The sequence below is a fragment of the Chenopodium quinoa genome, unplaced genomic scaffold, assembly GCF_001683475.1.
Source record: "Chenopodium quinoa cultivar QQ74 unplaced genomic scaffold, ASM168347v1, whole genome shotgun sequence".
Classification (NCBI taxonomy): Eukaryota; Viridiplantae; Streptophyta; class Magnoliopsida; order Caryophyllales; family Amaranthaceae; genus Chenopodium; species Chenopodium quinoa.
This window is the reverse complement of record NW_018744304.1, coordinates 5,842,878-5,914,966: the sequence shown is the minus strand read 5'-3', so window position 1 is coordinate 5,914,966 and position 72,089 is coordinate 5,842,878. Positions and strand designations below refer to the sequence as shown.

Genomic DNA, 72,089 nt, shown 5'->3' with positions numbered 1-72,089 from the left:
ATATTCAAAATAGGGTATCAAGTCAATGGCTTGGATAAAGAAACACCTATTAAGTGAACATTGAATATTTTAATCGAATAGTATCCCTAATCAAGGTCATATTTTTTGTGGACGATTAATGACCATTAGAGATTAGTGTGTAGTATGATTTATAGCACCATTTCTTGTGCTATGAGGATATAAATCATTTGCACAGGTATTGGTTTAGAACCATACTGGATCGACCTATGAGAATACTTTAAGAGATTTAAAATCGTCATAAGTATTTTTCTCATTATTAGTATCGGAACTCTTTTCCTTAACCATGAGTAGTGGGAGGTCTCTTGTTTGAGTAGTAGTCCGCTTTGGTATCCGCCAAACGTCTGCCGTAAATGGGGATTATAACAACAGATATCGGGCGGATAGGTCCTCTTAGTAAGAGAAGCTACATTACAAGACTGGAAATGTCCCCCTACTAACAATAGGGAACATGTCTTGTTGTTTACAAGGCCTCTCGAAGAGCGAGACTGTGAAAATGCATGGCCGTGCTCAGATGGATTTTAATCATCTGCTTATTGAAAGTCAAACTTGGATTTCGAGAAACACTTCTGGACGTAACAGAGATGATGAGTAATCTTACTCTGTAGTTCATGAAGAGACATGAAGAGACATAGGAAAGGGGCTATACACTAAATGCACACTTGTCCGGAAGGACAAGTGGGAGATTGAAAGGAATGGTGTCCTTCGAACAAGTGTATTATTCTGATAGCGGCTATACACTAAATGCACGCACTAGCAGCCACGCACAGCAGGAAGCCCGCACCAAGTGCGTGGCTTGCGCGCACAGCAACAACCCGCATCTTGGTACGGGGCTAGGCTCGGGCTGGGCTTGTGGCTGGGCTCGTGGCTGGGCCATAAGGCCGGTCACTATGGGGAAGCTTGAGGAATATGGGAGCATTTGGGTAAGGACATGTGGCACAAGGAGAGTATTGAGTGGGGAGCAAGTATGGTCCCCTACTCTCCATGTGGTCCTCACCAACCCATTTCACATGGTAATGCCACTTGTTAGATTTATTATTAGTTTGCAATTTTAATTTAATTTAGCTTTAAATTAATTTGTGGAATTTCATGATCCCACATTGATGGGATAGAAATTCCCACTCATACTTTCCTCTATAAATACCAACCTTGGGATTTGGAGTAAAGTGCTTGAGTGGGAGTTAGAAAGAGCATTCCATATTTTGGGAAAAACTCTTAAACTCCATTAACACTTGGGTTTTGGTCGGCCTTGCTAACTCCAAGGTAGCGGACCTAAAAAGTCGTGTTCGTCCTTTGTGGGTGGATACCGTTGGAGGCACGGCATTTGCGGTGCTCAAGGCTTTCAACTAAGAGCCCGTTTTGAGGCTTCAAGGGTATGATTCGTTCTTCCTTTTCTTGTGCTTATTTATTTATTCTTTATGGTTTTATTAATTACGAGTGGTTGCTTGGGTTGGGGTTGTTTCCGCGGTGAGTCGGACTCACCAAACCCCAACACCTTTAAGGCCGAATTTTAAGGAACACCTCATCCCCTACCTCAAACTGCTCCTCGCGACGGTGCTTATCTGCGTTTGACTTCATTACGTGCTATGCTCGAATTAAATTCAAACGCAATTCAACCAACATGAAGTCGCTCTCCCTGAGTTGCTCTTCCAAAGAACCCACCGGCATTTGACCTGAACCACCCTCATCAATTTCGGCGGTTCCCTCCCGTACACTACCTTTAACGGCGTTGTTTTGGTAGAGATGTGCGGAAAATTGTTGTACGCATAATCCGCCTAGGCAGCCACTGTGCCCACCCCTTGGGTTGTGCCGAAGCGAAACATCTCAGATACCCCTCCAATTTCTTGTTCACTATTTCTGTTTGACCATCGGATTGCGGGTGATATGTCGTGCTTTGGTTTAATTGAGTGCCCTGCAGCCTGAATAACTCACCCCAAAACCGACTAATGAATACTTTGTCACGATCAGAAACGATGGATGAAGGAAATCCATGTAACCGTACAACCTCCTTGACAAACAGCTCCGCCATTTTTAAGGCAGTGAAAGGGTGTTAAAGCCCCAGAAAATGTCCATACTTTTAAAACCGATCGACGACCACTAGAATCACGTCTACCCCTTTTGATATAGGAAGTCCTTCGATGAAATCCATCGATATATCCTCCCATACGGCGGTCGGCACCGGTAATGGTTGGAGGAGCCCTGCCGGACTTCTCTGGGAAACCTTGTTGCGCTGACAGATTTCGCAAGCACTCACATATTCCACCACCGCCTTCCGTATTCCTGGTTAGTTACACTCAGCCGCCACGTGGAGGTAGGTTTTCACCTCGTCGTCGTTGCCTCCAGTGGGGTAGTCGTGGTACTCATACAGTAACTTGAGAATAATTTAGGCAGACTTAGGAAGAACAATTCTCCCCTTATATTTGACTCGCCCATTTTTCAGAATGAAACCATTGGGCCCAATTTCATTGGGCTAAAGGCTCCTTTTTATATCAGTGATCCACTTATCAGTTTCTAGCTCTTTATCCAACTCTTTCCAATCAATGGTTTGAGAACGGACTAAGGCACTCAACTCATGTTGCTTTCTTGATAGCGCATTCGTGAATTGGTTGGAGGCCCCCGACTTGTATTGAACCGCGAAATCGAACCCAACTATCTTTCGCATCCACCATTGATACTTATTGCCTTTCACGTGTTGTTGAGTTATATAGAGAAGACTTTGTTGGTCGGTTCGTACTATAAAGCGACGTCCCAACAAGTAATGACGCCACTTGACTATAGACAAACATATTGCCATCATCTCCTTTTCATACACGAACTTAGCTTTAGCCCTTACACCCAACAACTAGATATAATATAATATGGGGAGACCTTCTTGCATCAACACCGCTCCTAACCCATAACCGGAAGCAGTGGTTTCAAGCATAAACTCCTTTGTGAAATCGAGCATGGCTAATGATTAGGGGATTTTGCTCCTACCAATCGGAATGCGCCACGTGGGCCAATCAGGACCTGCCAAGTGTCCCCTAGTTGGAACTGTCAGGGCTTGCCACGTGGCATGCGCTTATTCGTCCACCTTGGACCTGTTATGTCACGACATGTGGCATACTCCATGCCTAATGGAGAAACCGGCCACCCAGGCCCAACTTCCGAGGGAAGCCCAATCGACCCTAGGTTTACCTAAACTTAGGATGGGCACGTTTCCCAAGGTTATAAATACCTCCCTTAATCCTCATTAAGGGGAGGGTCAGGACAGAAACATTACGGAACACACTAATAACCGGCTGATCTCGCTAACTAAGCAGATTACCTACCTTAAACACTCTCACCTAGAGAGACCTTATTACTTTAATTTCCGCATTAATTACTCCTTAATCAGGTACTAACTTGACCGTTTGAGGCGGAGCTCACAGGAGTCTCCGTTATTTTGCAGGTACAGGCGTCCGGTTCCAGTCTCGGAATTGTAACTCTCCCGCAGGACATCAGAAAACCCTGAAACATTTGGCGCCGTCTGTGGGGAGAGTACTTCAGAGATGGCATCCAAGTCTGTACCGACTTCTGAAGAGAGGCGTCCCCTAAACGACCCTCAAGTTCAGTCGGACCATGACACCGAAAGTGAATTTGAAGTTGAAACTCATACAGCTCCAGACGGGACCCTAAGGGCCCGACGTACCCGTCATACCGAAAGGAGGGAACGGGAGCATCTTCAAACAGGAAGCGAGCCAGCAGGCGCACCGCCTGTTCGGCAACAGCCGACTGATGGGTCTGCTCCCATCACAAGGAACGAACTCATGACCTTCATGAGGAACTTCAAGGGAGAGATTCAAGAGCTGATCAACAAGAAGTCGCCTGCTTCAGTCAAGGAGCAGTCGGCCAAGAAACCCTCCACTTCACTGAAGAGGAAGCCAGTTCAAGGGCGAGAGGCGACTCCTCATCCTAAATCTAGGAAGCGGGAGCCACCTGCCCTTGATTTCACAAAATTCCGTTATCCTACAGGAAATAGGAAACCGGTTCGTCATATTCAGGCGGACGGGTCAAAGCAAACATTCACAGATGCTCGGCTACTGCTAGAGCAGAAGAAGAGTGACCGATTGTCAGAGTCGGCTTCTACTTCAAACTTTCAAGACAGTTTGCGAAATGCCTCGATGAGGCATACTAAGTCGTACCATGAGAGTCAGTCAGGCGGCACCTCTCGTTAGTCCGGCTTTCATAGTGCCCAGGCGGTACCAAACTTACCATTTGTGCCGCAACAACAGTATTTTATGCAGCCACCTCCATTTGGTGGACCTACAGCAAAAAACGTCCAACCTATGGACTAGCAGCTACGGTTGCTTAGACTTGGTGAACAGCCGTCGGCCTTCTCCAAGGAAATTACCGACGCCGCTCAGCCGGCCAAAGTAAAAAATGTACTAGTAGGCGCCTATGACGGCACTACTAACCCAGAAGACCATCTGATGGCATTCACCAACCTGATGTACCTTCAAGGGTTGGATGATCCCACTTGGTGCAAGTGTTTCCCAGCGACTCTCAAAGGAATCGCACAGCAATGGTTCGGCAACCTGCCGACTGGTTGTGTAAATAGCTTCAGGACGCTTGCTTACTTATTTGCCTCCAACTTCGCCATGAACATCCCTGTGAAGAAAACGACCCTTGATTTGGGAACAATTAAGCAGGGCGAGAAGGAGGGGCTTCGTTCTTACATCAGGCGGTTCAACCTAATGAGAATACAGATTCAAGGGTTACCGGATGAGGTAGCTTATACCGACTTTTTTAGAGGTCTCAAAGACGGGTCTACCTTCAAATTTGATTTGGTTCGAAAAAGGGTGGCGACTCTTCAGGAGGCCTTGATTGAAGCAGAAGCCTATATACAGGCGACTGATCTGTGTACGATAAAACAGTCGGACGGGAAAAGGTTCGACAAAAGAGAAGGACGACAGAAACAGTCGTCAAACAAAGATGAGAAAAGAAAAGAGGTCTGGGCGGCTGATTCCTCTAAACAGCCGGCCCAGAAAAAGAAAAAAGAATTCAAACCATACTCCCCAAAGTATGCGTTTAACAAGGATAACCAGTTTATCCTAAAAGAAATCAAGGGACGGATCTCAATTGAGAAGCCGGTCCCCATGAAAGGTTCTGCAAACAACCGGAACCAAGATAAAATCTGTGCTTATCATGATGACGTTGGTCATCACACCAATGACTGCATCAGTCTTATGCGGTACCTAGACCGCCTGGCTGAGCAAGGTAATCTTGACACTTATGTCAAGAAATCTACGGGGAACACTTCCTCAAAAAAGCTGTCGGCCAAAAAGAATCAACAGGCCGACAGCTTCGATACAGATGATGCAGTCGTCTACACCATTGCAGGCGGCTTCTCAGGAGGCGGCCCCACTATTAGGGGCAACAAAGATAATATAAGGCGGTTAGATGTAAATTCCGTTCACCAAGAACGGCCGTCCAAATATACATTTCCTGAGATTGTCATCACTGAAGAGGATCTAGGAGGGGTAAGGGGGCCGCATGATGACCCTCTCGTTATTGAATGTAAAGTGGCCAACCAGAGAGTTGGCCAAATCCTCATAGATACCGGGAGCTCCTCAGATCTCATCAGCAGCAAATGTCTGTCGAAACTGAAATATCAGACTGACTACATACATCCGGCCTCCCACCCTTTAATAAGGTTTGGAGGAGGAGTCGTCCACCCACTGGGACGAGTAGATTTACCCATTCGCCTGGGCGAAAAAGGGGAAGGACGACACATGGTAGTCCGGTTCCTAGTAGTAGAGGAACTCTCGGCCTACAACATGATTCTGGGTCGACCAACCCTGAATAATTCCAAGGCTGTTATAATCCCGTCTCTTATGTTGCTCAAGTTTGAGAGGGATAATGGAACAGTCGGCTCCCTAAGGGGAGATCAGAGGATGGCCCGAGAGTGCTATCTCTCGGATGTCAAGCCCACTGTTATGGCCACTGGGTCAAGTGGTAAAAAAACAGACCTTGACAATGTCAAGGAGAGTGCGCCTGTTCAAGAAGCAGGCGGCAATAAGAGAAAGGCGTCCCTGACAGAGTCCGCAAGAAAAGCAAGAAAATAGCAATCATTGGCAGAGGAGCGGCCGGATGAGTTCCGCCCTCAGCCGGCTGGTGAGCATGCGGACCTGATCTTAGACGACTCACGTCCTGACCGAACAGTCAAAGTTGGGACGACTACTCTGAGAAACCTTGGTGACGACTTTCACATCCTATTGAAAGAATACAAGGACATCTTTGCATTTGAAGTCCATGAAATGCCAGGCACTAGTCCTGATCTGGCGGTACATAAAATCGCCGTGGATCCGAAAAGGAAGCCGGTACGGCAAAAGAAGCGGAACCATGGCGAAAAAAGAAGTCAGGCGGCAGCCGCCGAAGTTAAAAAATTACTTGATGCAGGGTTCATTCGGCAATGTTACTTCCCAGACTGGGTTGCAAATGTGGTGCTTGTTAAAAAGCCGAATGGCACCTGGCGAATGTGTGTAGACTACACAGACTTAAACAAGGCGTGCCCCAAAGACAGTTACCCTCTGCCTAAAATTGATAACCTGGTCGACTCAACAGCCGGCCATGCCTTGATGAGTTTCATGGACGCCTATTCTGGTTTCCATCAAATTCCCTTATGGAAGAAAGATCAGGAGAAGACGGCCTTCGTCACTGATCAGGGGTTATACTGTTACACGGTCATGCCGTTTGGTCTTAAGAATGCCCCGGCTACCTTCCAACGAATGATAAACACTGTGTTCTTTGATCAGATTGGGAGAAACGTCGAGGCATATATTGATGATATGATTGTCAAGACTAAACTTCAGAAAGATCATCTGTCGGACCTCCGAGAAACTTTCGCCACACTCAGGCGGCACCATGTCATGCTCAATCCCAAGAAATGTGTATTTGGAGTTGAGTCTGGGAAATTTCTCGGATTCCTTATCAATCAGAGAGGAATAGAAGCGAACCCTGAGAAGGTGCAGGCGGTCATTGACATGCAGTCGCCTCGTACCATCCGAGAGGTTCAGAAGTTAACAGGTTGTCTGGCGGCCTTGGGAAGATTTCTAAGCCGATCAGGCGACAAATTCCTATACTTTTTCCAGGCAATTAAGAAAAAGGCAAGGTTTGAATGGGGGCCGGATGCTGAGGCCGCCTTCTAGAAATTAAAAGTTCACTTGCATTCCTTGCCGAGGCTGGTCAGCCCTTTGCCCAAAGAGGTTCTCTACATGTACCTGGCCGTCTCTGATCATGCGTTAAGCGCTGTTCTCCTTGCTGAAAGGGACGGCTGTCAGCTCCCGGTCTACTTTGTCAGTCACGTACTGAAAAATGTCGAGTTGAGGTATCCCCTAGTGGAGAAATTTGGTCTTGCACTCTTCATGGCTGTTAAAAAATTGAAGCCCTACTTTTTGGCACATACAGTCGTCGTGTATACAGACCAACCTGTCAAGCGGCCGCTGACCATCATGGAGTCGTCAGGCCGAATGATCAAATGGGCCATAGAAATACAGAGCCTCGAAGTTACTTTCGAGCCTAGAAAAGCAGTGAAGGGGCAAGCCTTTGCTGACTTTATTGTAGAGATGACTCGTCCTCCTGACTCTCAAGTTCCAGACCAAGTATGGAAGGTATATGTGGACGGAAGCTCTACTTCAAATGGTTGTGGAGCAGGCGTCATATGTCCGTCGCCAGAGGGCGACAGGTTCGAGTATGCTCTACGCTTCAGTTTTCAGGCTTCAAACAATGAGGCAGAATATGAAGCTTTACTAGCCGGGATCCGCATGTCCAAGGCGGCAGGGGCAAGAAAAATAGACGCCTGTTCCGATTCACAATTGATAGTGAGTCAGTACAATGGCGAATACGAAGCAACCCATCCGGCCATGATCAAGTATTTACAGGCGGTCCGACAAGCAGTCGACTCCCTTGAGGATTTCCATCTGATCCAAGTGCCGAGATCAGAAAACAACCAGGCGGATGCACTGTCAAAATTAGCATCATCCGCCTCCTCTGATACTCCTCGAACTGTTTTTTGGGATGTAATGGAGAAGAGAAGCATCGAGGAAGACCCTATTGGAATCCTAGACAGAAGCTCAACCTGGATGGATTCAATCAGGGCATATCTGACAAACGGTACACTGCCGGATGATCCTCAACAGGCGGCAGCACTGAAAAAACGAGCCACCTGTTTTGAAATGATTAAGGGAGAACTTCACAAGAGGGGGTACCTTCAACCCTTCTTAAAGTGTGTTACTCCAGAAAAGGGACGAGAGATACTAGATGATCTTCACTCTGGTTACTGTGCTTCTCATATAGGCGGTAGGACGCTTGCTCAAAGGGCAAGGCGGCAGGGCTACTTTTGGCCTACTTTGGAAGCAGATGCAATGGAGATGGTGAAAAAATGTGACAAGTGCCAAAGGTTTGGCAAACTAATTCACCGTCCGGCTACTGACCTCACTACCATTCACAGCCCACTACCGTTTGCTAAGTGGGGCATGGACATTCTGGGTCCATATACGCCTGCTACGGGCGGAAGGAGGTACATACTTGTTGCCGTCGACTACTTCACTAAATGGGTAGAGGCGGAGGCTGTAAAGGGAATCAAGACGAAAGATGTAATTTCATTCATTTGGAAAAATGTCATCACTCGGTTCGGGGTTCCCATGTCTATGGTTTTTGATAATGGTCCCCAATTTGAGACGCCTGTTCTCAAAAGCTGGTTGGGTGACCAAGGAATTGCAAACTACTTTGCATCTGTCGGCCGTCCACAAGCAAACGGCCAGGTAGAAGCCTTTAATAAAATCATCTCAGACGGTCTCAAGAAAAAGATTGAACGAGCAGGCGGCCTATGGGCGGATGAACTACCACATGTTCTCTGGGCCATTAAGACGACTGAAAAAGGGGCGACTGGAGAAACTCCATTCCTCCTAACTTACGGTGCGGAGGCTGTTCTTCCAATAGAACACTACGAGCCGACTCTTCGTGTAATGCTATATGACGAAGAGGCAAACTGGGAAGCCATGCGCCTGGCATTAGACTCACTTCCTGAAAAGAGGGGCAATGCTGTCTTGCGCCATGAGATCTATCGCCTGAGAATGACTAGATCATACAACAAAAAAGTACACAGGCGTCCACTCAAAGTAGGGGACTTTGTACTTAGAAAAATGGAAGCAGTTGGTAGGGCTAATGAGTCTGGAAAACTAACTCCCAACTGGGAAGGACCCTACCAAATCTATGAGGAAGTCAGGGACGGTACCTACCGTCTGGAAACACCAGACGGACAACCGTTGCCTCGAACTTGGAATGTAGATAATCTTAAAAAATATTTCTTTTGAATGATGTAAAGAGCTACTTAATAAAAGTTTGCACTTACTATTCAATTTTGTATTACGAGGGGCATGTCGTCTGTACCTTTACAGTCGGCTACTCTCCATTGAGTTTTACACTCTATCTTCAGAGGGGCATGCCATCTGTACCTTTACAGTCGGCTACTCTCCATTGAGTTTTACACTCTATCTTCAGAGGGGCATGCCGTCTGTACCTTTACAGTCGGCTGCTCTCCATTGAGTTTTACACTCTTCAGAGGGGCATGCCGTCTGTACCTTTACCGTAGGCTACTCTCCATTGAGTATTTCACTCACAATAGGGGCATGTCGCCTGGGCATATAGTCGGCTACTCTCCATAAGAAGATGGCCGACTGGTTCCAAACACATAGCCACCCCCCTAATACTTAGCTAAAAAGATTAGGGCCTGGCCGACCCTGTGCCTAACAGGCGGCTACCCTCCTTTTATTTAGCACCAACGTTCACCAAGAACTTACCAAGGCCACAGGCCGGATGATCAGACCAGGCGCCAAGCCAACTGATCAAATCTACAAAACTAATACGACCTGTCCCAACATCATAGCAGGCGTCCGACGGCATCCCTCCGGATGAAATTCGTCGCAGAGAGCAGCTCCCTTTTGGGTGGAACATTGTTCTATAAACTAATTACACGGCACCTATACGACTGTCCCCAAGGGCAACCACGTAGCCGTTTTTGAGACAAGGATAACTCTATCACTAACCAAACCAGTGGTAGCAGTTGACATCTGAGTCAGATGACCGCCTGTATTACTTGGGATAAATGCAGGGGGTACCTATTGAGTTAATAGCCAACAAACATTGGCGAATCAAGGGGTCTAGCCGGCCTACGCCGCTTGGTACCTCTACTTCTCAAACAAAAGTGACGGCGACTGAGTAACTCCAACGTTAACTCATAGTCACTCCCTCAAATTTGGTATGGAACCTAAAAGGTTTAAGTCGTCCGCCTGTTTTTAACAAACAGGGGCACTCAAACCCCTATTTCCTACTAGGTAACCTATTGAGTTAATAGCCAACAAACGTTGGCGAATCAAGGGGATCAGCCGGCCTCCGCCGCCTGGCACCTCTACTACTCAATCTAGATTGTGACGAAGACTAAGTAACTCCTATGTTAACTTAATAGTCACTCAAACTTAGTATGGAGCCTTAAAGGTATGAGTCGTCCGCCTGTTTTTAACAAACAGGGGCTCTCAACCACTACTCTTGCTAGGTTAACAAATTATGAGTTAAAAGCCAACATTGGCATAAAGGGAAACAACCGGTACCCGCCGCTTGTTATCTCTACTAAATTCCTTGGCGACTAGGTAATACTCTATTTACTTGGTCAGACCACTTTCCTACTTGGTTAAAATTACAAAAAGACAGGCACGCCTGCCTAAAAAGGATCCAGACAAAATAGTTCGAATACCGATTGAATAAATGGCCGACTGATCGTCTATCCTGGAAACAGACAACCAGTCGTCCAGGGGCATAGGCGGCGTACTAATTATCCGTACCTGTCTGCAACGTTCGGCCATGTACAACAGTCGGTCTAGTAAACAATTGGATATTAGATATGGAATAATTGGACAAATTTGAAGCAAAACAAAAATTCATTAAAAATAAGCCGGTCATTAAAGACCAGCAAAATATTCAAAGCCCCGGCCCCCTGGCCGGGTAAATACAAAGCAAACGGCACGCAGGCCGTGGAAAGAATACATTAAGCTTAAGAAGGGGGCAGTTCAGTATTAGCAGCTGCCGCCTGGTCAGCACTCTTCTTGCTGGACTCGGCTTCAGCTGCATCCTTTTTTGATGCCTTACCCCCAAGTGGCACAAGCGCCACAACCGGCTCCTCCTCCTCCTCCAACGCTTCTCCCAACGCCTCTTCTTCAGCAGCCGCCAGGATCTCTTGATTATATGTTTCCGAACACTGGCGGTACGTTCTTTCCCAAGAGGCAAAGTCGGCACTGGGGAAGAGGCGGCCCCAGGTCATGCGCTGGATTTGAGCGGAGTCTTCCATCATCTCCCGGACGAGCTCTTTCTTCTCTTGCTCGGCCTTTTCCGAGAGCTCTTGGGTAAGACTCTTCTCTTGGCTCACCAGGCGTTCTTTTACGCTGGCCAAGGATTTCTCCATGGCTTCGTAAGAGTACATTTTTAGGCGAAGAGGTTTCAGCTCGGCCTTAAGATTTGTGATGGTCGCCTCCAGCTCGTCATTCTTCTTCTAGGCCGCCTCTAACTGAGCCCGAACAGCGGCGGTAGCCTGCGCCTGATAATAAAGAATATCAATGGACAGTACTTCATTTTGGGCAATTTGAAACATTGCCTTATCACAGTCAGAGGCGGCCATAGCTTTTGCAGCCTTTACCTCTTTGTTCTTCCGATCAAGCGGCTTGCGAAGGCCGTTAACTCGGAGCAGGGCCTAAGTACAAAAAAAAAAACAGGCGTCAGTTTCCAAACAAAAAAAGATAACAGGCGTCCTGGAATTCAACTACTCAAAAAGTATACCTCAGCAAGGACCCCTGCAATCCCATCAAGGTCAAGGGTGCCGACACCCCTGACCGCCTCCTTTTCAGATGGAGGAACTGCTTTTATCATGGACTTGGCTACCTCTACCAAGTCAGGCCCCTGAGGGCCGGCTGCATCAAGCGTAAAAAAGCAAGTTAGACCTAGTCAAGAAGGAAGCAAGTGTAAAAGTTTTTACAAGTAATTGTCCATACTTCTAGGCGGCCCCGCCGGGGTTTTAGAAGAAGTGGCCGGCTGCTTCTCAGCCGCCACTGTTTTCCTGGAAGACCCAGGAGAGCTTGCAACAGTCGTCCTCCGGGCCTTGGGGTCCGGCTGTTGCGAGGAAGAAGCTCTTGGAGCGCCCGACTGAAAAAAAAAAAAAAAAAAAAAAAAAAAAAAAAAAGTTAGTATATGCATAAGACAACTCCTAAAAGAGGAAGAGTTTCGAAGCCTACCAAGGGTGCCCCCTTGTTGGGGGAGTCGGTACAAGACTGTTGCATGAGAGAGGCCCGCAACATGGCCGCCGCAGTCTTGGATGCTGTTATTTTACTCATGGCGTCAGCTGCAAAAAATAAACAACAAAGTTAGTAAAAATCCCAAGTAAACAAGGCGTGAAAAAACAGAGTATTTGTCAGGCCGGCTACCTCTAGAGCACCAACTGCTGAGGCCACAGGCGGCCAAAAGGTACTCGTCATAGAGCCACTTGAAGCTCGGGACGCAGTTTAGGGGTACTTGCTCTCGTACCCCTGAAGTAGAGTTTACCCTAGTCTCTACTTTGAAGAGTCCTTTGTCTAGGATCTCTTTTTTAGCCTTTGGGGGAACAGGCGGCATGCTGCGGCCGCCTGCGAGAAGAGGCGGATCCATATTCCACTTGTTAAAGCGTTTGTTCAGCTCCGTGTCTGAACCCTCGATGATAAGGAAGGTGGTCCGCCAATCCTTCCATTTGTTCGCCTTACCTCTCGTCATGAGGTAGCCCCTATGGCTTGTTAATTGATACCAGCCGGTACCTCCCAACTTAGGGGTCCGGCTGAGATAGTTCATGTGGGCGAAAGCCTCAAAGCTTGGCTCCACCCCGTACATTTCGCACCCGGCCACATAGCCGAGTACGTTTACCCAAGAGTTGGGGGCTAACTGCCATAACCCCAAATCATACCCATCTAAAATCCGCTGAACAGCCGGATGTAATGGGAAGCGCAGTCCAGCTTTGATGGCCGCCACATAGCAGCCAAAGCAGCCGTCATCATAGCTGGTACCAGCCGGCCAGACGACAGTGTCTTCTGGATCCGGCACGAACAGTAAAAATCCGGGGCCCATTCTGTGGTAAGCTATAAAGCTCTCCACTTTGTCTTGCATGGCTGCGATCCGGCCTCGGGGTACCGTGCAGTAGTAGGGGGTGTTTTCCTCTCTGTAAGAGGCGGACGGCTCCGCCCAATTGCCCCCCTTCTCAACTGCATGAGAAAGCCTCGCCTCTTGTAGGCGGCTGTTTCTTTCTTCTGAGCCTGGAGAAGCGTGGCCTGAAGAGCTGGACTCGGACTCGTCCTCTGACGAGTCCGAAGAGGACGACTCCTCCCCTCTCCCAGAGGGGCCCGCCTCCTCTCCCTTAGAAGGAGCAGGAGGAAAATTAGACATATCAACGGTGAAATGGGAAGGGACCACCTTGACCCCTCCCTCAGAACTGTCGGCTTGGCAGCCGCCTCGTTTCACTTCTACATCTGGCGCCTGGTCAGATGTTTCACTAATGAGCACCCTTTGGGAGGAGTCGTCCGAGTTTGAGATCATAGCAGTCTTTTTTGTTCTGGCCATCACGTTCTGCATAGACACAGATACAGTCGGACTTTGTATAAAGGGCAAAGATGGGTCCAGAAAAGGGCAGGCGGCACTCCTAGTCCTAGATTCAGCCGTCCCCGGTGACCGGCTGATCACTAACTTAGGTCGTGTCGTGTGCTTCCGTGATGCCATTTCAAAAAATAAAAAGAAAATTAAGAGTAAGAGAACTGAGTTACCTGAACGAGTGACGGTTGATGAAGTTCTGGAAATCCGGTGCAGTCGGCTTGTCAGAACAGGCGGTAGGCAGAAAAAGTCCAAAATGTCAGAGCAAGTTCAGGGGTCCGAATGTTCTCAAATAGTTCTCAAAGTGTGAAAATGACTCAAGGCAACTCTCCCTTATATAGGCGAAGTGAGAAGGCGAAGGGTCACTTCCAGAATTCAAAATTTGGGCGGGAAAATCTCTCGTCCATTCGCCGACTGACACCTGTAGCAGGCCGTCGCCCGTTACAGTGCGACACCTGTCACAGGTAACACGTGACCAATCACGTGCCACCTGTGAGGGGCAAATGATTAGGGGATTTTGCTCCTACCAATCGGAATGCGCCACGTGGGCCAATCAGGACCTGCCAAGTGTCCCCTAGTTGGAACTGTCAGGGCTTGCCACGTGGCACGCGCTTATTCGTCCACCTTGGACCTGTTATGTCACGACATGTGGCATACTCCATGCCTAATGGAGAAACCGGCCACCCAGGCCCAACTTCCGAGGGAAGCCCAATCGGCCCTAGGTTTACCTAAACCTAGGATGGGCACGTTTCCCAAGGTTATAAATACCTCCCTTAATCCTCATTAAGGGGAGGGTCAGGACAGAAACATTACGGAACACACTAATAACCGGCTGATCTCGCTAACTAAGCAGATTACCTACCTTAAACACTCTCACCTAGAGAGACCTTATTACTTTAATTTCCGCATTAATTACTCCTTAATCAGGTACTAACTTGACCGTTGGAGGCGGAGCTCACAGGAGTCTCCGTTATTTTGCAGGTACAGGCGTCCGGTTCCAGTCTCGGTATTGTAACTCTCCCGCAGGAAATCAGAAAACCCCGAAACAGCTAATACCGGCGCGGTAGTCATGACCTATTTAAGCTTCTCAAAGGCCTGATTTTCTTCCTCCGACCACCCGTACGTATCCTTCTTAAGTTATGTGGTTAAGGGCCCGACTACTTAGGCATAATGGGCTACGAATTTGCGGTAGTAACCCGTGAGGGAGAGAAACCCCCTTAACTCTTTGAAGTTGCGTGGAATGGCCCAATCAAGAATGGCCTTAACTTTTTCATTATCCATTGCAACTCCTTGCTTGGATGTGATATGACCCAAGTATGCTACTTGTTGACTTCCAAATTCACACTTCTTATAATAGGCATACAACTCATGGTGGGCCAACTTAGTGAGAACTTGTTGTAAGTGATCAAGATGTTCCTTTTCATCCTTGCTATATACAAGAATATCATCAAAGAAAACCAATACAAATTTCCTCAAGAATGGTCGGAAGATGTCATTCATGAGCGATTGGAAGGTGGTCGGGGCTTTAGTCAAGCTGAATGGCATGACAAGGAACTCATAATGCCCCTTGTGAGTTCGAAAGGCCGTTTTGTGAGCGTCTTCAACGTTGACTCATATTTGATGATAGCTGGACTTTAAATCCAATTTTGAGAAGATTGTCGCACTAAGAAGTTCGTCCAATAGCTCATCAATCACCGGAATTGGATACTTATCCGTATGGTTTCCCGGTTGAGAGCCCGCTAATCAACAAAAAAACCTCCACGACCCGTTTTTTTTCTTGATGACTAGCAAAACCGGGCTCGAAAAGGGACTTGTTGATGGCTTAATGATTCCGGCCTCTAGCATCTCCCGTATCATCTTCTCAATTTCATCTTTTTGCACTTGGGGTACCGATACGGTCTCACGCTAATCGGGTTTCGTCCCTCCTTCAATGTGATGGCGTGCTCTCTGCCTCTAGATGGAGGTAATCCACTTGGTAAGTGAAATACTCCATCGAATTTCTTATGAGGCAATAAGTAGCATATGGCTATTGTCTGGTTAATATAAGAAAAAAAAAATTATGTGATACAAACAAGATTCAGGCTTGCAGCCACATCTTAGTAAAATAAGTCTATTGCAGTTTAGATAATGTCAGACATAGAATGTCTCCTCTGTGAGTGTGCAATATAAAATATATGGTAACTTATCTATACTTCTCTGGAGGTCCTGCACGTTTTTATGACTTTGAGGTCCTTTATGCAGGCAATGGTCAAGTCCCCCTTTTGTTGTCGCTAGGCCTACTTACGATTAGTATCTCAATTGCTTTAAATGTGGTTACGGAAACACTAAACGAATAATTCAACTTTTTTTGGCTTATTTAGACCTTAACTGAAGGATTTGCGAGGATTGGGCGCATGGGTAGAGTAAGTTGCACTTGGAAAAACATTTTCAGATTGCAAAATTTCTTTTAGTAGCTGACACCAGTTACTGACATTTGTTGTTCTGCCTTTCCAATTTCTTTTTTCCAGGGATCATCTTATATTCCAGTAAAAATTCCACCTAAGCCACTTGTATTTTGGGCATATGAGGTTTTACTCAGTGTTACAAGGTTCGCGGTATGTAGCCATGAATCGCGAACTAAGTCGCGCGTATCGAAACGCGGAACAAACGCGACTTGAGTCGCTGCGGTTCGCGATCTGGATCGCTGAAGGAGGCAGCTCTGGTAGCAACTAGGTGACTCTAAAGGGGTTCAATGGTTTTTTCCAATATTTCCTATGCATTTCTCTCTCTTCTGATTTTATACTTATCTTAGTAGTTTTTTCTCTCTCCTCTCTCCTCTTTTGCACGATAGTACTATTAAGCCGGTAAAGTAAGTCTATAGTGATGTTTTTATTTATATCTATTATTTATTTATTTGTACTACATAGGGTGGCAGCTAGGGTTATATTCCAAGTGGGCTTAAATCTTTGGGCTTTTTATGTACACTATTTTCTTAACCAACCCACATAAATTTATATTATGTACACTATTTTTTTCACCAACCCACATAAATTCAAGAAAGGATACAACTACGGTTTTATTATTTTCCAAATCAAATTCTAATTAATAAAAATCACCCATATATTTTATTATTTTATTTATTTCGTACCCAATTGTACCGGGTTCATCATGGGTAGCGTACCGCGTATCCGTTTTCGTACCACGTTTCAAATCGAATCGCATACCTTGTAACATTGGTTTTACTTGTCAACTTTAATATTATCTCTGTTTTGTTTTTATTTTTATTAATTGCATCATGTCCCCTTGGCACGCATGTTAAGGGAGAGACTAGAGATTTTAATAAACAAGTTAGCTATAATACTTGATCACCAATAACTTAACATGTCCCTTTTATCGGTTTTCAACTTAATATAGCTAATTTGTCTGTCTACCTTCTCTAATCTTTTCCTTGAAATGTGTCCCTAAGGGACCTGTTGCAAACTTGCAAAAAAAAAAAAATCAAAATAAAGGCTTCATTGTACCCTTTTTTTCTTTTAGGAGAGGGGAGGGAAAGGGAAAAGGAAGACAAATTATACTTCTTGTATTGCCTTTATTTAAACATCAATTTATATGGAGTTTAATACCATGTCTACTACTTTAGGGTTCTCCCTTCTGTTAAGTTTCTCATGAGGTGCTTATGGAATTGGAGTTGCCACACATTCAACGCAGGTACTATATGGACAGTTTCTATATAGCTTATTTGTTTGTTCATATTGTATTGAACGAAGTTTTAATGTTTTCTTTAAAAGATTTTTGTGAAGCCAATGGCATCATACGTGAAACTAGTCCACCTTACACACCCCAATCAAATGGTATTGCCGAAAGGAGAAACAAATTTTTGAAAGAGACTATGAATGTCATGCTTCTTAGTTTCGGTTTATCCGATAACTTGTGGGGAGAGGCGGTTCTTTCCGTTTGTTATGTACTCAATAGAGTGCCCCATAAGAAGTTGGATAAAACCCCTTATGAACTTTGGAAAGGATATAGTCCAAATTTTAAAATTTTGAAAGTGCGGGGGTGTTTGGTTAAGGTGGCTTTTCCGGATTTTAAAAAATCCACTATCGGGTCTAAAACTTTTGATTGTGTGTTCATTGGATATGCTCATAATAGTGCAGCCTATAGGTTCATGTTATTAAGTGATAGAACAATTTGTGAAGCCATAGATGCGGTATTTTTTTAGCATATTTTTCCTATGCACAAGTCCTTGTCTTCTAATGTTGATATGCATGCTAGTAAGTCAAGTATGATTGTGCCTCTTGTTGATTCTATTTCTAGTTCTAGTCTCCCCTCTTCCTCTACCAAAGTGGTAGAAGTTGAACCTAGGAGAAGTAAGAGACCTAGAGTAGAATCTTCCTTTGGACCGGATTTCTTGACTTCTTTTGTTGTAGAAGACTTTGATGTGGATTCTTTAAGTGAACATTTTGTGTCTTTGTTTCTTTTAGAAGAAGACCCTAAGACTTATGATGAGGCAATGAGGTCCTTAGATGCTAGTTTTTGGAAAGAGGCCATTAAAAGTGAACTTTATTCAATCATGACCAATCATACTTGGGATCTTTGTGACTTGCCTAAGGGTTATAAAACTATAAGTTGTAAGTGGATTTTCAAGAAGAAACTTAGACCGGATGGGACCATAGAAAAATTCAAGGCTATACTTGTCATTAGAGGTTTCACCCAAAAGGAAGGTATAGATTTCTTTGACACCTATTCTCCCGTGACTAAGATTGCCACCATTAGAAGCTTGGTAGCCCTTGCGGCAATTCATGACTTAGTGGTTCACCAAATGGATGTCAAAACGGCTTTTCTTAATGGAGACCTTGATGAAGAAATTTATATGACTCAACCGGAGGGTTTTGTGGTGAAGGGACAAGAACACAAAGTGTGTAAGCTTAGAAAGTCTCTTTATGATCTTAAGCAAGCTCCTAAGCAATGGTTTGAAAAGTTTGATAGTAATCTTAGGAGTTGTGGCTATGTGGCTAATTCTTCAGATTCTTGTTTATACTCTAAGGAGTTTGAATCATCTTGTGTTATAGTATGTTTATATGTTGATGATATGATTATTGTTGGTACTAACCTTGATGTGGTGAATAATGCTAAGGCTATGCTTTCTACTAAATTTGAAATGAAGGACATGGGAGAAGCCGACGTAATCCTTGGAATTCGTTTAAGGAAAACAAGTAATGGTTTTTCCATGAGCCAATCTCACTATGTGGAAAAAATTCTCAAGAAATTTGATTCTTTTGATGTGGTGTCTTGCAATACCCCATATGATCCCAACAAGAAGCTTGAGAAAAACAAGGGTTCTAGTGTATCTCAAGAGCTCTATGCAAAGGTAATTGGTAGTGTGATGTTTCTAATGAATTGCACACGACTCGACATTGCTTATGCGGCAAGTAGACTTAGTAGATATACTCACAATCCAAGTCAAAGTCATTGGGTTGCACTTCGTCGGTTACTAAGGTACCTTAAGGGTACTATGAATGAATGTTTGCATTTTTATCACTTTCCTAATGTTTTAGAAGGATATTGTGATGCAAATTGGGTAACCGATAATGATGAAATATCCTCAACTAGTGGCTATGTTTTTATTTTGGGTGGAGGTGCTATTTCATGGAAGTCCTCAAAACAACCATGTTTAACTCGCTCCACCATGGAATCTGAACTTATTGCTCTTGAGTTGGCAGGTCATGAAGCAGAATGGCTTAGGAACCTCCTAGCCGACATACCATTGCGGGGAAAGAGTTCATCACCGGTGTCTATACATTGTGACTCTCAAGTGGCAATTGGAGTGGCCGATAATAGCAACTATAATGGCAAAAAGAGACATATTCGTATGAGACACAAAGTGTTGAGGAAATTTCTCAAGAATGGAGTGATTGCATTGGACTATGTGAGGTCCGAAAAGAACTTGGCGGATCCTTTGACGAAAGGATTGGCAAGAAAACAAGTTGGTGAATCATCGAGGGGAATATGACTTAAGCCACATGATACATTACATTTGTCCTAATTCCTATGGTGATAATGTTTGTAATGTTTAACTTTGTTTGTGAGGTTGAGTTGTTTAACTCTTAATGGGTTCTTGTGCTATTAAGACGCACACTAAAGAACTCACCTATGTGGTTGTGAAGATTAGCCATCTTCCATGAAAACTTTGGCCGATTTTCTAGAGCCTCCACTAGACCTAAGGTGAATGTGCTTGGCTATAAATAAGCACATCTCTTCGCGGAGTTCAAGTAAATTTTGGAGTGATGTATGTGATGTGAGGGTCTTGGATTAAATCTTAGAGTTTCAAGGCTAGTCCACTCTTTGATTAAGAGTCTAAGGGTTTCAAGGTTAGTCCACCCTTATACTGTAATTCATTGCCTCATCTCACTAAGCACTAGATTTCAAATTACTTATGTAATATCTAAGTGTTAAGTATTGATCTCCTCTTACGCCCAATATGTTGCTTATCTTCTTCTTTGGTTTTTTCTTCCCTTCCTTTAGTGGGGGATTGTTGGAATAAAGAAAGGGAATTCAAGATGTTACTTCCCATTCTTAATTTCAATTGAATAATTCTCACATAACACCTTATTTTAGTAGAAGTTTAAGGTGATAAATCACCAACGTTTTTCTCTTGTATAACTCTTATAACCCTCCCCTTTTATGAGAATGTTAAAGGAGATTAATTACCACCATCAATTTGATTATTCATCTCCCTTGACGTTTGATGGGATTCTTCTTCTATGTTTTTCTATAAATAGAAGAAGTCTTTATTATGTTACATACACTTAAAAAAAATACATATCAAACACAAGCTAAACACATACTCTATATTGGGCATAAGTTACTTGGCTCCAACCTTCCACCCAAAAGTGCCTTTGAGTGGATGTGTTAACCTTAGGGAATGTGCCGACGAATACAATTGAGCACCCCGGTTGCGTTGGAATTTCGTTTTCAAGTCAGTGAATTTGCTTCACGACACACCGTACTCTTTCTACTTTTGTGAGATCAATTTTTCGGTCTTGCTTAATATTTTTATACTATTTGTAATAGAATACTCCTTTATTTACAACAAAAATTGTCCTCATTGTCAGTCCATAAATTGACTGGAAGATTCTATTAATGTTCATCAAATCTCAGTTGTGGCATTATATGTCTTTCAAATTGGAACTTTTATTCATTTTATTACCCCTATATATCTTTTGGCCACTAAAAATGGTAATAATTTTGTACCACTTGTGAATTGGTAAATTTGGTTTTCTTCTAGGACAGTATTTATTTACTTTTGGGTGGTTAAGTTGAAGGCTCTACCGGCTAGAATCCTAGCTGGATTAGCTTGCAAGGTGCCTTGGGAGAGGGGGAGGGTAAGGAAATTCTTGAGGAATTTTAAAGGGAGGAATTTTAGGCATTTAGAAATGCATAACAAAGGGTATTCATGTAATTATGCATATGTACAAACGAATAAATATTCTTATATCATTGGATGATCAAATGGTACCATCGAATATACAGTGATACTATATGTGCACATAATGGTATTATATATGCATTCAGTTGTACTAAATTTATGCGTAAATAGTACCACTGAGGATTCAATGGTACTATATAAACTTTCATTGGAACAATCAGCATGTGGTCCCCCATCACGTGATACAATCCGACCAAAAAATAGGTGTGGTCCACCTACATGCCTCTCTCTTCCTATCTCTCTCCTCTTTTCTCTCTCTACCATGTGTTTTTATAATATTTTAATCAATGTTATGCATTAGTAAATGCATAACTTTCCTCCATTTCTAGTTCCTCGGAAATTCTTACCCCCAAAAAGTGTTCTAGTGGGGTTTGATTTTATAACCACATGGTTAAGATACAAACCTTTCCACTAGGCCAAGTCGTGCTTGGTTCTAGGATTAGTGTGGGTCTCAAGAAAACACATCCTGGTTTGGGATGTCTCTTCACTTAATTTAACCTGTATAGAAGAAAAGTGGTTGGTCATAGGCTCTAGCGCAGCAGCCAGCAGTGCCGCTGTTATTCTGTTTTTGTTTACTGGAATAATGAACGCTGTCAAACAGTAGATCGACTTGTTTGGAGTTTCCTGTCTCTTTAACCCAACTGGACTGCTTGCTGCATGAGAGATCCCACCCAAATCAAGAGAGATTACAAAGATTGTTCACAGACTTTCACCATGTCATATGCTGTCTAGCCGTCTAGGTGAACCAGGTTTACCTAGGAACCTCTAAAATATTGTATAATTATTCGTATAGTTTATGTGCTCTGAAAAGCACGCATATGCTTTATCCTCTCAAAGAAACTATTACCCAGGTGATGCTTGTGCTTCTAGGCAAGCATGACACTCAGTGTACTGGGTCAGTGGCATAACTTGTGTGAAACAACAATCTTGCAGTCGTCGCAAGTTCTACAGGAGTACAGGTCATTTTATCTCATGTGGAGTTTAGCCGTTGAGGGACCTAATAAGGCTAAGACAATGTTATACAATGTTTCAAACCCTTCCCCAGAAAATCAACAAAAAGAATGAAAAGGTGACAGGGGTCTGTAACAGAGAAGAATTTCAATTCTATAGAAAGTTTAGCAACAACATGTTTATTAATCTTGATCCACACTTAAAGAATATTATGGTTTTATGGTTTGATGAAAATTGAAATGGGAGGTATGTTCATCTTTGGTAGATAATTAATTATCTGCTCAAACATCCTATATTATGATGTTAACCTAGAATACAAAGGCTGTTTCAGTCTATTTCTCCCTTTATCTTTTATAATTCTTCCTGCTTTTTGGGCAAATCCAACATAACTGTCATAAAATTTTGAACCGGAATGAATGAAGACCATGTTTAGTTAGTTCTTCACACGAGAATTCATGTAGTAGGTTTGTAGCATGCAGCAATAGCTTGGACCAAAAGGATCAGATTCCATGTCGCATGGCTCTAGAAACCGAAAAATCGCGATGCTTGGAAAGAAACAAACAGAAAAGACCAGAATTGTTGTTCCTTTCACAGCATGGCACCACCATTATATTGCTCAATGCTCAGAGAGTGCAACTGCTTTTTTGTGACATGGAATATGAACACGTCACAAAAACTGAACATAAATTTGCAATGTTATAATTAATATACAACATGTTCAAAATTTACAATTGTTCAGATTTTTTTACTAAATGTTCAAATTATTTTTTTAATAATGTTCAAAAGTATAGACGTGATTCATTGTGATTGTTCAGATTTTTTTTACAAAATGTTCAAAATTTACGATGTTTATATTGTTTTTTACTAAATGTTCAAATTTTGCAATTTTTCAAAATTTTTTTACTAAATGTTCAAAAGTATAGGCGTGGTACACCTAACCTATTTCTAGGTGCACATAAAAATTTGCAATTGTAAGTCCAATGTCATCCTTGGGTCACAAAGGTCAGAAGCCTACAAGTCGAAGAAAAAAGTACAAATTAATGTACATGCTCATTACTCTTAGATGTAAATTATTTTTAGTGGATGTTCTACGGATTAGCAGTGACATCTGAATCATGGTCTTGGTGATATATAAAGAAATTATTATGACCTGACTTCAGCATTGCTGAGATGCTAACTGATAACAATCTGCAAAATCTTAGGCTGCCTTCTGTGACAAGGTTTAGATTCACAAACACAGGCGAAACTGCTAGTTGCTGCTAACTCCCAACGAATAATTAGAGGGCTACTGTTCGGTTAAAAATTTGGACTATATTTTAAAGTCTTTGATCTTATTAGCAGTCTCATCAGCAGTCCCAAGTATTGTGATAGTCAGGGGCGCAGAGTGAAGAAGAGGCAACAATGAACCTGAATGTGATTTAAAGAACTACTTGGAAATGCTGAAGACACGGACAGTACTTTCTCATTTAGACGAGCACTACAGCAAAACACTCTCAAAATATGGGGAGGGAAGAAAAAGAATATGAGCCAAGTACAAGAGGCCTTCTTGGAAAGGTACAAAGCCAACTCTGACGCCACCCTTGGCAAGTGCATTATTGCTGGAAGTGCTACTGCTGGTGCTGCTTCTAAGAATTTGTTTGAGAAGGGTTACGAATACTAGGCTATGGTTGATTTACAAGGAGTAAATAATCATGGTCTTTCCATTCTGTATACTATCTATCAAGTTCTTATTCTGATAATCCGAGTTCATAGACTTATGTACCATGTCTTCAATTTGTTTTTTTTTTCCTTGTTGGTTTGTGATGTCTTAATTGTACTCCGTATTCCCTATCTTCATTACAGAGACCCAACCAAAATAGGAGCAGATTCTGCATGCTTTGGCTGCTAAAGTATGGTATGAAAAATTACAGTGACAAAGGGTGTGGACAATAGGAAGAGAAGGTTAGAGGTGGTGGATTGCAAAGAAAGTAAGACTGAACTATTGCCAAAAGAGAAAGGCATTAGTTCTGGGTTTGCTACTGCAATGTATATGATAAGGGGCTGTTCACTGCCCATATTACACTTTCTTGTACCAATACCATCCGAAGAAAGCAGTATATATTGATTCTGAAATGTATGGAGGATTGACTGATATACATTTTCTGACAAAAGAAGTTCAAACTCAACAAGACACAGGAATTGCAGAGCAAATGATAGCGGGGCATGATCTTAAGTCATGGACAAATGTGGGAGTCGACAATGATAGCGAGGCATGATCTTAAGTATGTTCAACACAAAATCTTATTCTATACATAAGATAGAGTACATGTAATTGTATACAAAAAAACACTAGGAAAGAGTAGGGCATGGGCATGAAATCTGAGAGAAATAACAATAGCTGCAATGGCCAACACTCAATAGCACAGCCACAGAACGACAATAAGAACAAACAGAAACAACTACCCAATAACAATCACAGAAGCAACACAGCAGCGGCTGAGATGAACAGTAGCTGCTAGTGCATCAGAGAATACAACAACAGAATAAGAATAAGAATAAGAATAAGAATAACAACTGAAGCCAAAATCAAAATCATAAACATAATAAGTTTTACTTTGAGCCAAGGGAAAGAGTAGCAAGATATCAAAGGCACAAACATAAAAATCATAGTGACATATATTATAACAATCAAGCCTTTTACGCTTTATGTTAGACACTGGTATAAGTCTCAGACAACAGCAACAACTTACTTATATTGGACGCTCCGAAGCTTGGATTTAGCCTCAGACACGGTGGCCAAAGCAGAGCGTAACGCCTCCTCCTTACCGTCGTGATCGTCCATGTTTTGAATGGTCTCAAGCCTCCTTTCAGCCTGGAATTTCGCAATGAAAGCAAGCCTCCATTCTTTGGCCTTATTGTTAATACCGGATCTCGATCTCAAACTCGAACCCGAACCCGAACTCGAACCCGAACCCGAACTCGAACTCTTGTTTTTACTTTCCTTAATTAAAGCGTGCAACTTTTGAAACATGGCCTCTTTCTGCTGTTGCAGGGATTTAAGAACCCTGGGGTCTCTCCTAGCCACAACTTCTCTAGCCTGTTGTTCTGCAATCATTAGATCCCATGAAAATTCTTCATTGCTTCCGTTGTTTGAATGATATTCTTGTGGCCTATGAATTGCCATCCTTGGATATCCAACAACACCAGATTTGATTTTTACCAACTCAACGATTACGAATTCTATCGGATTCTCGTAACTATTCGCTCTGCCTCCTTTTATTCACCATCACAAACTCCCTTGCCCACCAAGATAATACACCGTTTTCCTAAACCAAAACAACTTCCTAAAATTTAATAACCTAGGATGGACCGACCCTTTTTTTTCCTTTATCCTTTTTTTTTTCTTTCTTATTTTTATTTTCCCTTCTTTTAATTGATTTTTGGGGTATCCCTAAAATAAAAAAAAAAAAAAAAAATTGATTTTTGGGGTATTGTAACTTTATAAGCGTATGAAGACTACAATTTTCGGATGCTTAGTATTATTTGCAACTTTTCTAAATATTTCCATTTATAGTAAGTATTTTTAGTGAAAATGTCAATATTGCCCTTACTTAATAAATTAAACATTCACTTAGAGAATTAGCTAAAACACATTATCATCCTAATCTAATTTCATTAATTTAACAACTCGCACCAAAAATAAAATCAATCTCCCGACCACCTAACACATTAAATGGCCTAGATTAAATCACCAAATCATCAGATAGAAACCCTGGTTCTTTTGGTTTGTTCATCTTTCTCATTTACGTATTTCTCTCTCCTCTTTGAATTGGCATCTCCTTCATCTCCTTTCTCTGTCTTCTCTTCTTCGTTCTCTTTCTTCTCTCTGGTCTTCTTTTACCCCCTAAAAAACATATTCTATTGAAAATGGATCTAAGCCCACTATATGAAGCTCTTTTCGCCACTGATAATGAAATCGAGCAGGGTTTCATTGATGCTCTAATCAGAGCTTTGAACAACGGGCTTCGCGGCGTAGCTTATTCTTTATGTCGGGCAAAGGTGGCAAAATATTTAGCCAACAAACATTTGCTGCGATTGGTAAAGTGCTAAGATCTATTGAAGATGAGGAAGGAGCCCAAAAATTAAGTACGGTATGCTTGAATGTTGGGGAAAGGGAATTGACAACTGAACCTGTTTCTGAGATTGGTGGTTCAAAAGAACCCAGATCTGTCGCTGAGGTTGATGGTTCGACACAAACCAGATCTGTTTCTGCGATGGGTGGAAAGTTAGGGTCGGGTCGTGGGAAAAAAAAAACCCAAAACACAAGTCCGTACCAAACCTAACTACTACCCTAAGATGATACCTAGGGTCTCTACTACACAAATTAGAAGAATGTATGGGTTTGGTGCTAATAAGATCACACCAATTTACGATGATGATGATAAACATGAGTCCCCCCCTACTGCTAGTGAATCTGATGTTGAGCCTGCAAGTAAGCGAATGAAATTTGGCCTTCCCACTGATTAACCTGTTCTGGGTAACTATTTATGATCCCTAATTTAATCGATATTTATGTTATTATGTGCTGGGTTGATTGATGAATTGTTGTTGGTGAGAATGATTTAATTGTTGATTATCTATTTTAGTATGGTTCAATTGTTGGTTATCTATTTTTGTATGGTTTAATTGTTGATTGATGAAATGCTGTTGGTGAGAATGGTTATTATCTATTTTTGTATGGTTTAATTGTTCATGAATGAGTTCTGTGCTATTACAATGCAGGTTGTCTATTGGTTTGTTGTTTTATTGAAAGTGTTGTTCTTGCATATAAGCTAAAAGTGTTGTCTTGTTTGCCTTGCATATTAGTTTTATTGCCTGGTTTCCTGCTTGACCATGCTTATGGATGGAGGAAAACACATTGATGAAATATACTAGGTTTTTAAGTTTTAGGGGGTTGATATTGGAGCCTGTAATGTAGGTTATTCATAATGTAGCAATTTAAAGGAACGCGCGGAATGTGAGTAATTAATTAATTTAATTACTCTTATTTTATTTTAATATTGCTAGTATTAGGATTAGGTTATTTATTATTTGATTTGAAACACATTATTATTGTCAAATTGCTTCCAATATTAGTGAGAATTCAGTATATTTATTGATCACCATATTGCATGTTTAAAGGGAATATGTAATTGAAAATCACGCCTAATAAGATAATTTGGACAACCGGTTTAGGTTCCTTTTTTAATCTTATCGTTTAATCAAGTGATCACTAATATTTTAGAATTATGTGTTGCATTAATATTAAACCAATTTTTAGCTTAATAATAGTTTGGAGCAAATTGAATCTTTGATTGCATGCCTTTGAGATTGCAGGAATCACTTTTCACTATAAGAATCGAGTAGAGGCCAATACAGGCGAATGTGACTCCATGACTCACTTCGTACCATCATCCCCGATCCTCCTTTCGTGGTTCCAAACCACATGGAGTTAGTAATCTCATGGATTATGAATGGGGTGTAACCTTCACGGGTCAATCGTTGTTGCCTTCGTTGTCCCTTATTCGTGGTTGCCTTTTATGATCCGTGAACGGTTTACAAGTTCCTTAAAAACTTGTTGGCGGCTCCCTACTTTCCTTGTCCCTAATCGTATTATGTCAATTCCCACTTCCTATGAGTGCCAAGCATATTCACCACATGCTTTAACGTAGGCGCACTTCGAGCGACGCCTACAATTTGGCGACTCCACTGGGGAGGATTCTTGGTTATTTATAGATTTGAGTGATCGGTATTTAATTAAGATGAGTGGATGAGACTTGAAAGATTCTTGAATTGTATTCCTGCAATTTAATTGGCATTGTCACATATGCATATGCAATTTTAGGTCACCTATTTTTCCACAATAGTACGTGTTCTACGTATGTGGCTAGCCCGGGGGATTTAAGCTATATCATTCCGAAAACGTTCATGACAATAAGGGTTCACCCGAGTTTTTAAATCCACCCAAACCATGGAGTCGAGTTCGATTTCATCACAAACTCGCGGAGCCACCCGTTGGCATACACCCTCAAGGGAGGTTTCCTTGCTAACGCGTCCAAACTCTTAACCATGGTACCCTTTGACACCCTTTAAGCTTGACCATAGTCGAACATAGAACTTGACTTTAGGTTGCGAACTTCATTGCATCATTCGTGAAAATGTGCTTATATGTGCATTTTTTTTACTTTTTATTTATTTTTTTTTCTTTCTCTTATCAAACCCTTTTTTTTTAATTATTAGAGTCGCGTCATAGATTTTTTTTAAAAATATTTGAGTCACCCGAATTTTTATTCTCTTATCCTGCACAAGAGTCAACTAATTTTGGTCATATCCGGAGTTGTAGAAAGAGTTATGTATCTTGTAACCTATGGATCTGTAGCCCCGAGTTTTATCTTTCATTTGGAATTGGTTTCGTCCCAATCAGAGTCACGGATCAAAAGTTATAACCGATATACTACAGCCTATCCAGTTTAAGTGTCTTTTTAGCGTCAATTTTTTTTTTATTTATTTTTTTTAACTTTTCGTGTCAAGCTTGTCTTAGCCAAGTCCTTTAATCCGTGTCAACTCATATAACATATTATTTTTATTTATTTATTTTTTTATACCCATGAGTCCTAACTCTTCTAGAATTCTAGTCCTTTTCCTAGTTTCTTGTGATTTTTTGTGCTAACCTTAACATGTGTTCTTTGTCTTTGATTTTGGTTGATCTTATTTATGACTAACGATTTCCAATGGACCGTTTTCACCTAGTAAATAGCATAAACATTAAAATTGGACAAAATTAATCAAGTTAGTTTGTCTTTTAGTCTTCCGTGCTATTTGGCCATTGGGTCCTTTGTTTTTCACAACGTCCTCATGTCTAGCCATGCGATCATACCACGAGTCTTAATAAACTCACCTAATCTCACATGTTGAGTCATCGCACACACTTTGTCTTCGAGTAATGCACTATATTGTTTATGATCGTATATTAGGACCATGCATGCGTCGTTTTCCGTCGTAATAGGAATGAGTGGAGTTTTTCCCATCAGATTTCAAAATTGTTTCTTACACTCTTCCTTTCCAATCTGAGTATTGAGTGAATGCATTAAGTGAGTTCATCCTTACAAAGTACTTGAGTCTAAAATCACTAGGCAATAGTTGGAAGAATAAGGGGAACATCATTCCTTCCTTCTTTTCTTCTAAACAAAGCATCAACAACAACATATTTCTTGTCCCCCCTAGCGGTAACAAGTAATTCATAAGCAACCATGAAGACAAAGCACAAGACAAGTTTCCATACAAGATTTCATGCTTTTTCTCTTCTTTTGTTTCAACCTTCTCCCCTAATAAGTCTAGCATAGGTTCCCGTTATCCATGTGTATTATCTATGTGTCATATTTCTTACCTTTTCCATCAATGAGCATTCCTTTCCTTTGTAATCGATCATCGAATTCATTCGCAAAAAAAAAAAAAAAAAAAAAAAAAAAAAAAAAAAAAAGAAAAAAAAATCAATTACCGAACTAAACACAAGGTACACCAATGACTTGAGGCACCTCTGCAACCCTGTCATTCCCTGTTAACCGTTCAATCACATTCCATTTCTTCATCAACCACTTTGAGCCTCGTCTAATGTTTGCCCTACATTTCTTCAACCCACATTCACTTAACCCTGGGATTGGAAGATGTGTAATTGTATAACATTCAAAAAGCAAGTAAAAAAAAAAAGCAGCAAAGCAACAATAAAACAATGTCTAAAGGCAAGTGTTCCAATGTCTTTGATATGAACACGTCTCAAATTGCGTCTCTCATCGAGTGCTTGGTACTGTGCCTGAGAAACATGAATGCTAAGCGAGTGATGGACCGCATGATCTGAGATTGCCTACATTGATTCAAAAGAATGAAAAAAAAAAGAAATTCAAAAAATGTTGAAAATAAAACTTGCAAAGTCTAATACATAATTGCATATCTTGGGGGCTTCTCTTGGGTCTTAAGCCTTTTATGACTTTCTTTCTTAAACCTTCAGCTTAACCACCTTACAACCCTTGAAAGACCTCTTTGAGGTGTACATACACTTGTGCAAAGTTCGGTTAGAGCTACGTTTGGACTGATTCCTAACGGATACGTAGGCAACCTCACATCGAGGTGCCACTAGTAGAAAAATTGAAAATGCCACCGCTTAAAGGCCACCGGTTTTTGAAAACCGGTGGTTTAAAAAATGGTCGCGCAGAAGGCAAATGGTATTGCCACCGGTTCGAACCGAACCCATGGCAATAATAATTAAGGCCACCGGTTTTAAACCGGTGGCAATATTTGAATAATTAAAAAAATCGCACCCCTTCTTCTTCTCTTTCCCCATTCTCTATACTTAGCTTCACTTTTATATTGCGACCAAACCTCCAATTCAAGCCGCAGAAACAACGCATCCAAACCCTACCACCACACACGCCACCAGTGACGCCACAGCTACCGCACCACCATCCACCACCTCCGAACTCCCTCCAAACCTCCTCCACCACTGAGCAAAGCAGCAAGTAGCCACGGGTTTTATATTATTCGAATTTTCGGGGGAACTTCCTCCACCACTGACCAGGTGCGTGGTCCGTCCACCACCTGTCAGCACTGACGCCATAGCCACCGCACCACCATCCCACAGCCACCGCACCACCATCCCACAGCCACGCACCGTCCGAAATTGAGGCATAATTTTCTGGTAATTTTTTCTGAATTTCTGGGTTTTTTTTTGTTGTTGGTAGGGTTAAAACTTGAGAGAATGCATCTTAAACTTGCAAGAAATTGATTAATTGTTCATGAATTAGGTTATTTTTTTGATTTTTCTGGGTTTTTTTGTTGTTGGTAGGGTTAAAATTTTAGAGAATGCATCTTTAGAAATCAAGAAATTGATTTATTGTGTGTATCTTTAGAATGTAAGAAATTGATTAATTGTTCATGAATTTATTGTATAATTGAAAATATATTTTGAATAATTTTTTTATTTCTTTCACTGTATTATTATTATTATCATTTTGTTGTTGTTGCTTAATTTTTGGTTAATTATAGTATGAATTATTGAACTGTTTTGGAGTTAGATTGAGGAGTAATCCGTTTTAGATTACATTACATAATGATTTTCCTAATGCTTTTAGGAAATATATGGATTATGGAGTATGATATGATATGTTGGAGTGATGTTAAATTGATAGGTTTTATTAGGAAATTTTGAATAAATTAGAGATTATTAGTAACCTTGTTACTTAAATAGTTGAATTTGGTAGTATATTGTTGTTTTAATTTCTTTTATATTATTATTATTATTATCAATTTGTTGTTGTTGCTTAATTTTTGGTTAATTGTAGTATGAATTGAATTATTTTGGAGTTAGATTGAGGAGTAATAATCCGTTTTAGATTACATTACTTCCTAATGCTTTTAGGAAATATATGGATTATGGAGTATAATTTGATATGTTGGAGTGGTGTTAAATTGATTGTTAGGTTTTATTAGGAAATTTTGAATAAATTAGAGATTATTAGTAACCTTGTTACTTAATTAGTTGAAGTTGGTAGTATGTTTAAATGTGTAATTTTAGGTTGTTTTATAGTTCTTGACAAAATTACTAACTTTTATTTTTTGTTTTATTTTTTATTTTTGTAGATTCATATTATTTAGTGAACCACAAGTTTATTATCTTTTCAAGTGGGAAGTTCGAGACATTACATCCATTATACTTGCTATATTGGTATGAACTATAAACTTTATGGAGTTATATTTCTTTCTATTTATCCATTTGATAATACTCTGGCAAGAGGGTTTTCACTATCATTTCCGGTTGCCCCCCCTCTAGGGGTCTGGTTGTCATTTGGGGGTGCCCTTTTCCTCCTTTCTGGAAGAACCTGGGCGAAGTTAGTAAAGTTTGTTCATGATATTACAAGTTGTGTCTTGTTTAATTATAAATAATTACAATAATATGTTGAATGTTTGCATCATCATATGCCTAGATACCCGTTCAAGGCTTTCTCATTAGGAGAAAGTCTTGAATAGTCCCCGGTTGGGACTGTTCTTGAATGTTTACTCTCACTTAGGTGGTGAATGTATGTCTTTTTTCGATTTTAAGGAACATCTTGGTTGTCCATTTCTTCTCCATGTTCTTTGGGTATATATGTGGGTAAGTAATTATCTACATCTTGTACTTGGAGAACTGGGGGGAAGTGCTGCCGGATTTTCCTTAAAATTGGAAAGTTGACATACATTCACTAGTGAGAGTAGACATTCAAGGATGGGATAGGTTGGAGTGATAAGGACACTTTGGAAACATGCATTTGTTCACTATATGAATGGTATATTCACGATGTGTACTTGAAGTTGATTTACATAAGATATGTAGCAATTGTACATTATTGATAATATGTGGCTATATATGTTTAGAGACACTTTCCTAAATGGGAAAGGATCGTAGTTGGATGTATGGTAGACGTGATACAATTGATTTTTGGAATGGGGTTCAAGAGTTTTGCGAGACGGCTTTATCTTATCAGCGCAAAATTGGTGAGGAAGGCCTATATTGTCCTTGTGTTGATTGTAATAATGTGAAGGTGGTCAATAGTGTTGAAATCATTAGAGATCATGTACTTTGTCGTGGGTTTAGACTTAAATACCATGTGTGGATTTGGCATGGTGAAAGTGGAGAGTATAGTGAGGATCTTGATGGGAATGATGTGCATGATAAAAGCAATGAGATTCATGTGGACGAGGAATAGGAGAATGATGAATATGTTATTGATAGTGGTGAGGATGGAGCTGAGGATCATCCAGTGGATGAGGTCAAGGATAATGACGTGGATGAGATGTTGCATAATGTCGAAGGTGATGTGTTTGAATTTTTATCGGAGGCTTCCAAAAAGCCTTTGTACCCTAGGTGCAAAAAATACTCCAAACTTTCTGCCGTGCTAACACTTTTTAACATTAAGTCGAAGCATGGGTGGACGGACGTTAGTTTTACTTCTTTGTTGACCGCATTAAGTGAGATTTTGCCTGATGGGAATGAAATTCCTACGTCTTACTATTATGCAAAGAAGCTTATGTTTCCATTTGGTTTAGAGTATAAGAAGATACATGCCTGTCCTAATGATTGTATTTTGTATCGTAATGAGAATGAACAATTGGAGGAGTGTCCACGATGCAAGCAATCGCGCTACAAGCGCATAAGTTGCAATCCTGGTACGAAGGGACCTCCTGCTAAGGTGTTGTGGTATCTTCCTATTATTCCAAGGTTTAAGCGTCTATTCTCAACACCAAAAGACGCTAAAAACTTGAGGTGGCATGCCGAGGAAAGGAAGAAAAACAGAATGCTGAAGCATCCAGCTGACTCCCTGCAATGGAAGAACATTGATTTGAAGTTTCTGGAGTTTGGTAATGAAGTCAGAAATTTAAGACTTGGGTTGTGCACAGACGGGATGAATCCATTTGGCACTCTTAGTACCCAACACAGCACTTGGCCGGTTCTTTTAGTGATCTACAATTTGCCTCCTTGGTTATGTATGAAACGGAAGTATATAATGCTTTCATTGCTAATAACGGGGCCTTGGCAACCTGGAAATGACATCGATGTTTACCTTGCGCCACTAATTGACGATTTGAGAAAGATGTGGGACGAAGGGGTTTCTTGTTTTGATGCTCATAAGAATGAGGTGTTCACATTGCGTGCAACCCTTATGTGGACCATGAATGACTTCCCTGCATATGGCAACCTGGGTGGGTACAAGGTTAAAGGGAAAAAAGCATGCCCCATATGTATTGATGAAACATCAAGCATATACCTTAAGAATTTTCACAAAGATGTGTATTTAAGGACTCGAAAGTTCCTTAGGCGTGATCACCCGTACCGTAGGCAAAAAAAGGCTTTCGATGGGATAGTGGAAGAGGAGATTGCGCCTAGGCCATTGACCGGTGTTGAGGTTTATGCTCGAGTTAAGGGTATACGAACAGTGTTTGGAAAATTTGAAAAAGCTCCGGTCTCAACAACACTTTTCAAAAAAGAAACAATTTTGTGGAAGCTTCCGTATTGGAAAGAACATGATGTTAGACACTGTCTTGATGTGATGCATATAGAGAATAATGTGTGTGATGCTCTTGTGGGAACACTTTTTAATATTTCAGGCAAAACAAAGGATGGAAAGGTTGCACGGTTAGATTTGGAAGAGATCGAGATTCGTCCAGAATTGTGGCCTCAAGACAAGGTTACAAAGGGGAAGGACCGAAAGGGAAAGGAACCGGAATAAGAATCTGTAAATGTTTCGAAAAAAGGAAAGGGGAAGAGCAAGGGAAAGGGAAAGGCCGCGGATGCTTCAAAGAGTCGAGATGAGGGTAAAGGCAAGGTTGAGAAGAAGTATTTACCACCGGCTTGCTACACATTGTCAAGAGTAGAAAAGCGGATGTTTTATGCATGTCTTTACGGCATTAAGGTTCCATCTGGGTACGCATCTAACATGAAAAGATTTGTATCCTTAAGTGGAGAACTGAAGCTGACAAGTATGAAATCCCATGATTGTCACATGTTGATGCAAGTATTTCTACCGATTGCAATACGTGGTATTTTACCGAGGCACGTGAGGGAAGTTATTACAAGCCTATGTTCGTTTTTCAATACAATATGCAGCAAAGTGCTTGATCCTTGTACACTTGATGCTTTGCAAACGGATGTGGTTGTGACTTTGTGCAAATTTGAGATGTATTTCCCACCCTCATTTTTTGACATAATGGTGCATCTCATTCTTCATTTGGTGCGTGAGATTAAGTTATGCGGTCCAGTTTTCTTGAGGTGGTGCTATCCTTTTGAAAGACACATGGGCACACTGCAAGATAAAGTAAGGAATCCGGCTCATCCGGAAGGAACCATGATTCAAGGGACCGTGAGTGAGGAGATTGGTAATTTTGTGGCCGACTATTTAGCCGTTGCTGAACCTATTGGTCTTCCTGCTTCTCGACATGAAGGGAGACTAGATGGTCATGTCACAATTGGGTCGAAACGAATGTTATCAGATCGAGATCAGTTCTTACAAGTACACCTTTATGTGTTGCACCATGTTGCTGATGTTCACCCATATTTAGATGAGCACATGGCTAGTTTGCGTGATGAATTTCCATCGAAAGGTGAAAGGGCACTAATGCAGTTTCATAATAAGAGGTTTGTGAGTTGGTTTAGTGAACGAGTGATGAGTCTCTTGGATAATAGTGTCACCGATACAGTAAGGTGGCTTGCTTATGGTCCTAGGGATGATGTTCGCTCATTTGAGGGATATGACATCAATGGGTACACTTTTTGGACAGAGGGTTGGGATTTGAAATCTACGTCGTCCCAAAACAGTGGAGTAACGCTTGTGGCATCGTCAAGGGAATTTGCAAGTGCTAAGGATAAATCACCTGTCGATGCAAAATTGTCATACTACAGTCGAATTCAAGAAATATGGGAGCTTGATTATTGTAACTTCACGGTTGCTCTTTTCAAATGTAAGTGGGTTGATATTATCAGGCGTAATGTCAAGTATGATGACTTTACTCTTATAGATCTTGGGCACTTGAATGATAGTGCGGAACCGTTCATCCTATCTTCTCAAGCTAAGCAAGTGTTCTATGTAACTGACCCAGTCGATTCAAAATGGTCCATTGTGCTAGCTGGGAAAAGAAGAATCCTAGGTGTTGGAGATGTTGAAGATGAGGAAGAATACAATGCATTTGATGATTCAGCACCTTTCACTGTTCCTAGACCTATTGCATCAAATGACATAGACGACCAGACATGTTATATGCGGTCAGACCACAACGAAGGAATATTAGAATGAGGTACTATAACAGTTAATTTGAAATTGTAAGCAATTAAAAGTATTATTAAATTTAATTAGAAGTTAGGTAATTTTATGAATAATTTGAGGGAAAATGTATGATATTGTTATCTTAGTTGCTAAATTTTCACAAATTCTTGTTAATGAATGAAGTATATCTCAAAATTGACATATTATGATAGGGTTTAATTTTTTTAGTGTTAACGGTACTAGAAAATAACAAGTTACGTCAAAATGCATCAAAAATGATAGAATTTAATATTTTATATGCTAACATGTATTATGACCTATATGTCAACATTTTTATCTCTTATGGACCTAATATCGTGTTATGTTTGTAATGGCAGGTGTTTATAACTCATGGAGGACGATTATGACCCACTAGTAGAGGATTTGGAGGATGATGATGATGGCTATGAGGATGAGGATGAGGATGAGGATGAGGACAAGGATGAGCCATATGATTTCAACAAGGAGACTGATTTGGGTGAGCCAGAAGATCAGGAACAAGATGCTTTTGAGCGCAGGCTTGATGAATTTGAAATTTCAGCTGAATGTGCGCCTCCTATTGATTCTACAATTGTTGAGATTGTTGGTGAGAACACTATTCCTCAAACTCAAAGCCAAGGACAGGAGCAATTGAACACAGGTGGTGGAGTGGGGGTAAAGGCACCAGCTAAGAGAAAGGGTAGGGGTCAACAACAAGTTTTAAGAAGCCAACCGGTCCCATGGTGTTAGAGTATGACAAAAGAGGCCGACCTACTGGCCAATGGATTCGGAAATATGCAAACCAAATTGGCATATGATCGCGCAAAATCCCCATTACACTTTGTTGGAAGCAAGTACCTCCAGGCTTGATTCAAACATTTTGAGATGATACCAGGGCAAGTGTTTTGTTCAAATGCACATTTACATGTATTACAAATAATTTCACCTAATGTTTGTTTGTAAATGGAAAATAATAATTGCTTGTATTTGTGATTGCAGAAGCTGTTTAATATTCCTAATGATCCCTAGAAGAGAAGGGTGTTTGATTCTTTACTAGCGGAGAGATTCAGAGGCTTCAAGACCCACTTGACCAGTGGATGGATCTATAAGAAAAAGAAACACAAGAAGAAAGCTTCCAAGGGAAATGATGGTGAAGGTGGAAATGAGGAAGATGTTGAGGAATAAGACCCACCGCGGAAAAAATGGCCAAGCGTGACGGAGGACGAGTGGAAAGAATTTGTTATTCAAAAAACTCGACCCAAAGCAATTGTAAGAACTACTAAATCTAATGAGAATTGTATAATATATTGAATATTTTTGCAGTAATGATGCTAACATTACTATTTATGTAGGAAATTCGAGAGCAAAACAAGGCAAATGCATTGCAGAAGGAGTACCGCCATCGTACGGGGGCCAAGACATTTGGTGAATGGAGGCAAACTTGGAAGAAGGAGGGTATATAACCCACTTTGACTCAAGGGTCATCCGAAGAACCCTCCAACTCCATGATCACTACGTTGGTTAGTCGTGCTGGCGATTTCATTTGTTCTCTACATTCCTTTGATAAGGACACCGAAAAATGGGTCATCAATGAACCAGAAAAAAAAAGTGGCTAATAAACTTGTAAGCTATTTGAAACTTTAGCATAACTTTAACATACAAAAACATTATATGTATTCATGTTAACATTTTTTCTTATGCTACAGCTTGAGTACACTACAGAAGTTGTTGAAGGCAAGCTGGTCCCGACTACAGAGAAATACCCTTTCACCTTAGCTTTGGGAAAGCCCTACCATCCAGGCCGGGTATTAGGTATGGGAGGGTCGTTTCTAGGATGGGAGAAGGTGATGTGTTCAGAATACACAAAAATGGGAAAATCTCGAGCAAGTGTTAACTCACCAGAAGAATTGGATGCCAAGGTGGCATCCATCAAGGAACAAGTTCGCAATGAGTTAATAGGTGAATTCAATGCTTGGGCAAAGCAAATAAATTTACCCTTGCCGTTCCCCCCGACTACACCAGTCGACTCCAGTAGTCACCCAAAAGGACAAGGAGAAGATGAGAGGCATGGAGAAGAAGAGATACATGAGGTAGTTTTCTATCTATTAGTTTTGGCCTAGCTAGTGAGTTACGTGAGATCTAATGTGGCATTATTGATTAATTATTGCAGGTTGTTACTCCCACACATGCGGACTCGAGGGAGGTTGATAATCCAACACCCCATGAATTTCCAGATTTAGAGGTGAATTTAGGATTCGAGGGAACATGTTTGGTTTTAACATAGTGAATTTCGTTACATGATCAATTGTGTAGGAAAAGACCCTTTTTGATAATTTCAGTTTTTACAAGTGAATTTCGTTACTGGTGTAGGTAGAGACCGAGTGTACACTTCTAGCCCCGGGGCTATCAAATGGAGGAGAGTTTCAGTTGGTGGCGTATGGTAGTGCACAAGCGACGACTGGTGATACGGTCCTTTTCCAATCACTTAGGCCACAACATTACTCGGTCGGGATCAATTCTTACATTGTTGGGTTCGAAAACATCCCACTACCGGTGCCTATAGTGGATGATGGGATTACTCTTCTTTGGGAAGCAAAGGGTAGCTATGTGCAATGGCCACGTGCTTGGGTGAGGTTGATCAACGAGGTAATATTTATTTTGATGTTGTGCAAAATAACAAATCTGCATGCGTACTTACTAGCTTAAACCCCGACCAAAATTTTTTTAACTCTAATTATCTTTGTTTTGATCAGATTTCGAAAAAAAAAGTCAACCATCAAAGAGAAGGAAGGTGGAGAAGCCTAAAAGCGTTGATCAACCTACAAAGAAGATGAGTGAACAAGGGTCGAAGAGTGAACAAGTGTCGAAAAAGAATTCTTCGAAAGGTTCAGCCATGCAACCTACTCCACTTTTTGGAGACAATGTCCTTCAATCGCTCACTAAGGATTTAACTTTTCTACATAATCGTTTTAGTCATTTGCCTAGTGACGATCCCATTGAAATTGCACTTCCTAAGGCAATGTTCCATTATGATGAGGATGCAAGTGCATGGTTAAACAAACAAGATGTGAAGGAATTTTTAAGAGGTTTCAATGCTTAACATTTCTCTCATTTAAATATTCATGAGGTATGGGCACATTCCACTTAAATTAATTATGTTATTCATATTAGTGTTGTTTATCCTTATATATATGTCAATTAATTTTTCATTGTACATGCACGTAGAGCACTACGGGAGCACTTAAGTGACACTGATTCCCCTAGTAAAGTTGGGTGGTTATGCCCCGAATAGACATCCGAGACTAGAATCTTACACAACTCCCCCGAGGTGATGTATTATGTTAATCATAGTATTAGGGAATCAATGCGTGCGGGAGACAAGTTCATATTCGCCCCATGTTATAAGGAGTACGTTTAACCATGTGTAATTCAATTATTTCTACATTTGAATATATGTTGTACCCTAATTATTGATTTGTTTGTGTATTGTGAATTTATGTAGGTTTCATTGGTTCCTCATGGTGATTTGTCCTGCTAATAACACAATCTTTCACCTTGATTCAGCTCGATCAACAAAGAAGTACCTCGTGATGTCTGTACTACAAAAGTAAATATAGCTACCTAGTTTTGATTATCTTAACCTAACTCATTTAGTAGTCACACTAATCAAATTTGAATTTACTTTCCTATAGTATTATGAAGAAGATACATGGTCGTGCTCCACGGGGTCCTACATGGAAATCACCGATGGTAATGCCACATCATATTGTGATTATCTTAATAAACATTGCTAAAACAATTGTGGATTTTATAAGACGTTTGATTCATTTGATTTGTTCCTATGCTAGTGCCCACAACAAGATAATGGAGTTGATTGTGGATTATACGTGATGAGATTCATGCTTGACATAGCGACTCATTGTACAAACACCATACATCTTGATGAGGTACGACCTTAAACTTAGAAAAATGCTCTTTTTCTGTGATTTCAAGGCTTATCCACCTATAATTAAGTATAACTGACGTGTTATGAGAAAGAACATTGTCATTAGTTAAAAAATGTAGAAAATGGGCTAGTAGAAGTCCTTTAGGCCTTATTTAGGCTATTTAGGATGAAAATGCGACCTTAAACTTAGTAAAATGATCTTTTTATGTGATTTCAAGACTTAGCCACCTATAACTAAGTATAATTGACATGTTATGAGAAAGATCATGGTCATTAGTTAAAAAATGTAGAAAATGGGCAAGTAGAAGTCCTTTAGGCCTTATTTAGGCTATTTAGGATGAAAATGCGACCTGGAACTTAGTAAAATGCTCTTTTTATGTGATTTCAAGGCTTAGCCACCTATAACTAAGTATAATTGACATGTTATGAGAAACAACATGGTCATTAGTTTAAAAATGTAGAAAATGGGCAAGTAGAAGTCATTTAGGCCTTATTTAGGCTATTTAGGATGAAAATGCGACCTTAAACTTAGTAAAATGCTCTTTTTCTGTGATTTCAAGGCTTAGCCACCTATAAATAAGTATAATTGACATATTATGAGAAAAAACATGGTCATTAGTTAAAAAATGTAGAAAATGGCCAAGTAGAAGTCTTTTAGGCTTCATTTAGGCTATTTAGGATGAAAATGCGACCTTAAACTTAGTAAAATGCTCTTTTTCTTTGATTTCAAGGCTTAGCCACCTATAACTAAATATAATTGACATATTATGAGAAACAACATGGTCATTAGTTAAAAATTGTAAAAAAAAATGGGCAAGTAGAAGTCTTTTAGGCCTTATTTAGGCTATTTAGGATGAAAATGCGACCTTAAACTTAGTAAAATGCTCTTTTTCTGTGATTTCAAGACTTAGCCACCTATAACTAAGTATATTAGTTAAATAATGTAGAAAATGCGCAAGTAGAAGTCATTTAGGCCTTATTTAGGCTATTTAGGATGAAAATGCGACCTTAAACTTAGTAAAATGCTCTTTTTCTTTGATTTCAAGGATTAGCCACATATAACTAAATATAATTGACATATTATGAGAAAGAACATGGTAATTAGTTAAAAAATGTTTAAAATGGCTAAGTAGAAGTCTTTTAGGCTTTATTTAGGCTATTTATGATGAAAATGCGACCTTAAACTTAGTAAAATGCTCTTTTTCTTTGATTTCAAGGCTTAGACACCTATAACTAAGTATAATTGACATTTTATAAGAAAGAACATGGTCATTAGTTAAAAAAATGTAGAAAATGGGCAAGTAGAAGTCATTTAGGCTATTTAGGATGAAAATGCGACCTTAAACTTAGTAAAATGCTCTTTTTCTTTGATTTCATGGCTTAGCCACCTATAACTAAATATAATTGACATATTATGAGAAAGAACATGGTCATTAGTTCAAAAATGTAGAAAATGGCCAAGTAGAAGTCTTTTAGGCTTTTTTTAGGCTATTTAGGATGAAAATGCGACCTTAAACTTAATAAAATGCTCTTTTTCTTTGATTTCAAGGCTTAGCCACCTATAACTAAATATAATTGACATATTTTGAGAAACAACATGGTCATTAGTTAAAAAATGTAGAAAATGGTCAAGTAGAAGTCTTTTAGGCCTTCTTTTTGATCGTTTTGACCTAAGTATTTAATTTTTTACATATTTATTACTCACATGTTTAACTTAACTAATTAATTTAATTTATTCTAACATAATTTATATATATTCCAAGTTTTGCAAGGTGCAAAAGGGAGATCCGTTAACAAGCAAGGACCTTAATGAAGTTCGAGACATGTTGGCGTCTTTCATCACCTTCAATTTGTAAATGTGGCATTATTTTGAATTTATACTTTGTTAATTATTAACTTTTAGACTACAATATTGACTAGTTATTAGTATTGTTTGTATTTATGTATATATCACACTTTATTTATTGTATTGCATTTGGTTTTTAATTATAAAAGTCCAAATATATATTTTTAATTCTTGTTATGATTACTAATAATAATTATATTATGGCAGAATTTATAGCAATAATATGGCAGAATATTATAGCAGGATCAGTTGCAAGAATAATTGCAGGCAAAAAAAAAAAAAAAAAAAATTAGATCCCTATTATTGCCACCGGTTTACCGGTTCAAACCGGTGGCAATAGTCAGTGTTCCCTTCAAAAAAAAAACCGCGCCATTATTATTGCCACTGGTTAACCGGTGGCCATAATTATTATTACCACCGGTTAACCGGTGGCCATGAAGACTTTTTCCACCGGTTTTGAACCGGTGGCCATGCGTTGCTTTATTGCCACCCCCCAAATGACCACCGGTTCAAAACCGGTGGCAATGGGGGGTTTTAACCGGTGGTCATTGCACATTTTTGCCTAGTGTGCGGCCACATTCATATTCATATCCATGCATGATCGAGTCAAAGAATATCCAATGCTTACCCCTACCCATTTAGAGCTAGACTTGGGGGCTTGAACCCACATCATTTAGCCTACCTAGCCTAAAGAGTCATCATCTTTGACTCTTCTTACATCTCTTTCCATCACCAAAACCCTTGCGGCCAGCCTTAGTATCACATTCACACACTTCACTCACACATCCATATCCATATCAATCATCCTTCCCTTTAAGAGCCCTTTATCATGAAATCTTGTTTCAATACTGTGCATATTTCATCATATTTAAAGACAACATTCATTAGAAGGAACATTGTATACTTGCTTAGCTTCCTGACCTGAGCAATATTCATTGTTTCACGCATCGCATAATGTGCTGAGAAACATTTATATATTAATGATTTTTAGTCATACAAAGCATATCGTGCTTAGCTCCTTGACCTAAGCAACGTTCATTATGCAATAATCACTTCATCTGTATACGTGCTTAGCTTCCAGACCTAAGTGACGTTCAAGATCATTTCTTTACACCATAAATGATGCTTAGCTCCATGATCTAAGTTCATTCATCGTGTCACATGATGTAATTGTCCTTAGCCTCCTGGCCTAAGGACATGCATCATGCATACATTACTTTCAAGAAAAGTAATTCAATCCATGCCATTCGTTTTGTCTTGCTCAACGAGGAAGTTCAAAAATTCTTTCCTTTTTTTTGCATCTTTTCTTTTGGGGAAGTTTAAGAAAACTTTTTCAAAATTTTCTCATCAAGGGAAGTTCAAAAATAAAAGTTCAGTTTTCACATCTTTCTTTTTCAGGAGAAAGTCAGTACCCTCCACTAATGACAAAAATTGACGGAAAATTTTTGCTTTTGAATCTTCGTTTGCTTGTGTCTGCACACACACATATACACACACGCAATCACAAGTTATACACATGTCATGTCGTGTCAAGTCAAGTCAGTTGGTCAAGTCAATCATAGTCTATAAGAGTCCTTTGGCAAATTTCATTTTGCAGGTCTCAATTACATCCCACGTGCGGGGACAAGCGGACCATCTATAGCCCACGTCCGGGGACAAGCGGACCATCTAGAGCCCACGTCCGGGGACAAGCAACCCATCTAAAGCCCACGTCCGGGGACAAGTGAACCATCTACAGCCCACGTCCGGGGACAAGCGGACCATCTACAGCCCACGTCCGGGGACAAGTGAACCATCTACAGCCCACGTTCGGGGACAAGCGGACCATCTACAGCCCACGTTCGGGGACAAGCGAACCAACTACAGCCCATGTTCGGGGACAATCGAACCACCATCATTTCACAGCGCAAGGTTCTCGATACACAAAGACTTGCAATCTCACCATCTGTCGACTTTCCTCAAGCATGAAAAGTATTATCCGGTGGATTTCTTCAAGCATAGAAAACCGCCAAATTCCTTTGTCGGCTTTCCTCAAGCATGGAAAGCATTATCGGTGGATTTCTTCAAGCATAGAAAACGCCAAAATCATATGTCGACTTTCCTCAAGCATGGAAAGTATCATCCGGTAGATTTCTTCAGGCTTAGAAAGCTACCAAACTCATCAGTCGACTTTCCTCAGGCATGGAAAGTATTTCAACAAAACTTCATTTGGTGGATTCCTTCAGGCATAGGAAGCTACCAAACTCATTTTTCACCGATACACTGGTGTCAGATAAGCATTCTATTCCTTTACTCTTTTATCTGTAGAATTAACATTTTTCTGCAGGTATCGGCGTATAAAGAGTGATTTAGGATTGCTGAATGTCTTAAATCATTATCCTTCCCTATCGAATACTTTGACTATCGTTTTGGAAACTAACGTTTCTAAAAACTCAGTCAAAGTGGGGGCTTCTGTACGTAGACACCTAAAAATGTCTCCCCAAAATCAAACCCGATGATGAACAACCTTTCACCGCCATTATTGGTCGGGTTGAGTATTTAATCTTGGAGTGCTTGAATCTATATTTCCATTTCATAAACAAAACAATTCCTATCCCATTTCCCCAAATCGTAACTTATTTTCCTCTTTTTGTGCCTTTAAACCCAAAATAATTCATTTCGTGTCCTTTAAAATCATTCATTTCGTTACCTTTTTATAAAAACGTTTGATCCAGTTTATTTTGGTCCATAATCTGGGTCCAATGATTGAATAGTTGGATGGGGATTCAAAATATCTTTCCAACGATATATTTTAAGCCCAAATCCGAGTTATAACGAATAAGTTATGGCCAAAATATTAAACTGAGCCCAAACCGAACCTAAGCCCACCTTACCTACGACCCAATGATCACGTGGAGGGTCCAAATGATTTAATCCAATTCATAAACCAATTAGGATTAATTAGAAACTTTTATAAGTTTCTAAAAGATCCTAATTATCCTTTTTGAAAAGATAAGATTAAAGAGTTTGAAATTGAATAAAACACCTTTTTTTGAAAGTCATAATTTTATTCGAATTGAAAGACATTCAAAGATAGACAGATATTATTTTCGTGACTCATAGTTTTTATCCAAATTTTATATGGTTGGGTAACCCTTGTAATTATCTTTCCAATGATATATATTATAATATCAATTTCGAGCTATAACGGAAAAGATATGAATAAAATGTCAAACTCTATCCAAAACTGACACCGTCTCACTATTTCGGCCATATCTTTTATTATATAAAATATTTTAATATTATTCTGATTGGATTAGAAAGTAGACTTAAAGATCTTTCCAATGATATCTTATTCATCTCATTTTGATTTTTGGATCAAAAGATATGATAAAAACAAAAACTGCAAAAACTGTTTTCTATCGAGTTTTATTCCGATTTAATTCGGATCTTATCTTAATTCTTCGACCCCTCTTTTTTCTCTATAAATAGAGGTCATATCACCCCTTTTTCAATCATCAACAATCTTGATCATCAAATAATTCTCTTCTCCCTATTTAGCCTAAACACCAGCCATCCTATTCTCTCATAATACTTCCCCTAAGCGCTCTAAGGAGTCCATACAATACCGGAAGTTCTATACTTAAACCAAGGCGCGAAAGTTATAATTAACTGAGGGTTTGGACCAAATAACTCTATATTTATTTAATTTAATTTAATTTTCATTTGATTTATATTTTTATTGAAGTTACTAATAGTTTATTCATGATGTAGCAATTTAAAGGAACGCGCGGAATGTGAGTAATTAATTAATTTAATTACTCTTATTTTATTTTAATATTGCTAGTATCATGATTAGGTTATTTTATATTTGATTTGACTCACATTATTATTGTCAAATTGCTTCCAATATTAATGAGAATTCTATTATATTTATTGATCACCATATTGCATGTTTAAAGGGAATATGTAATTGAAAATCACGCCTAATAAGATAATTTGGACAACCGGTTTAGGTTCCTTTTTAATATTATCGTTTAACCAAGTGATCACTAATATTTTAGAATTATGTGTTGCATTAATATTAAACCAATTTAGCTTAAAATAGTTTGGAGCAAACTAAATCTTTGTTTGCATGCCTTTGAGATTGCAGGAATCACTTTTCACTATAAGAATCGAGTAGAGGCTAATACGGGCGAATGTGACTCCATGACTCACTTCGTACCATCATCCCCGATCCTCCTTTCGTGGTTCCGAACCATATGGAGTTAGTAATCTCATGGATTATTAATGGGGTGTAACCTTCACGGGTCATTCGTTATCCCTTATTCGTGGTTGCCTTTTATGATCCGTGAACGGTTTACAAGTTCCTTAAAAACTTGTTGGCGGCTCCCTAATTTCCTTGTCCCTAATCGTATTATGTCAATTCCCACTTCCTATGAGTGCCAAGCATATTCACCACATGCTTTAACATAGGCGCACTTCGAGCGACGCCTACGCCTGGTTTTTGTTCATCGAGCTCAAAGTCTTCTGAGTTTAATGTACTAGTTGCCTGGTTTTGTTCATCTAGCTCTCATTCTTCTCAGTTTGAATGAATTTTGTAATATGCTCTTGAATGTATGCAAGTTTGGGTGTATATTAATGTAGTTGTATGCAACTTGATTGCCTGGTGTTGTTGTCTTGCATATAAGGGACTATTATTGATGAATGATGTGTATGAGCATTTGTAGTTGTTGTTCTTGATGACATTTTTTGAGAGAACATTGTTGTGCAGTACATAAAGTACCTCCCTGTTAATTATGGACTGACTTGAGTTCCTTCCTGTTGTGCAGTACATTGAGTACCTCCATGTTGCCTTGCCTTGCTTAATTATGGACTGATTTGAGTCCCTTCCTGTTGTGCAGTACATTAAGTACCTCCCTGTTTCCTTGCCTTGCTTAGTTATGGACTGATTTGAGTCTCTTCTTGTTGTGCAGTACATTGAGTACCTCCATGTTGCCTTGTCTTGCTTAATTATGGACTGATTCCAGTCCCTTCCTGTTGTGCAGTACATTGAGTACCTCCCTGTTGCCTTGCCTTGCTTAATTATGGGCTGATTTGAGTCCCTCCCTCTTGCCTATTCTGTCCCTATTTTGGTTTTCAATCTCTAGTGGAATGAGTCCCTAATTAACATTGTCATGCCCATTATTAATCCAAATGGTGAAGGGACTCAATTGATTAAAATTAGTCCAAACTTTGATTTGCTCCAGTTTTAAGTGTTGTGCACTTACTGTTGAGGTAACATGGTTTGGGTTTTTTTAATGATAAAATTACACCCTCTGATGGATTAGTTACCCTTTGATGACTTTTAGTTGCAACTTATGTGTGCATGATTGTAAATGTGCAAAAAAAGAAATACATAGTAAGAAGACTTCATATCACATTTAAATTACATAACACTACTTTGAAGACTTTAAATCACTTTAAAATAAGCTACAATTCCAGTCCCTTGACAAAATGTCTTCTAACTTGACTGCCTTAGACAAAAACTTCCTAGACACAAAAGTACACATAACCAAAGTTAATAAAAATAACTTACTAACCCATTGTATCAACAAAATGTTGGTTATGTGTGGCAGTCCTGTTGTTAGCTACTCTCCCTCTAGTCTGCATCCACTTCTAACTGATCTCCTTGCTGGTTCTGAGTCCCTTCCTAATTCTGATCTGTCTGGATGAACATGGTGTTGAGGTAGTTGACTGTTTGGTTAATGAGGGCTTGGTTGACCTCCAATTGTTCTGGTAACAACCCAAGTCTTTGTAGTTTATATATGCTTCCCCATATGTGGAATCTTGTATTTGTTACCTCCCTCCACTTTCATTATTTTAACCATACATGTTTGCAATGTTATCCAAGTATACTTGTTTACAATTGCTGGAAATGCATAATAAGCCTCTTTGAGCTTCACTATCATTTCATCTAAGTTTTTAGGAAAGGATTGATACTATAGGGATTTAACCACCCTAAACAGACCCAAATCTAGCACATTTAAATCAGGAGATTATGCTGGTTGGAATACAATTCTGATGTTGAACCCCCCTTGCCTAGTTGCTGCAATAAATTCTTCACCTTGTGGAATTTGATGTGGCCGGGCATTATCTCATTGTATAACCACGACCTTTGGCATGTTTGCAGGCTACTTGCTTACAATGGCTGGTATCACATTGTTAAGCAACATATCCCTAATTGCTTCTCTGTTTATGTTCTGAATTGGCTTTGATTCAAGTGTTCAAGCATCTCTGTTTTTAATTTTTTTTTCTTTGCCATTTGCTGAAACACGAAGGGAAGTATGTCATATTTCCCATCATGAATCAAATAACCCTGTGCATCATACAATGGCTTTCCAATGATGCCCATGAACATAGCTTTTATCTTGAACCTTCTGGACTGTTAACATCTATATGGATCTTCTTCCTTGGGCAAAAGATAAAATCTTCTTGCCCCCGCGTTTATGTAAAACCACTTTTCATCAATATGAATCATATTGCTCATGTCTTCAAATGTTGGATTTGTAGTTGCTAGTTGTATGTGATTCAAAACCCACCTAAGCCTTGCTATTTTGTGATATGATGTCAGTCTTGTCTTATTTGTACTTGTATGTGTTCTGAGAATGCCCTTTTTTTCAATGTGTGGAGGGTGACATGAGAAATGCCAAGTGCAACAGCATAACTTCTCTCAGTTGTTCTGAGGTACAAAGGGACTGATTGTAACCATTCCTCAGTGTACTGCCTTGCTTTTCTGCCACACTTGCCTAACTTCTTGCTCTTGACATCGATAATAGTCCCTTCTGCCAGTTGCTTGCATATTTCTTGAAATAATCTTGTTGCTGTGGACTTGTGAATGCCAAAATGCCTTGCAAATCTGGCTAAAGCACCCCTTGGTAAGCTGCCATTATGCATAAGTTTTAGAATTTCATCAACAATCTCTCTTTTCTTTGCGATTGTAAGTTGTGGCTTCTATTTTCGAACAATTTCTCATGTTGGCCTTGTGCCATAAACTCTAATTCTGCTTTAGAATCTGAATTTTGATGCATTTCTTCATCTAATAGTTGATCCATGCTGAAAACCCCATCATCAATTTCCTCCTCCATTTTTGTATTTTTTTTTTCATTTTGGGTTTTTTTTTTTTTTGGTGTAGAAGAAAGGGATTTTTTTTTTGCTAATGTGCTGAATGCGAAGATTTTTGAAAGAATGCTGCTAAGCTACAATAGAGTATTTGAAAACCTAGCAAATCCGCGCCAAACCCCCTAAATTCGAACAAATCCGAGCCAAAACCCTTTGTTTTCGAGCAAAAAATTGACCCAAAACCCCCCACAAAATTGAACTACAAAAACCGCAGAAAATCGAGCAAAAATACCCTTAATTCGAGCAAATAACATTTGAAAATTCAAAAGATCTAAGCTAGGAGGTTAGATTTTTGTGATCATCGCCGCTGGGTATGGTGGAATGAAAAAGAGAAAAGGAGAGGAGAGAGGAGAAAGAGGAGATCGAGAGAGAAAACGATCAGAAGGAAAAAGAAAGAAAGGAGGGGAATGAGGGGGAAATAAGAGGAACGGTTTTTTTTACAGTAAATTCCCACCGATTTAAACCGGTGCCATTTCATTAATTTGGCACCGGTTTAGTTTGAACCGGTGTAATTTCTATTATACAAAATTCTGCCTAATTTTTTCCCACCGGTTTTTAAGAACCAGAGCCAATAACTCGGTGCGCATTTGAGTTTTTCTACTAGTGATAGGTTTCAATTCGGCTTGGATTGCTAGGGTCATGCATGTTTTGTCTTTCCAGTGTATCTTTTTCTTTTAAGGTAAATGGTGACATTTCTGGTAATGTGATGCCTTCACGTAGTCTTCGGTAGGGAGACCTTATGTAGGGAATATTTCAAGCATTACCCCAAACTTGAACCCCACTGTGATCATATACTTAAGCATGGTGGCGTCCAAACGGAAGGAAGCTAGAGAAAAAGAGTCGCCAACAAGTTTTAGGAACTTGTAAACCGTTCACAGGGTGAAGGTTACACCCCTTAACGATCCAGGAGATCGTTAACTCCAATAGGTCTGGAACCAAGACTGGAAGTTCGGGGATGAAGGTACAAATTCAATCTAAAAGAGAAAGAACCTGCCCTAATAATAGGCCTCTACTTTATTCTTCTCGTATTCATGTGCGCTTTTTGGCTAACATGCAATCATTAGGTTTGCAATCATTAGGTTTACCCTAAACCTGTTTAATCTATGTTGGTTGAATATTAATGCACAAATAAATCTATTGTTGGCGATCACTTGAATTATAACCAAATTAACCCTAAACAAGATTATTAATTATCTTATTAAGCGTGTTTACAAATATAAATTTCCTTTAAACATGCATAAAAGGTGTGATCAAGCAATAACAATAAAAATCATCAAGCAACATAATAATCATAATCATAATAAAAATTAAAAAAAACTAATAATAATCATGTTCAAGTTAAAAATAAAGCATAATAATATTAGTAGATCCTAGGCATGATACTAACAAGATTAATAATAAACCCTAGCATGTCACTAAATATTAAAGATCAAAGCTTTAACTCTAACATGATACTAACATGAATATTAGGAAAAAAATAGGAAGCATCATAACAATCATACTTGATATTAGAAATTTTAGTTATTACCCTAAACATCATATTAGGAAAAGCATCCTAACATGATACTAGGAATCAAAATAATAATCTAAACATGATTTTTGTATCATAATATCAATTAAACAATTAAAGCACTTACTTTGATGCATCGTACCTCTTTCTAATAACAAAATTCACACGTTAGTAACTTCAAGGAAAATATAAAATCAAACAATTAAATTAAATAATTGAAATAGAGATTTGGGAACAAACCCTCATAAATATCAAACCTTTCATGTCTAGGGCGAAGACAACTTCGAACTTGGCTAGGTGTGTCTAGATCTACTGTATGAGGAATTTTGTAAAAGGGAATGTTTAGAAAAAGAATAGAGAGAGAAGGAAAGCTTCTAACTTTTAGAGAGAGAGATGATTGTTTTGAATTTTATATGTAGATGATTAAAAACGGAGGTCTAAAGACGCTATTTATAATGAAAAAAATCCGGATTTGATAAAAACGAATCAGAGTTCGAAAATGAATAAAACACGCCGCTGTCGCCAACAACAGCTCCTGTCGCGCGACAGGGTCTGTCGCTAGGTGACAGTCTGATGTTCGGCGCTGCATGAGATTTTTCCACACATTTTCTATTTTTTGATAAAATTAATTCATAAAAGTCCGTACGAGGGGTAAAATCGTAATTTCACATAAAACACTTCTTTTATTCCAAATAAAAGTCATAAAACTTAATTATCAATCCTAATCCCGTTAGGATTCAAAGGAACCTTCTAGAAGATTCTAGAAAACTATAATCGATCCTAATTGCATTAGGAATGATAGTTCATAATAGGCCCTCCTCTAGATCATTGGGCCGCATATAAAGATCAAATCGGGCCCAGTTTAGTAATTTGACCATAACTTCCTCATTATTCATCGGAATTGGGCTTATAATTTATCGTTGGAAAGGTCTTTTCAAGCCCTATCCAACTACACTATTATTGGACCCTTATCATGGACCAAACTAAACTAGAATGCACGTTTTTTATAAATAGGGTAAGAAAAGAAATATTTTCAAAAACAGAAAGAAGAGATATTTTAATAAAAACATCCTCATCACTAGACTTTTTACACTTTTGCTTTGTTCGATAATAAAATGACGTGAAAGGTATTCATCACTAGGTTTGGTTTTGGGGAGACACAAATGGATATCTACACCCTATATAACCTTATTTATTCTTGTTGTTGTGTCGATGCTTTTTCTGTGCTTATTTCTAAAGCAGCTCAAGAGAAGAAAATTAGTGGAGCAAAATATACCGGTCTGCACCAAGTGTATCACACTTATTTTTTGCTAATGATAGTATTTTATTTGCAAAAGCTACTCTACAGGAATGCTCTAAAATTGCTGATATTATCAGTATCTATGAGAGAGCTTTGAGTCAGAAAGTTAATTTGAGTAAGACGGAGGTTGCTTTCAGCAAATGTGTTTCAGTTGAGAGAAGGAGTGCTATCATTGAGACCCTTGGTGTAAGAGAGGTTGAGAGACATGAAAAATATTTGGGGTTACCAACAATAATTGGTAAGTCCAAAAAAAGCTATTTTTGCCTGCTTGAAAGAAAGAATATGGAAGAATTGAATGGGTGGAAGGAGAGATTGATGTCTAAATCAGGTAAGGAGGTTCTTATAAAAGTCGTAGCTCAAGCCATTCCCACGTATATGTTGAGTGTGTTCAAGATTCCGGAGGGACTTATTGATGAAATTCATACCCTTCTTTGTAGATTTTGGTGGGGATCGAGGGAGGGTGAGAAGAGGTTGCATTGGCAAGTTGGGAAAAGCTCTGTGCACCTAAGAAATTGGGTGGCATAAATTTTAGGGATCTGAAGTGCTTTAATCAAGCCCTTCTTGCTAAGCGATTGTTAAGGCTGCACACAAATGAGTCAACACTGTTACACAAGATTCTCAAGGCAAAATACTTCAAGAATTCTTTGATTCTTGAGGCTAGGGGTGGCTTTAACCCAAGTTTTACTTGGAGGAGCATGTGGGGTGCAAAAGGGCTTCTTCAAAATGGCTAAATGTGGCGTGTTGGAAATGGGACGAGTATAATTTTGTGGTCTGATTCATGGATCAGTGTTGATGGAAAACCGATCTTAGTTCCAAGGCCCAATGGTGGTGATTTAAATGCAATGGTCCGTGATCTGCTCAGTGATAGTGGGGGAGAATGGGATGTTGCACAGGTTACAAATTTGGTTGGGAATGAGTTTTGTGCTCATATTCTTGTTGTGCCTTTGCCTTTGAGAAGCTGCCCGGATTTACAATATTGGGGATACACTAAAGATGGAGTATATACGGTGCGTTCGGGTTATTGGTTGGCAAAGATGGGAAGCAACAATGTAGCAAATAGGGGGGTAGATGTGGGGGTATGGAAGTTAGTTTGGAGGATGAAGGGACCACCAAAGCTACAACACTTTATTTGGAGTGTTGTTAAGGGTGAAGAATTTCTGGAAGATTCGAACATGGCCGAAAGTTCTTCTTCTTGGATGGAAAATTATACACAACAAGTTACCTACGAGAAGCAATCTCAGAAGGACACTGTGTTTTTTGTAACAAAGAGTGTAGCACACCTTTTCAGGGAATGTGAGATCTCTGCTAGAGTATGGTGGGGATTTCTGGGGATAAGACCTATGAAAACTGTCATATCCCTTTCAACAAATGGTTGAAGGATATCCTTGCTTACTCCTTCAAAAGGGAAAATGGGAGTGATCTATCTCAATCATTGATGCTTTTATTGCAAGCGATTTAGCTGCACAGAAATGAAATCATTTTCAGAGGCATGAGTGTTAGTCCAATAAACATATTGGAGTTAGCATAGTTACATGCTCAGAAGTGGAGAAAAGCGAGCAAGTTGAAGTCAGAAGAACAGTTAGACAGGACGTCACAGGAAGGGAAAGCAATACAAACACCATGTATTTTCTTTGCAAGTACTCCTTCTGCAGGTACAAGGACATCAATCATTATTGTGGATGCAGCTCGGAAACGGAGGGCAATCAAAGACAAACCAAGTTGGAGTGCGGCTGTAGCATGTCAGAAAGAAGGGCGATGACAGCACTCACCAGGGGAGGCTAGGAAAATCCAAGCTCAAGATGCTCTCTAAGCTGAAGGATATGCGGTTTTTTGGGCCTTAAAAGATAATATGCCTCAATACAAAAACATTATATTATTCTCAAGACAGACTGTGAGTTGGTGGTCAGAGCTCTCAATAGCCAACCCAAGCCCCGGTACAACGGAAGAACATTATAAAGGAGATTAGACTAATGGCAGGGCAAATTGATTTTTTTGTCTGCTTAAAAGTCCAAAGGGAACTTGTTCACCCAACACATATACTAGCAGGACAAATGAGAAGACTAGTTTATTTGTATGTTCCTTTTAGCCATTGTCTAAAAAAAAAAGGGTAATTTAGTTGTGAAGGCTAGGCTTGCTCAGAGGCACATTGTGACTGATAGTAGTTGTCAAATATGTGGGATGGAGGAGGAGACTATTATACATTCCTTACTACAATGAGAGGCGGCTTTGGCTATATGGGATCATAGTAATTTGAAGCTTAATCTTATTGATGCCCCTATGGACTCGTTTGCGGTGCTGTGGGAATGGATGGTGCGCAAGTTTGATGCTGAAACCGTGTGCTCTATGGCTGCACTTATGTGGGCAGCATGGAGATGCAAAAACTTGTTGATTTTTTACAATGAATTTGTGATGCTTGCTGCTGGTTTTTGTAAGCCCGCGGAAGATTATATACAAATATTTAATAACACCTGATTTACACTAAATTAGTGTAAATCGGGTTGGGCAACTTCAATTTTCTCTCTCTTACCTCAACTCTAAGCAATGGAGTCACCGCCGAAATTAGACGTACCACCGGCGAAATCAGCCGCACCACCGCCATCACCACCTCAAACACCCACACAACTCTTCAAAACTTGCAAATCAAACAAAGGCATAGCAGTTGCTACCAGACTACATATATGGACAGTGGCGGACCTAGGAATTTTCGTCCGGTGAGTCAAAATTGATAATAAAATATGTAATAAATTTTTTTTACCAAACAATCAAATAATAATACTAAAAATGCAACCAAATATTCAAAAAGTATAAAATACAACCAAATGTTCAAATAAATTTATTTTTGGGTAGACTAGTGAGTAATATGACTCACCAGGACAACATCCAAATCCGCCCGTGGGTGTGTATTAGCCCGTAAGCTATGAACCAAAATTTATTAAATAAGCCGTGAAATTTAAATGAAAACTATGAACTTACATTTATTAATATATAATCCATGAAAATTAAAAAGAAAAAAAAAAACACATGGTGAAGACACTTCACGTTGAAAAGCCTGAACTTCCAATGACTAGTCCTTTCCAAATGTGAAAGCTTTCTAAATCTAAATTTTAAGCTTTTCCTCCCATACTTGAAGCATTATCCTGCTTCCCTCCCTTATAACCAACCAAGCCCTTATTATCTTTTCCAAAGCTGGCCGTGTATCCCCATCAAGGCCATCAACCTTCCTATTCCAACGCTTCTATAATTCCCCATCAAGGTTATGACACTAGACCTCACCTACATCCGGGGCTCAATGGCAGCCATCCTTTTGAGTCCTCCAAGACTCAACTTGCCCCCAAAACATCTACTTCCATTTCCGTCAGTTCCGTAACCCGGTCTAACGCCGATAGGGTTCTTCTCTTTACAGAAGCACGAGAGGAAAGCTTTCATGACTGTCTTCCCCTTTTTCTTTCATTGTGACTACTGGCATCTTGGACCGTCCGAAAGGGTGATGGTTTTTTTTTTAAAATAAATTGATTTTTTTTTGCCTCACTGGTGAGTCATATGACTCACCATGACATTAACTAGGTCCGTCAATGTATATGGAAGTACAATAAGAGTAATGAATTAACCTTCCCGTCATCAATGGCGGAGCTTAAGAATCAAAGCTTAAACATAATATGTTGCTTTTATGCATCAGATTCTTCAAACTCAGAAATAAAACCTTCCCGTCATCAATTATATAATTATATTATTCGAGTAATACAGCCTACACAAGTGAGAATAAAAGTATTTCTTAGTTTGCAATATCTTGCCTGTCTTGGCAACATTAACATTATCAAGCATAGTAACATGCACATGCAATTCATTTTTATTGTTATGTGATGTCGATCTTTATTATTTTTATTTGTTTGAGTGATTATACTGTTTTTTATGACTATTGTTAATTTTTGTTGATTTTGATACTCTATTTTTGTGAAAAAAAAGGTCACTTTTGTGAAAAAAAATGGTCATTTTTGTGAAAATATAGGTCATTTTTGTATAAAAAAAAAAAAAAAGTCTCTTTTGTAAGAAAAAAGAGGTCACTTTTGTGAATAAAAAGGGTCACTTTTGTAAAAAAAGAAAAAGGGCCACTTTTGTTAAAAAAAAAAAGGTCGTTTTTTCGCAAAATATTCGATGTACAATAAAATTATTGTAAATAGAGGCATGCAAAAGTTTTATCGGAAGATTATAATGCTTAAATTGCTTATGCTCACAAGGTGATTAAGATGCCCGATGTTAATGGGGGTGCTAGTAGAATTTCGAATTGGCAGCCCCCGAGCTTTGGATGCCTGAAAATTAACACGGATGCACATGTTCCCTCAACTGGTATGGCTAGCTTGGGTGTGGTGGTACGCGATCATGAAGGCAGAATCCTACTAACTGCTACAAAGAAGGTGCTTGCTCGAGTCCTGCGATTGTGGAAGCTATGGCTGTGAGATTTGTTGTGTGCATTGCAATCCGTATGGGGTATAAGAAGGTGTGGATTGAGTCGGACGCCGTGAATGTCATCAAGAAAGTGAACTCATTGGATAGAGGCCTCTCTTCGATCTTTTTTATTTTTGATGATATAAGTATCGATAGAGCATGATTTGATGTTTGTAACTTTTCTCATGTTAAGCGTTCATGTAATATCGTTGCTCATTTAGTTGCTAGATAGGATACAAATGATCACATGAAATACTCCGTATGTACGATTGTATTCTTTCCCTCAAAGTATCACTACTTTGACGGAAATGGATATTACTTGATATTAATAAAATGCTCCATCGTTTCCTCAAAAAAAAATAACTTATTGCAATATTGAAAACAGTATTTTCTTTGACCTGTATTACTTAAAATCATTTATATTGGAGTAATTCATTATAAATACCTAATTTATCAAATATATCAAATTCAATAAGTCTTTTCCGTTCAATTATAGGAATTCAACCTCTTCAGCTACTTTTTAAAACATTATTGTTCAATGATACCCGAAATGTGCTTTGAATTAGAAGATTAACTATCTGACTTTAATATCTCTAGCTTCAATTATGTCCTTGTCATACAAATGATTGCCAAAACTACACGAAATAGCTTGCTCGTAACGTGACGAAGTAATATTTTATGAAAATGGCGCCATAACTTTTTCATCTACTTCAATATTAAGTTTTTTTTTTTTCACCGTTCCGCTCTTCTTAGGCAAGAATGGCTCTGTTTGGTAATTAGCGGTTAGCTGATTGGTAAGAGCTGGTTGCATTAGCTGATTTGACTAGCTGGTTGCACAAGCTGTTTTGACTAGCTGATTTATAAGAGCTTTTTATGTAGAGTTGTTGGGTAAAATTAGCTTATTATTTGTAGTTGTTTGTTAGCTAAACATATGAAATGACAATTTAGGACATTGATAATTACTCAATAAGCTAATCTACAAAGTTCTATTTTTCTAGCTTTTTACAAATTAGCTTATTTGCCTCAATAAGGTCATTTAAAAAGCTCTTTTACCAAAGAATCAAATAAGCTCATTTTTGTTCGAGAAAATTCTTGTAAACAATAAAATAATAGCTGCAACCTATCATAATTGCAACTTTGCCACTATATTGACATATTTTTAGTGCTGTCAAATTTCAAACCGAAACCGTTTAACTGCCCGAAACCGACCTATCCAAATGAGAACCGAACCGATTAAAAACCGATTTTTTTGAAACCGAAAACCGACCCAAACTGTATTTTAGTAAACCCGAAACCGAATCGACCCGAATAATGTTAAACCGTATAAGAACCGAATCCGTTAACAAACCAAACCGAATATAAACCGAACAGAAAGAAAACCGAACCGAAAAAGAACCGAAACCATATCTAAATCCGAAACCGGTTCCAACCCGAAACCGTTTAAACTGGCAAAAAAACCGCTTACACCGAACCGTTAGCAAACTGCTACCCGTTTGCACCGAACCATTTAAAAACCGAACTGATTGTAAACCGAACTGGTTATAAACCAAACCGTTTATGAACCAAACCGCTTCTAAATCGAACCGTTTACAAACTTTTTTATATAATTAAATGGATTTTGTTTTTTTTTTTACGGGGATATAATTAAATGGATTAAATATTAGAAATCTTAGAATAGTTTTTTTAAAATAGCAAGGCAAATCATTCAATAAGGTCTTAAGGACAATCAGTGTTCACAAACAAGAGCAAAATAAGCAGGCTCAGACCCTGCCTCAAACTATTAGCAACACTACTGCCTCTAGTCATGTATACATTTGAGGTGATGAAACCAAATGAACAAAAAGCTTGTAATATTAAGTACCAAGGCTTGGATGAAGGCGTAATAAATAAAATTAATTCACAGAGACTATTAAGCATAGGATTACATTGATTCTGTGAGTAATAATGAAATAAAGATGGGAGTGTGCTAGTGACATGAATATACTATTAGGCTATGTTTTAATTCAGATTCAACTATAATTTAGTAAACTTGAAATGGAACCGATATGAATAACGTTAAAGTGGTTAAACAATCGAAGAACCGAACCAGTTATAAATTGAACCGAAAAAGAACCGAACCAGTTAAAAACTGAACCGAAAAAGAACCGAACCAGTTATAAACTGAACCAAAAAAGAACTGAACTGTTTCTAACCCGAAACCGTTTCCAACCCGAAACTGTTTGAACCGGGATAAAAACCGTTTACACCGCACCGTTAACAAACCGCAATCCGTCTGCACCGAACCGTTTACTACCCGGACTGTTTACAACCCGAACCGAATTAAAACCGCTTAAAAATAAACCGAAACCGAATCGAACCGATAACTATTTAAACCAAATCAAAACCGACCCGTGAGACAATTAAACCGATTCCAAACCGACCCGATTAAATACCGAATCGATTTCAAACCGAACCGAAACCGAACTGTCAAACCGTTTTGACACTGCTACATATTTTGTTATTATGCTATATTAACTGGGCAACGCTCTTTTTGTTCTAATCAAATAAGTTTTCTCCCGCGCTCAACTCTGTCCCCATTGATGCCCCGATACAATTCATTCAGTCGCATACAAATAAATTACACACCGAATCTTCCAAGCTCACCGGACCTCTTAATCTCTTGAATCTTCTCATACTCTGTCCTGTCCAATTCACCACAATCGCTGCATCCCTCCTTTACGGCGAAGATCAAAAGAAGTTGTCTTCTTCGGCGCTTTACACAAGTCGGCTACCAGTTTTTGCAAATCGGACATGGACCTCATGGTATGCTCATCACTTTCTTATTGCATTAAATCTTGGTTGTCGGCAAATAGTACCAGGTTTAAAGAATTCGTTTGGATTATTTAGATTATTTGTAATGTATAACGTTCAAGATTCTTGGAATTATTAGGATATAATTTTGGGATATCATTTCCTTAATTGTGTATATCTTTTTATTTCAATTGGATTAATTTTTTTAGGGTTGATGATTTGTACTACGTACAAGATTATTAGGAGCTATAATTTTGGGATATTTTATCCTTAATTTTAGGTTTATTAGGTATGTCTTTTGATTTCAATTTGATGAGCAATTTTTTAGGGTGGATTATTTGTACTCGTACAAGATTATTAGGAGATATAATTTGTAGGATTGATTTTTGTTGTTGTTGTTGTTGTTGTTGTTGTTGATTGAGTATTGCTATTATTGTGGTTATCTTTTGTTTGACCATATCTTTTGAATATCTTTAATTATATATTCACCCAATAAATGAAAATAAGGGTATAAGCCTTTTTATCAAATTCGAATTTAATTTTCTAAGGTCTGATGTCAAAAAGCAGATACTCTTAATTCTGTATTACTGACTAATTATCATATTAATTTGGGATTAAATTGAGAATTTTAATGTTAAATTGTGATTTCTTGAACGCTAACCAAATTATTGATTATTGAATTGTCATTTTTGGACTCTCTTGTAATTTTTATTATTATTTTTGAAATCACTTTCAGTCTCTTCCTCCCATTCCCATTGAATTGCAACACTTTGGATACACTTACTTTAGTCTTTTGCAAGAAGCAGTCTTTCCTGTGCTATTTGGCTCAACTAAGGATGCATTAATATTTGCTATGAAGAACAATGGAAAGACTAGTGCTTCTGAGTTTGCTATATTGAGAGATTACAAAAAATCAGATTTCCTTGCTGTGTATATCACCCCTTTGGAGGAGGCTGCAAATTATTTGTTTGACTGCTGGGGAGAAAAATTTGGTAAAGGGCTAGGACTAAATGTGGTGAAGTCAAGTGGGAAAGAAACTGATCGAGACTAGCAAAAGTTGCAATTTCGCACTATAATCATTACTACAGTGGTGGCATGTAAGGCATTGTGGCAAAGTGATATTGTCAGTCTTTTTATCCTGGATGAGCTCCACCTCATAGAGGATCATCCTCTTTTAGAGATGATCACGTCTCGGATTTCTTATTTGAAGAAGAGGAAACAAATAAAGGCTAGGATTATTGCTTTATTTAGCATTGTTACAAATGCTGATAAGGTCAAACAATGGCTTGGAATTGAGTGTTGTTTCGAGTTTCCATCCAATTTGATGCGTGTGCCTCTAGACATTAAAGTTGAGGTGGTAGACGTTCCTGGTGTTGAGGTAGTAGACAGTGCTGGTGATGATGAATATTATGCTTTAGTTGCTCTTACCAAAGCATGTTACCAAGCTATACTTCAGTATAATAAACAGGGTAGTGTAGCTTTGGTTTATGTCCCTCCAAAGAGTTCCTCAGCTGTAGCCCTCCATATTATTGCACGATCTTCACCAAAAGAGAATAAACAATTTCGAAATTGTACTTTAACAGAGTTGAAGGTTGCCACTGACGCAATTAAAGATTTTACTTCGAGAATTTGTTTAAGATATGGCGTGGGTTTCTTGCATGAAGGATTGACCAAACTAGATAAAGAATTGGTTATGATGTTATTTGGTTATGGATGGATTCAAGTGTGCGTGGTTCCCACCTCAATGTGCTTTGAGCCTTTGATGGCCCATGTGGTTATAATTGTAGAACCACAGGGGGTATACACAGTGGATTACTGTAAATCAACCCAAATTATACAAATGATGGGATGTGCTGGTAGGCCTTTGAAAGACGATTGTGGGCATTGTGTAAAAATCTGCAGTAGACAAAGAAAGAACCACAATTTGCAGTTTGATAGAGTAATAACTCTACAGAGTTCTTTGCATAATTTTACTGATGTGGTTGATTATATGAATACTGATGTTGTTAGGGGGATCATTAGAAGAATAGAAGACTTGCCGTCGTATGTGGGGAGGACTTTTCTCTATACAAATCTCGATCCATCTGATCCTGAATCAAAGCCGTTATTGGATCAATTCCTAACCATTGTCCAGCAGTCTCTGTACAGGCTTGAAGAACTTGAATGCATGTCTATCGACGATTCTTCTTCTATCTGTCCTTCGAGTCTTGGTATTATTGCATCACATTATAGGGTGAAGTGCAGTACTGTGGCACTCTACAACTCTTGCTTAAGTGCTACTGCTAATATGGATGATTTGCTACAGATTCTTACAAAGGCCTATGAGTTTTCTGACTTAATAGTATGGCATAAAGAGAAGAAGTTGATTAGGAGGTTAATAAAGGATATGCGTTTGCCATTGTATAAGTTTAAGTACAATGATCCACATGTGAAGGCTTACGTCCTCCTTCAAGCAGATTTGTTAGGTCACTCAATTCACAAAGATATGGAAGTGGATCAGCATCTAGTGCTTCTCATTGGTAGGAAACTGATTCAAGCTATGATTACTCTCATTATTGGGGTTAAAAACTGGCCAAATCTTGCTCTAATTGCTTCAGAATTAAGCAAGATGATATAGATAGGATTCTCAACCACTTACCACTTTGATTAACTTTTTGTTAGACTCTTTGTATTTTAGAAGTCATTAGAAGTTTGTTAGGACAAAGTTGTTTTGGTGCCAATGTAAATGTTCTACAATCATGAATAAAAATACACAAACTTTTCGTCTCTCTCTCATCCTCCCTTTTCTCTACTGTGTTCTGTTTCTTCTTAATTGAAGGTTGGAAATGACATGAGATTTTGATTTCTAGTAATTTAGTCTTCAGGTCAAATGGCTTTTCGATAGAATATGATAAATTTGCCCTTTGATAGTTATGATTTGGGTTTTTTCTTTGCCATGTTTGTAGCTGTATTCTCTGATGCAGCAGCTGCTGATGTTCCATACAGCTGCTGCCCCATGTTGCATGTTGTTGATGTGGTTGTTGTTGGGTTTTCGCTGTTTTTGGTGTTATTGTTGTTATGTTTTTGCTGCGACGCTGTTGTTTTGCTGTAGCTGTGCTGCAGTTGTCTTATTCTGTCTTTTTAATTCTGTTTCTTCAATAGTATTTTATTATGCTCTTTTAGTGTTACAGGTGAGGTGCCTCATGAGTATAGTGTAGCTCCTAGTTTTAGATTTCTTAGATTGTGCTTATGGTTTCCTTGATAAAACAGGATCAACAGGTTGATGATTCCTTCCTTCATATTCGGAACTTGATGCATAGTTTGAGGTTTCAGACTTGTAAACGCATGTTGGAAATCAGTGTGATCTATAGTTATGCTGGTTTGTATGAATTTCTACACAACCTATAACCGTTAATATATTATTGGTCTGATATACCTTAGAATTACTTTAGAAGCTTGATTCTGTTGTATTTACTTAATGATATTGGTCACAGCCCCTTTGGATTATTGAAGCTTTGTTTTAGCTATAGTGTTGTCTGATTTCTGTGTTTCATGTTTTAGACTTTTAGCTATATCTCATAGGTGTGTGCAATAGTCGGATCTTCGTATTCTGCTTTCTGGTGCATTGTGATGACACTAAAGTCAATGGCAGAAATTAAAATGTAGCATTCAGTGATGGACAGGCTTACATTTGTTTTAGTAGTTCTACTTACGGGCAAATGGTCAATAATATAATGACTAAAATGGTTGTCATTGTTTGGGACTTGGTGGCTGGATTATTGATTATTGGTTGGTCGTTTGTGATTTAGTACTGCGATTTGGGTTGGAAATGACATGAGATTTTGATTTCTAGTAATTTAGTCTTCAGGTCAAATGGCTTTTCGACAGAATATGAGAAGTTTGCCCTTTGATAGTTATGATTTGGGTTTCTTTGCCATGTTTGTGGCTGTATTCTCTGATGCAGCAGCTGCTGATGTTCCATACAGCTGCTGCCCCATGTTGCAGCTGTTGTTGATGTGGTCGTTGTTGGGTTTTCGCTGTTTTTGGTGTTATTGTTGTTATGTTGTTGCTGCAACGCTGTTGTTTTGCTGTAGCTGTGCTGCAGTTGTCGCTGCTTGTTGCTGCCATTGCAGCTGTTGTTGTTGCTCTAGGATTTCGTGGCTATGCCTGACCCTTTGCTGCCGCTTGTTATATATAGTATATATGTTGCACAGTTAAAGTAGTTATTTTGTGACCTATTTAGTATCCTTAATTGACGCCTAATGATTGGCTTGTATATAATATTTAACACTGCTATCTGTATTTCAATTACCCACTTATGCTGTCATTTTTTTTACAAGAGGTATGCTGTCATTTACTGGTAGCTAGAAGATGGAATTGGATTTTGTTTTGTACATAGATTGGTGCTTGTTTTGGCTCAGTAAAATTATGGCTTTAATGTCCTGTAGTCCTGCTAGAGCATATTTCTTGGCTGAAAGACGGCTTCTGCTTTTTTTTTTTCCCTGCTACAATTGTAAGGTCGAAATTGGACCTGAACTAGGTGGACAAAACCAGTCTAATACCCTAACTAGATCGGTATAGAGTAAATATAGACTTTAAATTCTGAATTTTTTTACTCCATATAAAAACATGAAAAAAATTAGAAAAATATAATTAAAAGTGTAAAATACTCATTTTTCTATAAGCATATACTTTGTATAACATATATAATCTCATAATATACAATTATTCCCAACATATTAAATAATTAGAGGAGAAAATTAATCACTCTAAGAGCTTTAATACATATTTCAAACAATATATTGATCCAATACAAGACCGAGATTTATATATAAAAGGTTTTATATTGGATCAAACTAGAGTCAAGAAAATTATATTTCTTGATTGCTCTTCGTTCCAACTTCCAAGCCTTCTTGAATAGCTTTATATTATTTCCTTAATTTATTTTTTGAAAATAGCTAAAGAACTGAAATTTTGTCAACCCGGAAACCTAACCTCACAATTCAAATTACTTTCATCAATGCTCTTAATTTCTACTCCGTACTAGGCTTATCCAGCAGCCACCCTTGTCTTAGAATTTGGTCATCATTTGGTCATCATGGTTAGTTTGGTGCGCATGTGTCACTTGATAGGATATATTGGCCGGGCTCCTTAATAATAATGTCATCCATTACAAAAGAGCATGCTACAAATTTGAAAGAATGTGAACTGATTTCAAGATGGTAAGTAACATGTATTCGCACGTATTATATACCGCTATAATAAGCTAAGCGTGAAACTCCAAATATTAAGTAGCCACAAAAAAAAAAAAAAAAAAAAAAAAAAAAAAAAAAAAAAAGTATACTTTGTGTGTCATCCTTTTGGTGGCACTGTATTATTTAAGGAAAAAATACTATTATTTCCCTTATTTAATTTATGGAAAACATAAGAGAATTTCATATATTGCTTATCAATGAGCTACATATATGTGCATTATGATCATGTAATTGTAATAAACACTAGTTATTGGCCTGAGCAATGCCCCTATACACCGTAAATTTATAAGTTTGAACAAAATCAATTAAAAAAAAGTTAATGTTGAACAATATTAATAAGTAAATGAAAAATAGGATAATCAATATTATCTTTCATTAATATATATAAATATGTCAAATTTAAATCTAGAGGTTATGTTCTACTATTACCAACATGTTACTATGGGCCTGTTCACATTTACTTAATTTCAGTGGCTCTAATCAGTTCAGTTCAATTCAGTTTAGCTTCTAATTTTCTTCTCTTATAAAATATTCATTTCAGCTCAGTAAATGTGAATAGAATTGCTATGTTTCTTTTGAGGACGGAACTGCATCTTTTATAAGCATTGCTTCTATTCGTCATGGCTTCACGTTAAACACCCATACTAGTTCTTCAATCTCTCGGTATGGAATATTTTCATCCCAGAAAGAAACTTTTTTTTTTTTCCTTTCCGACTTCATTTTACAGAATCTAGACCTCTATTTACGTATGATTAATATGTTGTCTGGTTCAAAAAAAAAAAAAAAATGTTGTCAGGTATTGTTTAAGGATTTTTTTGTAAAGTGTATAAAATACATTAATGATGTTTCTTAAGATTGTTGCAAGGTTTTTTTTTTTTTTTTTTTTTTTTTTGTGCTTTTTAAACTTCGTGTCAACTTAGAAAAAATTGTGTATTATTTGGGGAGTTTTGAAGTAACACGGACAGCAGTCATGTTCCCAGCAAATGCCCACTTATCCAACTTAGTACCATTTAGTTTGTGGAGTTTGAAAGGGACATACACATTGTTTAACGTTCCCGAAAAGCCCCTGCTTACCAGGCTTACTGTGCTAAGTAATTGATCTATGATTTGCGGTACATTCTACTTGATGGGGGTAGGGGGGAGAAAGTATTGCCCACTACCAGGTAGGGACTAGGAAAGTCCATACCACCGTTGAAAAAAAAAATTCGCTAAGTGTTGGAAAAAAGTTATTTCCTATTTTAATACTGTTATTTTATGTTCTAGCCTGTTAAAATAAAATTTAATGCTGTTATATGTTTCTTTAATTATTGTTTTCGAGGTGTTATTTTGATCTTTTCAGCAGTACTTATATATATTAAAAGAATAAGTATTTGTGTTAAAAATTAAGTATTATATTTAAATACCGTTATTATATAAGTGAAATCTGTTATTAAGAAAGACAATACAGTTATTCTAAATTAGAAATTGTTAAGCTACGTGATTTGGTATCAGAGCCATAACGGTTAAAAGCTAAATTAAGTTATAAATAATTAGGTAAAACTGGAGAATACTAGGCCCTCTACAGAGTGTAAGAAACCTGATTTTAAGCATTATTATCATATTCCTGAAAATACTAATAATTTTGGCCCAATCCTTAATTATATAGTAGATCAAATTGGCGAATTAAGATCGGAAGTTGATAACATACATGCTCGTTGTATTAATATCGAAAATAAGATATCAATAACCACAACCGATATTAATAAAAAAGTAAGCGATCTAAACGAACAGGTTAAACAGGTTCAACTTGCTTTAACAAACGAAGTTAGGCATCAACTTGAAAAAGAAGTATCTCCTAATAAAGATAAAATCGTCCCATATAAATATAAATATCCTTTTCAAAACCTAGATAAAAATAAAAAGTTTACTGTAACACTCCCTAAAAGACCGACTAGTAACCAAGAAAAGAATAAAGAAACTAAACATGAGCCCTCATTTTCAGGATAAAACACTAAATGAATTACAGGTCCTATTCGACAAAGAAGAAGACCCTAATAAGCTTAACGAAATCATGAATTTAATTTCTAAAAAGGGGATTGCTTCTGATAATGAAATAGAGGAAAAAAATTATGCTACTTTAGAGGAAGATTTATATCAACAAATGGGAATAATGAAGTTAAATGATCTTGACTTTCTACCCATAGAAGTTGTTCAACGAAAGATCGAAAACAAACTAGGAAAAAGAGTAATGGATAATAATGATGTTGGAGAAGAAATTATTAATGTAAACAATGTTATTCAAAGACCTAAGTACCAAGGAGAAGGAAGTTGCACACGACCAAGATACATACCAGGGAAGACTACCCGGTTTAGTGTCAAGGTTATGCCTACTCATATACCTAAACAAGAAGAAGTGACTCTTGAACCCATTAGTCAAACTGGTTATAAACTTAAATTAGACAGTGTAAGAGATAGACAAGATGTTTTAGATCAATGGAAGAAGAGTATGAGTAGTGTACTTAATTTAAATACTGAATGGACTTCAGAAAATTTCTTAAACTATATTGAACATAGTCTCTACGGCTGTGTAGAAGATTGGTACGATGGAATAGATGAAGAAGTAAAGACTGCATTAAGAGCTAGTGAATCACCTACGAGAATGTTTAGGCAGTTATGTCAATATATTGAGTTAGAGTTCATTGGTCCTAGAACCGATCCTAATGAGAAACGAATGGAATATCAAAGAAAACTAAGTAATTTATCCATCTGTAATATGAAATATGTTGATGATTATATTATGGAATTTGAAACATATTATTATAAAATTGGTGAAAATAAAACAAATCTTGGAATGTTCTACGGCAAATTACCCAGTCCTCTTAATGAAGAGATTAGTGAAAAATATCAAGAATGGAGAGAGGAATTTTTAGCTAGGGATGCCCTAGGTAATAGAATTGCTTTCCTTAGAAAGTGGATTGAAAAGAAGTGTAGAGAGGTTGCAGGAACTCAACAAATGAAGAGACAATTTCTCACTTGTTGGGATTTCCCAAATAACTATGGATGCGAAAGAAAAAACTATAATAAAAGAAAGAACTATAAGAAAAATAAATTTGACCGATCAAGAGGAGAGACCTATAAGAAGAAGTATTATAAACATAAATATAGAAAGCCAAGTAGGTTTTTCAGAAAGGCAACATATTGTCCTGAGAAAAAGAAAACATGCAAGTGTTGGTCTTGTGGAGAACTAGGACATTATGCTAATGATTGTAAGAAAGCTAATCATAAACTAATGGAAGCCTTAGGAAGTTGGGATTACATAGAAATACCAGAAGACGAGGCTTTAGAATTGGCTTTAAATAACAATAAAGGTGTTTCGGGGTTTTCTGATGTCCTGCGGGAGAGTTACAATTCCGAGACTGGAACCGGACGCCTGTACCTGCAAAACAAACGGATGCTCTGGATGATTGGAGATCCGCCTCCGACGGTCAAGTTAGTACTTGATTAAGGGTAATTAATGCGGAAATTAAAGTGATTGGGTCTCTCTTGGTGAGAGTGTTTTATGTGTGTAATCTGCGTAATCTCCCTTAATGAGGATTAAGGGAGGTATTTATAACCTCGGGAAACGTGCCAATCTAGGTTTAGGTTAACCTTGGGCTGATTGGGCTTCCCTCGGAAGTTGGGCCTAGGTGGCCGGCTTCTCCATTAGGCATGGAGTATGCCACGTGTCATGACATAATAAGTCCAGGGTGGACGAATAAGCGTGTGCCACGTGGCAAGCCCTGAGAGGTCCAACTAGGGGACACTTGGCAGGACCTGATTGGCCCACGTGGCGCATTCCGATTGGTGGGAGCAAAATCCCCTAATCAAAAGGAATAGTAGAGATCGTAGAAGAGGAAAATGAGTATAATGAAGAACCTGAAGTTAATGATGAGTTTGAAGATGAAAATTATGAAGAAATAAATAACATGATGGAAGGAGAAGAATTAGAAAATTCAGAATCAGATGACAATGAGGAAGATAAAAGCAAAATGAAAATAGGTCAACTAAAAAGAGCTGAGTATTCATTTGAAGATAATGACCTAGATCAAGTAAACAAAGAAAGCTGGAATTTTCCCCAAATTACTAAAGATAAAATATTTAAAACTTCTTTCTTTAAAACTAGAACTAAATATGTATGTGAAGAAATGGAAGGAAGTATAGTAATAGAAGATTGTGAACAAAAAGCAGCCGAAATTAATATCATAAACTGGAAAACTATTAAAAAACATAAAGAAAAGGGAAATTATAGCTATATTTGTATTGGTGCAGTACAAGTATACATAACTCCTTTGCAAGATTTTGGCAAGGATGTTAAATACTTGAGTTTTATTTGTGATATTAGACATAAAGAATTTTATGATCAAATAATTAGAGGTATCACATGTAACTTAAGTCAAGGAACGGTAAGCTATATATGTGAACCTAGATATTATGTGAGCTTAGAGGATTCCTTTGCGTCAAAGTTCTTAGCTATCAAGCTATTAACAGAAGGAGTGAAAATGCATAAAGGAACACGACCCATACAATTAAGATGGAAGGTGATTTATAAGTTGGTAAACACTATAGACTTATCTTTTAAGAAATAAATAGTCGATGCTCAAAAATATGAGCAAGGAGGACGTCCTAAGAAGAAAATTACACCTATAAAGGTAAATCCTAATGAAATTGAAATTGAAAAAACTTGGGAAGAATTCTTTATGAACCCTGCAGTTAGTAATAGATCAAGTAAGATGTTAATTGATGAATCGAGACTACTTCATATTGGAATGAATACAAAGCCTAAATTACAGAGAAATCTGAGTTTTAGAACACCAAGTCTAAGTAGACAAAATTCAACAATAATAAAAATGAAAAAACAAGGTGATGAAAAGCCAGAAGAGGATGAAGAAGAAATATTAGTTCTACTTAAGAAACTAAATGAAAAATATGAAAGCAAAAAAGCCTTAAAACAACCGGCAAGGCATAGCATTGATATGGGATCATGTTCTAATTTTGAGTTAAATGAAGATCCAAATAATCCTATTGATAAAAGGAAGGTAATTGGATATAAAACCAAAACTGTAAGTGAACCAGTATATGAGGATGAAGTTAATATGCAAATGGAAGCTTGTAATGAAATATCCAGTACTAATCCTAATAGCATTTATATTCCAATTGATATATGCATTGAGGATTACAATAAATATAGACTATGTGCATATATTGATAGTGGTTGTTCTACATGTTTTGGAAAGAAATCATTATTTCCAGAATTCTTGTGGAAAAGGCCAAAAATCCTATGCAAGTTAGAATTGCTAATAATAGTGTCATGATGCATACAGAGATAATTGAAGATTTAAAAATAGAAATTGGAGGAGTTCAATGTGTTATTCCCATTTTATGGGCAACTAATCAACCTAGTCATAATATGATAATAGGAAATAATTTTCAAAGATTATACTCCCCATGCACTCAAACTATTGATCTAATAATCTTTACTATTAATGGTCATTCTGTTCCCATATAGAAAATAACAAAGGCATATACTCATCAGACAATGGAATTTACGCGCAGCTAGCGTGGTGATAGGGTTACTCTTACACAACGAGTGGTTGCACTTAGAATTTCTGAGTGTGATTCATCATTAATATATCAGATAAATAAGCAACAAGAAAAAATATGCGAAACATTATATTCAACAAATCCTTTAGAACATTGGGAAAAGGATAAAGCATTTGCTAAGATAACTCTAACAAATCCCAATAAGATTATTAGAGTGAGACAAATGGTTTATACCTACCAAGATATTCAGGAGTTTGATGAACAAATAAAAGATTTGCTTAATAAAAAGCTAATTAGGAATAGCAAAAGTCCTCATAATAGTCCAGCATTCATGGTAAGAAATCATGCAGAAGAAAAAAGAGGTAAAGCTAGAATGGTTATTAATTATAAACAACTAAATGATAATACTGTTTTTGATGGCTATTATATTCCTAATAAAACTGTGTTATTTAATAGAATACAAGGAGCCACATGGTTTTCTAAAATGGATTGTAAGAGTGGCTACTGGCAAATTAAAATGGAAGAAGAAAGCATTCCTTTAACTGCATTTAGTGCCCCTCAAGGGCATTATGAATGGCTAGTAATGCCTTTTGGATTAAAAAATGCTCCACAAATATTTCAGAGAAGAATGGATAATATTTTTAGAGAACTTAATCATTGTTGTTTGGTCTATATAGATGATATTCTAATATTCTCAAAAGATTTAGAACAACATAAGAATGATCTTAAAGCAGTAACTCAAAAATGTGCAGAGCATGGTATAATCCTTAGAAAGGATAAATGTGTTTATGCTAAACAAGAAATTGATTTTCTTGGATTAGAAATTAAAGAAGGACAAATAATATTGCAAAAACATATTTTAGAAAAGATTGAAAAATTTCCTGATAAAATTGAAGATAGAAAGCAACTAGAAAGGTTTCTAGGATGTTTAACCTATGCTTCTGATTTTATAGAAAATCTTGCTTTATTAAGGAAGCCATTACAGAAAAAACTCAAGAAATAAATAACTTGGAACAGGAAGGAAAGTGATTCCAAAATTGTTCAAGATTTAAAAGCTATATGTAAAGACCTTCCTATACTGACACTACCTACTAGTGAAGATGATTTAATCCTTGAAACAGATGCTAGTAATGAGCACTGGAGTGATGTGTTAAAAATAAAAGAAGGAGAAAGACTTTGCAGATATAGCAGTGGAAGTTTTAACAAAGCTGAGTTAAACTATCCTACAATGCAAAAGGAAATCCTTGCAGTTATTAGAGGGATCGAGAAGTTTTTAATCTTCTTAGCCCCTAAACAGTTCTTAATAAGAATAGATTGCAAAGGCATACTCGGTTTTGTTAAAAAGAATTTGTCTAATATGTAAGCGCAAGGGAGACTCCTGCGTTGGCAATTATGGCTTAACCAATTCTCTTTTACTGTTGAACATATACAGGGAACAAATAATTCTTTGGCAGACAACTTGACCAGAGAATTAGCTAATGTCGTCCAAGAAGCTCAAGACTACACAAAAACCTCCTGCATACCAACTTCAAAAGATGGATGTAGAGTGGAAAAATCTCATTGATGAGACCGAGAAGGCAATGGAGCGGGTTTCACCCTCCAGTTGGGCCTTAATGCAAGGCTTGATCATATCAGCAAAACAACGTTCGCGAGATGGTTTAATTAAGGGTTGCCATCGGGCAGTCCAAAGGATATTGATGTTCGAGATAACAATTATGTTATTTCAGCTCATTCCTGATGTACGAGATATAATATTAAACAAAATAAGAGATAATGATTTTAGGACATGGTACGAGTTGGTGGCTACAAGGTCCAGTAAATTCTTTGATCTTCGAGATCTATGGGGAGAAAGAGTAGAGTTTCCCAAAAACTCTAAAGTTGCATCATTGCGAATCTACCCATATCCTCTTAATAAAAATGCTCCATTCATTAGTATACATTACAAGGCTTGGGATTATGGAATGGTACATGATTTTTATGAATTCCCTACTCCTAATGACTCTTTCTTTCCAAGACTTACCAAGTTCCAGCAGTACGCATTCAACAAGGTTCGAAAATATTGTGAAGACAAAAAAGACGAATTTCGGTTAAGCGTAAAGGTACAATGTGCTAACATCGAAGTTAAAGAAGGAAAAGTTAGTCCCCCGCATTACTTAATAGTATTTGGGGGAGTGAGGTATTGCAAAGATCCCATACTAATTCGTCAGAAGACGGTTAGAAATCCAACTGAAGCAAGAGCATTGGGATTTTTCTACATTTCACAATATCTTAACGATTTTATAAAAAGGAAAGAAATCCCTCTTGTCATATTTTGTGTTGGTAACACAACAATTGTGGCACCTAATGAGATGAAAGAATATTTAGTAGATGGCATAAACAATACCAAGTCA

The 72,089-nt window shown here is 38.5% G+C and overlaps 3 protein-coding genes across 3 annotated transcripts; all 3 read left to right on the top strand.

Moving 5' to 3' along the window:
* Nucleotides 1-30,327: 30,327 nt before the first annotated feature.
* Nucleotides 30,328-36,703, top strand: LOC110695812 (coiled-coil domain-containing protein 96-like). The gene is made up of 2 exons (XM_021873040.1): nt 30,328-31,844; nt 36,291-36,703. Exon 2 carries the CDS (start codon nt 36,304-36,306, stop codon nt 36,679-36,681), a length of 378 nt encoding a protein of 125 aa, XP_021728732.1. The 5' UTR covers nt 30,328-31,844; nt 36,291-36,303; the 3' UTR covers nt 36,682-36,703.
* A 14,833-nt stretch (nt 36,704-51,536) lies between these two features.
* On the top strand, nt 51,537-52,198 carry LOC110695850. Its single transcript, XM_021873075.1, has 2 exons — nt 51,537-51,651; nt 51,711-52,198. The coding sequence occupies exons 1-2, from the start codon at nt 51,537-51,539 to the stop codon at nt 52,196-52,198; spliced, it is 603 nt and encodes a 200-aa protein (XP_021728767.1).
* Nucleotides 52,199-58,426: 6,228 nt separating this feature from the next.
* LOC110695737 (DExH-box ATP-dependent RNA helicase DExH12-like) lies at nt 58,427-61,665 on the top strand. Its single transcript, XM_021872964.1, has 2 exons — nt 58,427-58,918; nt 59,643-61,665. The coding sequence occupies exon 2, from the start codon at nt 60,087-60,089 to the stop codon at nt 61,521-61,523; it is 1,437 nt and encodes a 478-aa protein (XP_021728656.1). The 5' UTR covers nt 58,427-58,918; nt 59,643-60,086; the 3' UTR covers nt 61,524-61,665.
* Nucleotides 61,666-72,089: the final 10,424 nt, after the last annotated feature.

What these genes read in the sequence shown, in the direction of transcription:
- LOC110695812 (XM_021873040.1), top strand. Translation starts at nt 36,304, where the DNA reads ATGGAGGACGATTATGACCCACTAGTAGAGGATTTGGAGGATGATGAT.
- LOC110695850 (XM_021873075.1), top strand. Translation starts at nt 51,537, where the DNA reads ATGGATATCTACACCCTATATAACCTTATTTATTCTTGTTGTTGTGTC. An exon ending in TAGTGGAGCAAAATATACCG is followed by an intron (nt 51,652 to 51,710) that starts GTCTGCACCAAG and finishes TATTTGCAAAAG; the next exon opens with CTACTCTACAGGAATGCTCT.
- LOC110695737 (XM_021872964.1), top strand. Translation starts at nt 60,087, where the DNA reads ATGATCACGTCTCGGATTTCTTATTTGAAGAAGAGGAAACAAATAAAG.